The following is a 72,089-nucleotide window of genomic DNA, read 5'->3' on the forward strand; positions in this document are numbered from 1 at the left end:
TTGAAATTTGGAACGCAGTTAGGATACGTCACAAGAACGCACACTAACAAGGGATTTTTCGAAATTCTTCCCCACGGGGAAGAGGAACTAGATAAAAGCTTAACACTTCCATCAACAATGGAAGTGTTACGTAACAATAAAAGTGTCAACAATGGTAGTGTCACGTAACAATGGAATTGTCAAAAATGGAAGTGTTACGTAACAATAGAATTGTTAAGAGAAAGCAACGTGCAAGACGCAGGTGCAATTTTTTCGTTTTTGTGGGAAATCGAACATACTTTTAGACCCATCTAAAAATTTTCTAATTAGTGTGGAAACAAGGCGACCCAATTCTTGCATTCTGTGAAAACAGGTAAGGTAATATTCTTAATCTTGGGTATCGTTACTTTTGCCCGAGCAACGCCGGGCCCTCCTGCTAATTTATAATATTCTTTTAATATCAACAAATTATGTAGTTAAATTCGGGTCTGTTTTCAATTGATTTAGGTAACACGGATATCCAAGTGACAAGTTGATAATAGCATGGTTTTACTGTAAAAAATTCCAATTTATCTGCACTGATTATACAGTATTTAATCGTTGAAAAAAATATATATATATATAATTTTGTACATTAATACTTTTGCGCAGTTATAAATATTTCTTTTTAATAATATGCTTGAAAAATTAATTTTATATTAAATTTATTATACGTAAATAATAAAATATTTTTAGTAAACTATAAAATGTTACAATCATTGTCGAGTATTTCAGTACACATAAGTGACATTACATTCGTTTACAATACACCTTTTGATTGGAAAACAATTAAAACATAAAAATAAATAAAGCACAAAATATTAGTTCTTCTAAATATCAGTTGTCAAATACATTTAGAAATTATTATATAAAAATCTTATCTTGAATACAAAACATAAAAACGTTGTGGTTGAAATACAATGGTCATGTGAGTACATTCAAATATAAAAAAAATTTACATTTACTCTTTCAGCAGAAAGCTGAGATATCAAAGTAAAACTTCTTCGTACTGGGGATAGCTTGCTTGTAAGCGATAGTTAATGTACATACGACTTAATAACGAAACATGGCACAAAACTCAAAGTTAATTTTCTAGATTTCTTTCAATTTACACTTTTGATCCACACTCCGTGCAGTAAGATGCATCTTCCGGCGACAACAGAATACTCTTATACAAGTTAAAAGCAGAAATTCGAGCAAACGAATAAAGGCAAGTTTCACACAGTAGTGATGTTTCCTTCGAATGTTGAAGAACGTGAGCTAAAAAGCTTCGTTCACATGAAAACTGGCAGTCACACTTTGGACAGCATGAATTAATATGCACCCGAACATGCTTAATCATTTTATCTTCGTGAGCAAAATAACTACTGCATAAACAACACGTGAAATCTTTCACAACGGTATGCATTTTTCTGTGTTTATAGCAAGTTGAGAAATACATAAACGTTTTCTGACATGTGCTGCACTTGAACGTACTTTCATTTGTATGCTTTCTGCTATGATCGGCCGAAAAGGATTTGTGAGAAAAACGTTTGTCGCATATATTGCACTGGTAAGATCTTTCTCCTGTATGAATTCTACGATGAATGGTTACGAGAAATTGCGTTGAAAAACATTTTTTACATATATCACATTCGAATGGTTTCTCGCCAGTGTGAGTTCTGTCGTGGAGATCGAGAGAAGATTTTTAAAGAAAATGTTTCAAAACAAAAGCCACATCTGTGACCCATTGTAAAAATTAGTTTAATTTGATGTATCTGAAAAATATACAAAAACTTTAATACAAACTTTTTAACTCGTTTACTCTCACGAAAGCTGAACCATTCAGAAGTTCGTATGCTCGAGCCAATTCCAAAGTCATGGGGTTAAATCCCCATATATTATTTTAAAAATTCATATAAAATCAATGTTGTATAATAGTAATATAAAAAATAATGCTAATATACAAGTATATGTAGTTTAATTTGGTATATTTTTTATTCTCTTGTATCTTATACGAATTTTTTTGTGAAAAAATACATTTTCGCTTACGTTAATGACTTCTAAAATAATTGCAATTTTATCTAATTTAATTTAATTTTTAGTGTAATTAATGCACTGTTTAATAGTATACTATTAATTTTTTATTATATGTAAGTATTAGTATATTACAATTATCGTAAATTATTATAATCTTAATTTTAAATTATTATTTTAAGATTTTTTTCTTGTGGAACTTTCGAATCGACAGTGCTTCCACTTTACGTATATACAGTAGAGCGTCGAAAAGTGGAACAAATTGGGGACTGGGGTCCTTCCAGTTAATGATTTGTTCCAGTTTCCGACTTTGTACGAAAAAATACATTAACCTGTCCGATGTTCAAATTTTTCTCCGTTGCGTGTCGCTTCGTGTTGAATTTTTGTCGATTTTAAGCCTAACGAAAATTGTTTATAATAATCATCGAGGCTATCGTATCGTTAAAAATTATTTCTGCATTTTGTACAAACAAAATAAATATATTAAAGAATATAAAAAACATGAAAATTATACGTTAGAAGTAAATTTAGTATCAAAAACATTCGATTAAGCACGACACAGTCCGACTGAAAATCGTTCCACTTTCCGGCCATTCCACTTACCGACGTTCCACTTATCGACGCTCTACTGTATTTACATTTACGTAAATTCTTTCGTATACTTTAGGATTATCTTATATATAAAATTCTCGTGTCACAATGTTAGTTACCGTACTCCTCCGAAACGGCTTTACCGATTTTTACCAAATTTGATATGCATATTCAGTAGGTCTGAGAATCGGCTACTATCTATTTTTCATACCCCTACACCATCTCCCCCCTTTCAAAAATATATTTATATATAAATTAAGGCTTTTATGTCCAACAGATGGCGCTACCTTCCGACGAACTAAGTTTGCTTTTCTGTCAGGCATTATGCTTTTCTGTGAGAATGGACTGAAGCAGATCATTTTCTATCTATCTATATAAATAATATATAACGTTCGTTTGTTCTTTTCTATGTTGTTTATATTAGTTTTAGTTTACGTTGTTTAGCATCGCGCGTGAGTTCTTTTGTATTTTATTTAAATTTGAAATTGGTTATTCGGAACAGTATTCGAATGTTGTTAGCCTGACGATGGCCATGGAATGGGCCGAAAACGTTTGTTTATGATTAAAGTTAAAGGTTCTCAGCATCAAGGTGTTGTTGTCTTACAGTGTAATAGAGTCTGAGTGAGGTTAGGAGAATAACTATTAATTATTCCTATTTTATTAAAATTATTACTTAATATAAATATTAATATAAATAAAATATAACGTTCGTTTGTTCCTACCGATTCCTTTGAAATTTTGACACAACGTTGCATTCGAATACGCACGTGTTTTTATATAATATACATGTCGAAATTCCCCCCAGTGGGGGGAGATGGACGGGATTAAGGCTTACCGTGAAGAACTCGGCTTCTATTATACTATTTTACATGCGTTTTTTGCGTTTTTAATTGCGTTTTAATAGGTTACGTCAACAGAATATACACTAAAAAGGGATTTTTCGATATTCCCCAGCGGGAAAAGTGACGGGATTAAGGCTTACTGTGAAGAACTCGGCTTTTATTATACTATTTTAGATGCGTTTTTGATTGCGTTTTAATAGGGTACGTCAAGAGAATATACACTAAGAAGGAATTTTTTGAAATTTCCCCCACGGGGGAAGTGTTATACATTTATAATAGATACATTTTGAGCCACAACAACGCGTGGCCGGGTCAGCTAGTCTTATATATAAAATTCTCGTGTCACAATGTTAGTTACCGTACTCCTCCGAAACGGCTTTACCGATTTTTACCAAATTTTATATGCATATTCAGTAAGTCTGAGAATCGGCTACTATCTATTTTTCATACCCCTACACCATTTCCCCCTTTCAAAAATATATTTATATATGGATTAAGGCTTTTATGTCCAACAGATGGCGCTAACTTCCGACGACCTAAGTTTGCTTTTCTGTGAGAATGGACTGAAGCAGATCATTTTCTATCTATCTATATAAATAAAATATAACGTTTCGTTTGTTCCTACAGATTCCTTTGAAATTTTGACACAACGTTGCATTCGAATATGCACGTGTTTTTATATAATATACATGTCGAAATTCCCCCAGTGGGGGGAGATGGACGGGATTAAGGCTTACTGTGAAGAACTCGACTTTTATTATACTATTTTAGATGCGTGTTTGATTGCGTTTTAATAGGGTACGTCAACAGAATATACACTAAAAAGGAATTTTTCGATATTCCCCAGCGGGAAAAGTGACGGGATTAAGGCTTACTGTGAAGAACTCGGCTTTTATTATACTATTTTACGTGCGGTTTTTTGCGTTTTTAATTGCTTTTTAATAGGGAACGTCAACAGAATATACACTAAAAAGGAATTTTTCGATATTCCCCAGCGGGAAAAGTGACGGGATTAAGGCTTACTGTGAAGAACTCGGCTTTTATTATACTATTTTACGTGCGGTTTTTTGCGTTTTTAATTGCTTTTTAATAGGTTACGTCAACAGAATATACACTAAAAAGGAATTTTTCGATATTCCCCAGCGGGAAAAGTGACGGGATTAAGGCTTACTGTGAAGAACTCGGCTTTTATTATACTATTTTAGATGCGTTTTTGATTGCGTTTTAATAGGGTACGTCAAGAGAATGTACACTAAGAAGGGATTTTTTGAAATTCCCCCCACGGGGGAAGTGTTATACATTTATAATAGATACATTTTGAGCCACAACAACGCGTGGCCGGGTCAGCTAGTTATCATATATAATTAGTTTATTTAATTAATTGGAAAATATTAATAATATATAAATTGCAGATTTTAAGCAATATTATAATTTTTTTTTGTTTGTTTATGTTAATATGTTTTCAAAACATATTAAATTTTATTTAATATGTTTTCATTTTACAGTATTATTAAATTGAAATTTTTATTTTATTACAAAAAGTTATAAAATTATAAGTGTGTTTGGAATTTCCTTTGTTTTTTTAAATGAGAGATTTAAACGTTACTGGTCAAACTAGACCTGACGTAGGGGAAGTTCTGTTCACGTGACTGGGTTGGCGTCATGTTTCGTTCACGTCATTATAAAGATATTATATTCTTCCATAAATGTTTCAAATTATTTATTTCTTAACAAACAAATAAGTTACTGTATTATATGTTTGTATTAAAGTATATTAAAAATGCTTTGATTTATTTTATTTTCGATAAAATGTTGTTTTTAATATAAATACTTTAATTATTTAAACACGGAATTGGCTGTATAATTATGGTAATTTTGTTTTATTGTTATTTTGTAAGAATGTAAGCAAATTTCTTATAAAAAATAAATTTTATTTATGACTTTCCGAAATACGTTTAAATAATTAAAAATTTTTCCGATAGATGGCGGTCATTACACTTACAGAAAGATTCAAAAAATACTATTTTATATTCTATTTTAAACGAAAAATGGCGTTGCAGTTTGAACTAAAAAATTCAAGCTTACATATAAAATATTATTTTCGTGGAACGTAGTTTTAGTCAAATAAAGTGGTGTGTTGCCAATGACCGCCTCTCGCCGTCCCAAAAGGGTTTCCTTCACTACCAAGGCTGCGCTTAACACAACTTTCTGCTGAAGTCCATCATCCGGGATGCTAGGAGAGAGAGGAGGGAATGCTTCGTGGCGTGGTTGGACATTGCCAACGCCTTCGGTAATATCCCACATAACATCATTTGGAAATCCTTGGCCTGGCACGGCCTCCACCAAGACGCAATCTCTACCATCCAACAACTTTACGAGGGGACCACCACCAGAGTTAGAACCAGTACTGGTTACACCGATCCCATCGCAATGCTCTCGGGAGTCCGCCAGGGCTGCCCAATTATCCCTCTGCTTTTTGTTCTGACAATAGAGCCTGCGCTACGCCGCCTCCAATCTTTGGGCAAAGGCTACTGCCTCCATGGTCACACCATTGACGTCCTTGCCTACGCGGACGATATAGCCTTGGTCAGTAACAGTGAAAGCGGCTTACAAGACCAACTGGACTCCATCTCATCATGGGCCGGTATCAGTTTCAACCACACAAAGTGCGGCACCCTGTCTGTCCTGGGTAAGTCCCACACTACTGGTACTAACTTTTTTTCTATTAAGCAGACAGCACTCCCTAGGCTCAACAATGATGACGCATACAGGCATCTCGGCGTTCCCACAGGTTTTTCCAGGTGCGACACAGAGTCTGCAACAACTGACTCTGTCATGGACGAGATCTGTAAACTTCATGAATCACGCCTTACACCGTGGCAGAAGCTGGATGCCTTAAATACATTCATCCTGCCGAAGCTCATCTTCTGCCTAACCAATGGCACCACTCCTAAGAAGACTCTGAACAAAATTGATCGACTCACCAAGCGCTATGTTAAAAGATGGCTCAATCTTCCCCAGCGCGCCAGCGCGGAGATTGTCTATCTTCTTTACAAACATGGTGGTGAAAATGTCACCCTATCCAGCCAACTGGCTGACATTGCACAAATATGTCACGCCTCTTATCTGTTTAACTCTAGGGACGATAACATCACAGATATTGCAATGGGCACCCTAAACTGCGTCGTTGCCAAAAGAACAGGAAGAACACCCAGCCCAGAGGACATCTGCCAGTACCTTGATGGCTCGATGGAGGGGGACGTCGGCTCCAAGTCCTACGACATTACCTCGATGTGGACACGCCTCAGGATGGCGACCAGACGCCTGAAAACCCGCCTCAACATCAATTGGGTAATAGGACCTGGTAACCTTCCCGCTATCGCTGTTGGAGATAGCATCATCAACGTTAAGGGCTGCCAAGGCACACTATGTGCCCTCCTAAAAGAACACCACCTTCGAAATCTCCTGCTAAAATCTGATCAAGGAAAGGCTTTTAAGGTAACGGCTACAAGCGAGGTAAGTAATCACTTCCTCAACAACGGGCGCTTTACCCGCTTTTCAGATTGGCGCTTTATCCACCGCGCCAGATTGAGTGTGGTGGCTCTGAGAGGCCACAAGCGTTTCGGCACCGACTCCAAGACATGTCAACGTTGTGGCTTTGCGATGGAAACCCTTTTGCACGTACTTTGCCACTGCCTACCCAACTACAGACTCATCACCCGCCGCCACGACGCAATTCTCAACAGGATTGTAGCTGCCTTCCGCCCTAATGACGCTACAGTACTTGTCAACCGCCGTGTGCCGGGATTCTCTGAGAACTGCCGCCCGGATCTAGTGGTAATCCACGAGCCGTCGAAGACCACAACGATCGTGGACGTAACTACGCCGTTCGAGAACACCCAGCAGGCTTTCGCGGCGGCAAGAGAAGAAAAGAAACGGAAGTACCAGAACCTTGTGCAACACTTCCGTAGTAAAGGATACAACACACATCTTAGCGCATTCATCGTGGGTGCCCTGGGAGGGTACGACCATCTCAACGAAGCTACTTTTCAACGCTTGGGTATCGGTCGCAAATACTCTACCTTGATGAAAAAACTCATGGTAAGCGACGCTATCCGTTGGAGTAATAACATTTACCGACAGCATTTACCGACAGCATTTAGCACGACTACAACCGTAGTGCAGCAACAGCTTCAACCCCACAGCACCAGTAGCCAACGTATAGACATTCGCTCTCAGCTTTGTTTTCGTCCAAGGTATTTGTATTATGTTTTGGCAGGCAGTCATGTGCCCATGTCACGCGTCCTTTGGTTATAACTGTTAACCGTCTGGTTGGCGATTCCAAGCCCATGTCGCGACTACTTATATAACATGTTATTTTTGTTTTCTGGCTAATTTTGCCACTTATTTGCCTAAGTTCCGCCTGTAATATATTTTGATTCTTAATAAAGGCTTTTGAAATTTGATGTTATATTAATTGAAATACATTTTTAATATTTATTAATTATTTTTATTATATATATATAATTGTTTAAATATAAAAATACTATCAGATGAGCCGTACGATCAGATGAGTGTTGCTCTGAAAAAAATAACAATAGCAGAGATTAAGATTATTAGATTATTTTATACTTCTAACCTTTCTACTATATTATAATATAGTACTTGATTTATATTTACGAACGCTATCTTACGCAAGGGTTTATCACACAGAGTGCCCAATCTAACACATTAAAAATTCTGTAAATTGTGTACAGTAGAGGAATAATGAATTTTTAAAATGTGTTTCATTGGTCATTCGGTGTGATAAACTCTTATGTAAGATAACCTTTATAGTTATATAGGCGATCTTACCCGTTTTCATCGGATGCAAGAATTATGTCTCCTCGCTTCCGAGATTGATTAAAGAATTTTTAGATAAGTCTGAAAATATGTTCGATTCTTTGCAAAACGCAAAAAAAAACCGCATCTAAAATAGTACAGTAAAGCGGAGTTCTTTAAGATAATCCACTCTCCCTCTCCCTCTCCCCCGTGGAAAGGAATTTCAGAAAATCCCTTCTTAGTGTGCGTTCTCATGATGTACCCTAACTGTGTACCGCATTTCAACTTTCAAATTATAATCGTTTGTACTCTGCGCTTATTATTATTATTATTTTCAACCCGTCTGTATTATAAGATTACGTCTTGTTACCTACAAATCTTACTAGCTTTGCAACTCATTTCTATCGTTACTTTATCTATCCTGTTTCAATAGCACGATAAGCATCATCATATTTAATAATTTTCAATGACCCCCTTCGGTCTTTGCGAAGGACTGTGAATTTTTATTTAATATTTTTTGCTCTCGCATTATTTGAGTGTTGAGCAATGGTGAAGTCGTTGAGAGAAGTTGGTTGATTTATTCTGTTACAAACGACACTGTTGTTTGCTATTGTTGTATTTTATTTGATAATTTGTCCTGTATTAGTGACTGGCCCAAAAAAGGCTATTCTGACTGGGGAAACTCTTCCAAGAGCCTCCACAATGCACGAAAAGTCTGTAAATCATAGAAATGCTTTTAGAGCTTGGAAAGAATTGCACATTTGATTAAAACAGAAAAAAAAAACTATTGACGCTGAATATCGACGAATTATGGATATAGAAATTTAGCATTGGAAAGGAGTCAAGCAGTATAGATGCGTTAAAACCTTTACGATTTTAACTTTGCGAAATATATGATGCATTATTCCAAATAATATTAATAGAAAACGTCAACAGAAATGTAAAAACTAAAGTTAAAGCAAAAAAAGTTAGCAAAAAAATTAATAAAAATAAAAAATTGCAAGTTTATATGCGGTGTAATTCACTGGCATGATATTTTATTTGAAATATATTCAGACTCGAAGCTATTGCAATCTGTAACTATAAATTTGTCAGATGTCATCAGAAATTATACAAAAAGTGAAAAGTTATAGACAATCTGGATACAATCGGATGAAAATTGCTACTAATAAGATTGCAGAGGACCTCGAATGCAGTACAGAATTTCCTGCCGAAACTGAAGTTAGAGCCAGAAGGAAAACGCATCAATTTGACTATGAAAAAGCTGTCGACGAACCCGTAACAGAAGAGAGTAAATTTAAAATAAATTTTTCAATTATAGTCTGGACAATATCCTTAATTCTCTGAATAAACGATTCTTCTGGAAACCCATAGCGAAAATTTTCAGTATTTATATGACATTTTAAATACTACTATATTTTATAAAACCTTTGGATGTTTAAATAATTTGTGCCAAAATAACTTAATTTCTTTGTATCCGAATACTCTTGAAAACTTTATTAACACTCCCTGTCTCTGTAGCTAGTGGGATAGAAGATTTTCCAAATTAAGATTAATAAAACACTATTTAAAAAGTTCAATAAGCCAAGCAAAACTTAGAAATCTATCATTAATTTCAATTGAATCTACATCATTGGCTGCAACTCTAGATTACACATCCCTAATTAACGAATTTGCTAAATTTAAAGGCAGAAGGGTAAAACTATAGTAGATTGTTATGGTTGGTTAATACTTGATATCATTATTCTAAAGTAGTTTATGTTTTCAAAATAAAAATTGCATTCGTACAATTTATGCAGATTCTTTAAATCACAATCGAAGGTTATTTTAAGAAAATCTATGGCACGACCCTGAGAGCCAGTTCAGGTAAATCCCGAGGGTCGCTGATAATGGTTGTTATTGTCAATACCTCTTTTGTTCCATTACTAGTCACTAGCTAGTAACTAGTGTCTTACCTATGCACCCAGTCATGAAGTAAACAATAAGGAAACACGACACGGTTTCAGAATAAGTGAAAAAAATTCGAATCAACATACAGACAGAATATTCTTGTTAGAATCATAAAGTCATATTACTTCTATAGATAACAGACAGAAGTAAATTTTACATTATTAGAAATAAATAACAGTTTTGTTTTAAAAAATACAAAAATAAGACATTAGAAAAACATCCGATATTTGAAAAGAAAAAATAAATAAATAAAAATAATTAATTTTTTTAAATTAAAAATATTGATAACTTTTTTCTATTTTTATATTTACACAAAAACTTATTTCATGTTTACTTAAAGTTAAGCCAATAAAATAAATTTTATTTATAAAATAGTAACTTTTAAATTTTGTAAAACACTTTTATAAGCTATAATTTTGACGTCACAGGACTCTTGACTGTATCTTGCATTGAATCGTACTAGAAAATTCTAGACAAATTTTTAAATTTTTCGACCAGAAGCAATTAAATGCCGACAAGGAGAGAAACAATATTTCGATTTTCTGATTTTGTCGATATTTTTCGAAAAATTAATAACAGGCGTGAATAATTTTGACGTCACAGGACTCTTGACTGTATCTTGCATTGAATCGTACTAGAAAATTTTAGACAAATCTTTAAAGAGTCAATAAACTAACTACAAACATCTTAAATTATACCACGCTTTAAGTAATTCTTAATTTTCAGATTTCTTTCATTAATTAGAATAAATAAAATCATTTAAGAATTTTTGTTCTAATTTAATAAAAATTTATAAATTTTAAGTTTTTTGAAAATATTTTTTTAATTTATTACTTCAAAAATTTTTCTTTTTGCGGGAGTGTGCCAGAACCGACTGAATCAGTCGATCCTAAGAAAAACAATTTAATTATCGAATTTACTCGCGTATATGACGAGGTTTTTATTTGTTTTTTACTGCTTCAAAAACCCACGTAAAAACTACGCGCGAGCGAAAGATTCTTCGCGTTTTTGCAATAAGTTTTGTGAACCGTGTATAGTTCACGAGCAGGGTGCTATTTAGGTCAAGAGGATCGTCGCTTTCAAAGAGATTGTACGAAAATAGCTGGTCACTTAGCAATGATTATAAATGTAATGATTTCATATTTGTTAAATTGGTATTGTTATAAATATTTGCACATTTTGAATTGTTAAAAATAAACTTTTTCCAGTCACGCTCATTATAATTCTTTGGTTTTTCACGTGCGTTGACAATTCGGGAGACTCTTTTGTTTGTATTTGACCTCAGGTCATACAGCTGTCAAGTTAACTTAACCCAATTTCTTGTTATGTGAACAATGCTAAGCATTTCCTTGTTACAAAAATGCAGTGTACCATATGTAATGCACAGACGTATTTTACTAGTACAAAAATACAAAAATAACGTTTTTATAATTATTGGATGTTGTTTATTAAATTAGAAAATAAGTTAAAAAACATTACCAAAGTGAAATTTGTGCATTAGGAGTTCAAAACGATAAATTAATTTGATAAAAAAATCCTATAAAAACTAATTAAGCGTTAATCGCGCGTCAGTAAAGGTAATTATGTAATTACTAAAATAAATCGTAACTTGCAGTAAAAAATAATAATATCTGGTGTTTTTCATGAAAATTCACAAATTTTTCAATTTATGTCATGATTTATATATGTTCTCTTGTAGCGAAATTTTAAACTAAAGACCTTCCCAAATTATTTATTTACTTATTAATAAATTATAGTGTAAATTTTGTGTGTTTGCATTAAAAAAACTAAAATATTTATACACTTATATTTAAAGCCTCTCTTTTCGTTAAACAAAAAAAAATATGCTATGTATAAAGTTAATATTTATTAAAAAAATAAAAGAAATGTTTCTTCTCGTTCGGTTTATAAAAATATTAACATTTAGAATTGTATATTTTTACAAATTATAAATAATGTTGAATTACTTCAATTTTTTAATTAAAAAATAATAATAAAAACGGAATTGACATATTATATACATTGGTGCCATCTGGAGATCGAAATAGTACCTATATTTTACATATACAAATCATATACACCTGTCCCTCGATTTACACGGAAGATAGGTTCCTGAGAAAAACGTGTAAAACGAATTTGTATCTTTTTGAATGTAAAACCGTGTAAATCGAAAAGTATGCAAAAAACGCATAATTTCGTTGTTTATTAATTATGAATTTTTTTCAATTTTTAAAAGTACATAAATCAAACAAAAATATTGAAAGGCAAAAAAAAAGAAAAATATTCTCCTTCGTACTTTGTATTTAATTAATAAAAGAACAAAAAATAGAATCTGAAAGATTCATAAAAATGTAATGTAATTGTGTAATGTAATGTAATGTAAAAAACGTAATTAAAAATAATGTAATCGTTTGTTACTTATGAATTTGAAAAATTAAAATTTTCTGGTTTAAAACTATATGCAATGAATGCAACTTCATGCCTATGGGGGAGTACCCTATATCGGTTTATCAGTTACTATTTAATAGATTGAAATAAAACTGTCATCTTGTATCCTAAATATCAACTATAACATATAATTAAGGTGAATTGGAATATAGATGTAGATTAGAGTTAAAAATTGTTCCATTTGATCATAGCCAGTTTATTTTCTACATTTATTTTTTAAACCGTGTAAAAGCGAAAACGTGTAAAAGAAGTACCGTGTAAAACGAGGGATAATTGTATTTTATATATTATAAAAAAAAATTTAACTTATTAATATATTATAATATAATAATTAGTATGTATTATTTACATTTCTTATTTTGATAACTTATTATTATTTTCATAATAATAAAATTCATTTATTATTTTAATATATTTAAATTTAAATTATCATAAATATCTAAACAATAAGAAATAAATTTATTTACTGAAATAATGCTATTGAATAATGGAAAGCATTTAATATTTTAAATTATTTTAACTTCTCAGATAGCTTCTACGTCATAGGAATGTCACAGGAAATAGAATGGCGTCACCTTACTTGTTGCAGGTGTGTCTGCGGTCACGTGACCTGTGACGTGACCTCAGAAACACGTGTTTTTGTTTACAATATTATATTTTGTAAATCAATTAACAGAATTGAATAAGAATGTGGAAAATTACAAGAAGCGATGCATAACAAATATATAAAAGCATAAATTCGTACAAAAACTAAGAAAATAAAAATAAAATTTACAAAAGTGACTTCTATACATTGCATATACGATTAATAAAACAAACTTGAATCAGAAATCATGAAAACTATAACGGAAATATGTAATGAAGTAAATAAATTTGTGATATCACAAAAACTAGGAAAAAAAATTAAAGAAACAAAGAGAAAAACGATCATTTACCTCAGTACTATCGTGACTTTGAATAGTCTAAGCAGTAAACTTATTTAAAAAATCGAAAATGACAAATTTATTTAAAAATAAAATCCAAAAAAATATTACTATGTAAAATAAAATCAGAAGAATATAATCGCGAAGACTGCATACTTTCAAGATGCATAGTTCAAATAAAAATTGTTGTTATTGCCTTCGTTGTCAGCCCGGCAGAAAAATCTTCCGGTTGAGTGTACGAACTTGGGAATGACCCGGCAGAATTTTCTGCCGGGTAAGTATAAACAGGTGAAGATTTTAAATCAAATTAAAATGTCCCAAAATTAAAAATTTGGTACTAAACGGCGATACGCACGCACAACTCATACAGCCGATTGCAGAGACAACGTTTAGAGGCCGACGGCGGTTTACAGATCGGGTAGACCGAGGTTCAGAAAAATTTCATTGCTGAGACCACGTTTCTCTCTTGCCACATTGTAGACAGCGATTAGAAACACGTTATTTGACCTACTTTCTAGACTCGCTCGACAGCAAGTTTAGAGGGCATTTTGTAGTTTTGTTGTTAGAAAAGTTTAGATAAAAAATGGATATTGCTTCTTCGATAAATGTTGTAAACGGTACGAATCGACAAAATTATTCATTAATTAATTGCTTAGAGCAAAAATAACAAAATTAAATACTTTAAATTTGTTTTAAATGTTCAAATTTCGATATTCAAATGGGAGAAGACTTAAAACTACAATTCATTTAAATTAGACGCATTTATTTACGATTCGAATATCGTGTCGGTTATAAAACGTTAATGCATTTCGGAATCATTGTAGTTACAGAACGTTCTGTTAAACAAACGAGACAATTTTAATAATTACCGAAATCTTTTTATAGAAATAAAAAAATATATAACAGTAATAATAAAATATTTAAAATTTTTTATTTCTACAGTTACGAAGGGTGTCAGTAATACGATTTCGAAATAATTCGTTAAAAATCTATTCTGAAGACAAATTTCGAATTCGGTATAAATTTTCTAAATGTGGATTTGTTCGTATTTTAAATCGTATTGGCAACGAAATTAAATATCGAATGCTTAGTGGTTTTATACCTAATGTTTATATATGTAATTGATGGTGAATCGGGACTTACGATAGCAGTGTAAGCTCTATTTGCTATGTAAGTTGTTGTTATAAAATATCAAAAGAGGTTTTATTACGTTGTTTTTGTACTAAATGGTTGCAACTGGTTATGTAATGGTGGAAAACGTCTGTAAACAAAGTTATTATTTCTAGAGATGAATATCCTTGCAATAAATAAAAACATTTCCATCGAAATTAGAATATTTATTTTAAGACAATGGAAAACAAGAAAATACAATGTTTAGGTGAAATCTATGATAAGACATAAAAATTTAATCAGATAAATAAAGTTGATTAATCGGAAAACTGTATATTATGCTTTATTTTATAGATCAATAGATATATTGAAGTTTACTTGAAACATAATAACTGTATCGATTAAACACATTTAGTGTGTGTATGCACAATATATCCTATATACATTCGAATAAGAAGAAAATTTTAACAACTATCAGCTTGTCAAATTTTTGTATAAAGTTAGATATTAATTAATATTTTAACATATAATGCAAAAGTAATACGATTTGAAAGGTATTGTTGAACCAATTTTTTGTAAAGATTTTACATGCTTTTAATATTAAGAAGAGAATAATAACACTATTCAGGACATCTCTGTATATTTTAGTGTTTTTGGAAATAACTGCCACTTGTTTTTTCATCGGAATCCATAAATATCTGTGTGGTGTAGCCACTAAGCACTGGTAATTAGTCCTAAATGTACATTTGATTCACCAGCTAGCCGGGTGAAGTTTTCCGGGTTTTCTTCACGTGTCTAAAACCCGAATAGGGGCCAGTTTATAGTAAGAAGTCATCCCGGAAAGCACACAGTTGTCACATATCGCGTCGTATTGTATATTTGAGATTTCGCAACACAGCGATTCGGTACATCCTCAAATGATAATAGTATAATGCAGTGGTTCTTAACCTGGGTTCGACCGAACCCCTGGGGTTCGGCGAGTCTCAGGAATTCGGCGGAGGTCAACCACCTGACGTCATCGTAACGTAGAAACCGTATTGGTTTCGAAAACTAATGCTACATAACATGTGTTCTATTGGGAAATATGCTTATATTTCCCAATAGAACACCTATTATACCTATGTTTTGAATTTGAAAAATTATATTTTATTTTTCCAATTAAAAGGGGTTCGGTGAATGCTTATATGAAACTGATGGGGTTCGGTGAATGCTTATATGAAACTGATGGGGTTCGGTACCTCCAGCAAGGTTAAGAACCACTGGTATAATGCTTACGAAATAAAGACACGAATTGCTTACGAAATAAAAGCACGAAACATTCGATCGCATTAAATAAAATCTAAAGATTTTATTTAATGCGATCGAATGTTTCAGATTATTGATATTTATTACTCAGTTTAAGCACTGTGAATAGCTTTTCACTTGATATATAATACGAAGAAAGTGTTTGTTTATACTATCTCAAACATGTAGTAGGCTATATTTATGAGTGTCAGAACATATAGTTTAATATTTTATTGTAAAAAAAGCAAAAATTACGACTGTCATAGGTCACATGACTACAGCTGACAAAACTACATTTACAACTTCATCCTGTTTTGTATTGTTTTCCGAATAATATAATATTAAAATGCACTATTATTAAATATGTTTGTAATTTATTTCAACAGCTTTACTGATGTATTTAAATGGTGTTTAATTAATGTACTTTAATTATTGCATTAAATTATTATAATGAAATTAAGAACTAAAACACTGTGGCTTTAATTCATAATCTGTTGCTGGTTAATAAATGTATGAAAAAAGCCCCTTGAACTTAATACCATCGATGACATCAGCACACAGTCGGTAAGTATCGGATACTTAATACTGGCTTCACAGTTAAATGAATTATTTAAAAAATTGCGGAGTTTTTTTGCATTACATGTACTTTAAGGGTCGAGTTATAAACTCCGTATCGTATCCGTTTGACCGTACCGTATTTTGTAAGAAAAGTTTGGATCGATCAAAGTTTTACAATAGGAATACGGAGAATTGCCCAACTGCGCTTGCGCTAAGTCGCATACAACCGAAAATTGTGCCGGAAGCAAAGGACGAAAGTTTGAGAGAGACAAGATGGCTACTCGTGAAGAATGTGCTGCGATGATTGCGTTATTGGCAATAAGATTAGGATCTTATGTTATTTTTAAAAAGCAAACAAGTCGATGACAAGTAATCGTAGTCGATGATGACAACTGTTGCCAGATCAAGCAAAAAGTAACAAATTGATTATAAAGTAACTTTTAACCAACAATGCTACTTCTGAATAATATGAAATTTTAAGATAAAAATTAATTTGATCATAAAAAAGTACAAAAATGATAAAATGAATAAATAATTACAGTATTAGATGTGGCAACAGTAGCCGATGATTTTGCGAATGCTCACAATGGACTGCTTCGTAAACCGAAAAAAAAAGCTCGTTTCTTTACGGATATGGAAAAGGCCTTACGGTTGTTTATAACTATCTGTATTGCTATAGATATCCAATGTAACAAACATTTACGAATACGGATACGGTTACGTTACGGAGTTCTTTTCTGTGGTGCCGACCGACTTACATAAGCATTAATGTGAAAAAACTCTGGTTTACCGGACACCGTTTAACTCGTCACCATTGGATACACTGACATACTTTTTCTGTTCCACACTCGTTTAGACATCTGGTAAGTCGACTCCCCTTTTGGAAAAAAAAAAAAAAATGTTTTTTACATTACACAGCTTATCCTGACAGAAGAATTTACTTTTGCATTTTTTTACCTTTCATCCGCGTGTTATTTGCAGGAAATTTCCATATTTCTGTTAGAAATGAGTATCCGAAGTTTAACAACGCTTATGCTGAAAGAAAAGTATAAACTTGTATCTGAATTTGAATGTCATAAAACTTTGCAAGCCAAATTTGCGAAAGAAGAAATTTTTTTAAGAACAACATTGGTGGGAATTCTGCAGAAAAAAGAGGAAGTTAAGAAACTGGTAAATGTCTATCCTTACTACATGGGGCGTTTTTTTCTAATTTTGCTTTCTTAAGACACATCTCTAGTAGACGTGTCCTAAACACATAGAAATTTTTTGGGGGCGAAGCGTATATTAAGAGCTATAAGCGAAAACTCATCGGATTACTTACCGACTGTGCACGGTGGGAGCCGCCATTGCTTAACCTGGTTCACATCGCGGAGTAGCACGTTGGACGGCGGACGCTTACAATTCGTGTGACGTGACCTCGATTTACGTCATCCAGTCACGTGACTAGCTCGCTCGACATCATAGGTCACATGACTACAGCTGACAAAACTACATTTACAACTTCATCCTGTTTTGTATTGTTTTCCGAATAATATAATATTAAAATGCACTATTATTAAATATGTTTGTAATTTATTTCAACAGCTTTACTGATGTATTTAAATGGTGTTTAATTAATGTACTTTAATTATTGCATTAAATTATTATAATGAAATTAAGAACTAAAACACTGTGGCTTTAATTCATAATCTGTTGCTGGTTAATAAATGTATGAAAAAAGCCCCTTGAACTTAATACCATCGATGACATCAGCACACAGTCGGTAAGTAATCCGATGAGTTTTCGCTTATAGCTCTTAATATACGCTTCGCCCCCAAAAATTTCTATGTGTTTAGGACACGACTACTAGAGAGGTTGTTGTTCTTTTTTTTGTTGTTTTTTTTAACTCTTTCCGCCCTGTGGGCACTAAGAGGGCCTCTTTTAGAAGGCCCATTATGGGTTCGGCAAGGCCCACAATGGGGCGACCGGATGGTGAGGGATGGGGCCCGACATATCTGAACGGACCACCCCCCGAAAAATTCCTGGGGATTATTCGACCCGTTCGGATTCGATCCCGGGTCCCCCTAGAGCGGTAGGCTGCCACCTTGACCGCTCGGCCATCCGGCCGTCCTACTAGAGAGGTGTCTTAAGAGAGCAAAATTAGAAAAAAACGCCCCATGTAGTAAGGATAGACATTTACCAAGAAACTTTTTCTTTTGGTTCTTCTCGCGGTTGTCTCGAAAACGCCAGAGAAAGTCGCCATACATAGATCTCGAAGATTCTCTGGCATGTTGGCTAAAGCAAATTCGTTCATCGATTCTTCTTGTTTCAGAGCCGATACTGAAACAAAAAGCGATCAAAATCGCTGAGGTACTTGTCGGGATTAGAATCGTCCGGACATACGATTCCCGCCTTTTTCTATATTTCAAACGAGCAACGAACGACGCTGGAGAAACGATGATTTGTTTCGAAAGCAGCTTCACTGATTAACCGCCTATCATCGAAACATCTCTGGAACTCCGACAGAGCTACGAAGCGCTGATTGGTCAATCAATCCTATCTTCAATCTGTATAAAAAGGTCGAGTTTTGGCGGAAAGGAAGGTGGTCAAACGAACTCGATTAAAATCATTATATCAAAAACGTTTCAGCGGTTTGTCAATTTGATTCGCTACACTTCAAAAGCTACAGAAGTTCCAAATTAAAATTTTATAATTCGGGTCATCGCCTACACAAGGGATGGCGAACCTTTTTGAGTTCGCGTGCCATATTGTAAGCATACTTAGCTTTAAAGATGTTAATGCGTGCCAAAATCTTAGACTCCTAATAATGATATTTAAAAAAATTAAACGAATACTCTTTAATTCGAATAAATGTAAAAAATCTGATTGAAAAAAGGATGATCAGGTGATATACAGAAAGGATGACTAAAAAAAACCAAAAATCATATGATACATTATGTGCCAGATGATTTCTCTTACGTGCCACTTTGGGCACGCGTGCCATAGGTTCGCCACCCCTGGCCTACACTACTCGTGTATAGAGCTAGTAGAACTGACTTGAGCGCCATCTCTACGCAGGCAAAAAAAACTGCTTCGGGAAAACACGCACGTCTTTGGGTTGTATACGTACTGAAACGCGGTGCTTGTTTTCTTCCTGTGATAATGAACCACAGATTTCTCCCACACAAAACTTCAAAAAATAACAGTTGTTTGGTCGGTTGTAGTGTTACCTATATTACTGCACTTCCAGGTTCAAAAGTTAACTAGTAATGTGCGATAGTATTTTTTAAAACATCGAAATTAATACCGATAATATGACATGTACTGTACTGTACGTGCAAAATCAATACATTAAGTCAAAAAAATCTACAGTCACTTTTCGAGTTACGACCACCTCGACTTACAATTATTCGCTCTTACGACAAAAAATTTCATTAAAAAATTTTTTTAAATGTATCAATTTTAAAAAAAATTACAGAAAGCCTACTTACAACCCGATGTTTATCCCATGGAACTCGCATGACCCGCCGGCGTACAAACTCGCAGCATTCAGAGCGCTCGCTGCACGAGCACACACACACTGTAGTAGTACCCAAGACAAAAACGAAGAGATGAATTACATCATTAAGCTAGCTAAGAAGAATGGGATCAGTCCTAAAGCTTTTACTAGCCAGATTACGACACGCAATAAGGGGCGAAACGTCCTAAATACAGAGGAGTTTACGTTGATGGACTACAGGGCGGAACTGGGCAGCATCTATAGACGTATAGGAACCGCTACAAACAAAAGAATGATATATAAACGGAATTCCACTATATACCAGCTGTTAAGAACGGATAAAAACGCCATGGACACTAACTCCCTTCCGAGGGTTTACAGAATCCCTATTACGGACACACGGAGGCAGAATAAACTGTTTTACATCGGAGCCACCAGAAGATCACTCAAGGAAAGGCTGGCGGAACATCAGAGAAATATAAGAAGCGAACAGCCATGCACAGCGTTGGCGACTTACGTCCTGGCAGATCCTCAAGAAGTCCAAGCTGAATGGGCCCAAGCAAGATTAATACAAACAGTTCGCAACATAAAGCACCTCCGTTATACAGAAGTTTGGCATATCTGCAAAGCAAGCCAGAAAGGACAATCTATCAATTTCAGAGAGGCTAGTAAAGTATCTGCAGCCTGGCGCTCAGGCGGTATGTAAACGTCAGAAAAGTGGATAAGCGGAAGCTTACTCAAGGACAGAACCCGTTAGTTATTGTCTCTGCACAGCTCTTCTCCTTCCCTATGTTCTTTGCGCCGTTCGGTTTGCACCGTATTTTATGTCTGTATTTTATTTTTAATGTCTCCATGGAGCATTTTATTTTTCATTGTCAGTTATTTATTTTTATTTTATTCTCATGTATTGTGTTATTTAATACGCATCGATGTAGAGATGGCGCACGCAATTCTCTTTAGAATATTTTTAAAAACGTTCCAAACGCTTGTTCGTTACTGCAAATTGTCTTTGTGTTCGATTTTTTGATATTTCCTGAAGAAGGTCGTTAAATACGACCGAGAACGTTCGTTAGTACCTAATAAACACGGCTGCAAATCTACAAGGTGTTCTGAGTATGTTGTTTTGATAAGTTATGCAGTATACGATGAGGTATCAATTTTTTATAGTTTTTGTCAAATATACAGTATATTATATACATATATATCCAGTGGTGATATTCGAAATATTTATCAAGGGGTTCGCTAGCAGAAAATTTTTCCCTGACAATCACCGACAAACGAAATGGAAGTTTTGGCTAGAAATACAATACCTTTTCTTGCAACCATATATCTAACAATCAGTGGCGTATTTAGAACGTAACGAGCCATGGGAGAAGGCCAAGTAACAATAGTATCTTAGAGCTGTCGACTTTTTTTTTTTTTTTTTTTCAAGGCAGAGAAATTCTTTACCGCAATATGGCGCTTCTAGAAATAGGCACATGTCATCATCTCTCGAGATACATTATACTTTTTCTTTCCCTGTCCATAGCCCGACACGTGTTCCACAGCCATCTTGTATTGTCTCGCGCGCATGGCATTCTGGGATCTTTCTTATGACTGGATCTACTTTCAAGAACACTCTTGAATCGATCGCGATTAAACTTCGTTTCAGTCGAGATTGAAACGGTCGAGAGAGATCGCACCAAGACATACACCCTGACCTTTCTCACAATCTAGATTGAAATGCTCGGTGCAAACGGGGTATAAGGCCCTAGTTTAGCAGTATTACAGGGTATAATACGCATATTTTAATATATTAAAAAAAACCCACTGAGAAATGTTCCGTGTGTTTAACAAGGTTCGGGAAACTGAAAATTTTAACAACGGGTTCGCCCGAACCCGTTCGGTAAACTTTAACAACGGGTTCGGGCGAACCCGCTCGGAAAACTGAAAATTTTAACAACGGGTTCGGCCGAACCTTTGCGAACCCGCCGAATATCACCACTGTATATATCTTGCGATTGTTTGCGTCATTTTTAGTTTTGTTCTGCAGTTAGTTATCCTTCGCGTGTGCTTGTGTAAGATGGCTAACTGTTTTGTTGTTAAGTACAGTGACTTCTCGACTTACCACCATTTCGACTTACGTCCGAAGTTGCGGAACCGAACCCCGTCGTAAGTCGAGAAGTGATTGTATTGACTAATGCAGGCATTACTTTGACCGTAAACTGCTGAATGTATGTATACCGGTATATTGTATATTATTTTTAAATATATACTTACAGATAATATATAAATTTATAATTTATCAAATTTCTATTTATTAAAACATATATAGTGTTACATGTAACATACAAAATTCATATAGGATAAATTCATACATTGCAAGAATGCTATTATTCCTCAATAACAATCGAATAAACAAAATGTTGAAACAAAAGTAATGAACGTGAAGTACTAAACTTTAAAATTATCACATTGAAAAATCACTGGTAAGATCATCATAAATCAGAATCTTCCTCACTAGAGTGCTTTTGTATGGTTGAAACAGATGATAGTTTCTAAGTATAACATTTATCGTTATTGCTTTTAAGTAGCTCCTTTGGTAATAACCAGTGGCGTGCCGTGACATTTGATGACAGGGAAGCTGTGTTTCTGTAAGAAGCCGACTTCCAGGGGCAATCAGTTAATTGCGCGTCAGTGATGGTCTAGGGCAGTGGTTCTTAACCTTTTTATACTCGCGGCCCACCAAATATTTCATAATTTTTTTGTAACCCCCATTTTTTAATAATAATTTATATTTGATAATTTGATAATTTATCTATAATAAATTGATTTTTTTATTATTGCTTTATTTTTTATATAATAAATGTAAATCATAACTTTATTATTTCATTATCTATTTAAATAACATTCAAACTTCACAATTAAACATGAAAACTCATTAATTTTTAACAGAAAATAAAATAAGAAACATGTCGATAAATCGATCCAATGTCGATGCTAAAACTAAGCTAAAACTAAAACGCCCACTTGTCGTAAGGATTTTGCATAACTTTTGCAAAAATATTTAAATTTTCAAAGCCTACTATTTTTCCTAATTATTTTTAAAATTCCAAGCATTAATAGTTTCTTAAAATTGCTTTGGAATAAAAGAAGTAAATACTGCGGTGTAAGTAGCATATTTACATTTATTTCTTCTGTACTAACAAAGTTGTATGTAGGAAGAAATACAAAATAAATAAATAAAAACTAAATAGGAAAACTTTATCTTTCTTATTTCACTTTTCAATACGATATTCGGATTATACATCAATTTTCTTTTTATTATATTCCGAAGGAAATTTTGCATAATTTGGCGGCCCCCGGCAAACTTCTTATGGACCCCAGGGGCCGCGGCCCCCCTGTTAAAAATCACTGGTCTAGGGTCCATTCGTATTCATTTGTTCGATAAGCCAGTAAAAACTGTAGACTTCTCTAAATGTATTTTTAATATCACAATTACATTCTGAATCGCTAGCCACGATGTAAGGGCTAAAATTAAAAATAAATTATAAAAACTTACTCGGTGAAATAAAATGTGCGGTGGATATACATACCTGGTACAATATATTGTTCGATTGTATTAATATACTTTTAAAGAAAATTATAATTAAAATATAGCTTTGTAAAGAAACGTACATAAAAATAACATAAAATATTCTTTACTTTTTAAATCTTAAAACAATCCACTTAGTCAAATATCTTGATACGAGTAGCTAATGGATGGAACTAGTGACGGTCCAGGTAGGTGTGTAGTGCAGCGCTGGATTAAGCCTCTAGCGGGCCCTAGACAAAATTTAAATTGGGGCCCTATTTAAATAAGTTGCTTCTAAACAAATCTTATATAATGTGACATTAGCGTAGCTAGCATGGGTGACACCCGGTGCAGATATCGTGGTGTCACCCCAAGTCACACCGTAGTGTTACCCTTTTTAACTGTTTTATAAAACACTATTGAATTGTAATAACTTTGCACTCGAGCAACTTGAACGCTACATCGAATATGCGATGTCGCGACGTATAAGTATAAATTTAGAAAATGAATCATAACCATACATCAGTATTACTATGAGAGGCGGCCCTAGGAATATTTGTAGATGGTGCGAGAGATCTCGTGGGAGAGATTACTTCTCACGCACGGATGGCTGTTGGCCTATTTTTTTTTTTTTTTTTTTTTTTTTTTTTTTTTTTTTTTTTTTTTTTTTTTTTTTAGGCAATGGCTAATGGAGCCGGGCCCCTCCGAATTACGGCCCTAAACATTTGCCTACTTTGCCTATTCGATAATCCGGCCTTGGGGTAGTGAGTGTGTGCGTGCCAAATCCCGAGGGTGCCGATACCGGTCAATGTCAAATGCCTCTTTTGTCGCATCACTAGTATATCTCAAAGGACGCCACAGGGCTGTTGTAAATTTTAAACGTTTCTCACCGTAGCTGTAAAAATCTAACTATGTTAAACTTAATAGTCATTCGTTTTCTAACTAATTCGTTTTAATACCAGGTGTACACGGAAATCAGTTTCCCACTGTACTGAGCGAGTGATTGGTTCTGTTAAGCTTTTGTTGAAGTAAAATTCTGGCTCTTTCAACAGGGTTTTATTTATGTCCCCATTCCCTAATCTCTTAATTATTTAGTCACTTCTTAAGTAGAAATAAGTCGAAACCAGTTACTTTGTACCTGAATATCTGTAGTCTTGGGAAAACAGTGGAAAGACAAATTTTTATGACAACGGATATATAAATCGTAAATTTAAGGAAAAGAAATTCTAGAGCTTTCTTTTTGGACCGTTGTACGTCTCATTCATTAAATTTGGTTGTAAATGATGCTGCCAAAGTAACAGTTAAGTTTTAACACTGTACTAGAATTGTACACGTTTTTTCTGCATCCCCTTACAGATGGGACATACTAAATCGTAATATCACCGGTTTAACATTGAAATCCGTAAGTAATATAAGATGGGAGAGCGGAATAAACGCAGAATAAATATATCAAATATTTTAATGGAGTTTTTTAAAACTCCTGTCAACTATACAGAACTATCATAAAAACGTGCCAGTAAACTCCTATCGGTTGGGTTGTTATAAATCTAGTCTAGGGTGGGCAACCCTTTTTATAACATGGGCCAGAATAAATTCTACGTTTTTTTCCGCGCCGTAGTAGTTAATTGACGCCTTCTTGTGACTTGTAATTTTTTTAGTCTGCAAATATGAAATAAATAAATAAAAAGTTAATTACTACATTTATTTCTCTTATCGTTTTTGAAAATTACAAAGAATTGGAAAAATAACTAATTAATAGTTATTTTTCCAATTTAATAATCTATTAAAGATCTCGCGGACCGGATAGAAACTTTTCGCCAGCCGTAGCTGGCCCGCGGGTTGCCCGCCGTTGATCTAGTCTGCTCATGATTCACATAATCGGACGAAGGTGGTCGAATATCTAGCAGGCGGCTAACAGCCCACAACCGCTCCGGGATATAAAGTCGCGTACTCTTTACGCGTGTGTCGCTTCTACCAGCTAAACCGGGTGAGGTTGGTGCTCTGTAAACCGCATGTGCTAATGCCTATATAATCTGGCTGATTGAAGACTGACCCGGTTTCGACATTCCTTCCGCCACCGAATTATTCGAATATACAATAGCAATCTTATCGTTTTTTTTCACATGTAGTATAGAAATTTGTAAAAGATACATAATGCAGTTATAATAAAATATTAATTTTAATTAATTCAAAGTACGTTAAAATATGAAAATTTATATTTTATAAAATTCAAGGGAAGGTCATTGGAAGGTGGAATCGGCGCTTCCATCGCTTCCAATGACGGCACGCCACTGGTAATAACAGTGCTTCACGGAAATCGGTAAGTACTGAATTTTGTAGTTTAGTTTTTTTTAATTTAATTGCAAAAAAATGCGTTCAACTGATGCACCTGAATGAGAAAGAAATAAAAACATCTATTTACTGCCAAAATAAAGCGAAAAAATATAGAGATATAGAATAAAAATGAACGTTTCGAAAGATACTAAATGGAAAGGAAAGGTATTAGGATTTTATGAATGGTACTAGGAAAATGGTGTTGGGTATCTTGGTAGCAGAACAAGTAACAAGTAATATTTAAAAAAAAAAAAAATTAAAGTAAATTTCTACTTAGGTCAACAAAGAAAAGTTTTATTTTAGTTACTTTTTATTAAATAATTACAATTAATATAAATATGTATATACATAAATATCTTATATAAGAGAAATTTTTGTCCGTCTCCTGTCGTCGCTGGTCCGAAAAATGAATGAGTAGTTTAAAGTTCGCCCTCTATCGATCGGAATGAACATATTGCTGACGGGCGCCACAGTTTAAATTTAATTAAATTAGAATCAACAACTGTAGTGCCTTTGACCGGTGTGCTTCTTCTCTCTTTCTCTGTAAATCGCAAACGTTTTCGAACCTCGTTGGGTTCTTCCTCAGGCGTAACGGAATTCTGTTCTACAAAATTTAAATATCCCGTCGAAGTTGACCGTTGATTTAGAAAAAATTGCATTCTGGAACGCTGTTGCGTGCAGCCGATGTCGTCATATTAGACTTGCGCGATGTGAGTATAGCGCTACTTCAGGGATCTGTTGAGAAAGGCTTCCCAAGCCGATGATAAGTTGACCTCCTTTTTAAAATTGATGCAGTGTGTGTTACTGCGGGTGTTGAGTAAGATGTATATAGCTTCAAGCCATTTGAAGCTATATACATATTACGTAAAATATTCCCTTAGGCACAAAGGACAAAAATGGACTAGATCGTGACTCGATCTAGATCGATGATTGACTCCCCAGAGGGGGGGAAGGAAGCATCTTATATAGCTTTTTGCTGGAAAAGTTGGTCACGTGCAGGTGCTTAGGCCATAGGTGTTCCCGGGATTGGAAACAATACGGCGAATTCGGGCGCTAACTATAAACTTAAGTTGCAAGATGATCTGTACTCAGCGTAAGAACAATGGATAGTTGACAGTTATACGGCCGGGGACGCATATTTTCTGGTCCAGGACCGTTTTTAGGCAGGATGTTTATATCCAGGACAGTTTTTAGGCAGGATGTTTATATCCAGGACAGTTTTTAGGCAGGATGTTTATAATAGGAAAATTTTCGATTCGATATAGGGAACAATTTTATTATAAGTCGTATTATATTCGGATTATATCCGGATATAAGAAAGGGGTAATTATTAATTCGGATATAATTTATTAAAACTTTACGTTCAAGGGGATTTCCAGATCTCACATTCACTTTACGCTTTCTTAAAATCATACTTAATTAGTTTGATTTTAAAATTATTTGCTCCGTTATTGTTCGGGGGGGGCAAGAGGTATGGTTACATGAAATTGATGTAGGTTTGTTTTCTCTTTCTCTCTCGGTAATAGTTGATCGGTAACAGAGTTTACAATGTGCGGCGACTTAGTCGAGTTAAACAGAAATTTGATATCAAGTATATACAAATAAATCCCGACGCGTGTTAGACGCGTGACAATATTTGTAGCTGGAGGGTAGGAGACGTAAGTCCTGGGTTGCTTGTAAGTGGTCGGTTGGCTGGGTGACGTCATTAGTGAGTTCGGGTCGAGAGTGCAGTTCAAAGTTCACAGTGAGATGAGACTGTTCGTCGGAATTTTCTTTGTGTGAAGAAGCTAGATGGTTGGTCGGTGATCGTTACTATTTTGAATGGACGGATATAAACGGTGTCGGACACCGAAAAAATCGTAGGTAAGTTGGAAAAGTTTTTCCTTTTTCGTGCGTCCACATGGATGGATTACTGGCACTTCACTCAGTTGGCTGGTCGTAACGGGTTCGTGAGTCCGCATTCTACGGGTGGAGGTGCTGAAATTGGACTGTTCACAGTTAAAAAAAAATAAAGGTCAGTGAGAAGGTGCTTGAAGTTATCACGGAGTTCGGTACAGAGGTAGGAAGATTTACAATAATTGTCGATTTACTCTCTCTCTCTCGATGATCTTTTCTAAGATCAAAACTAGCTAAATATAAAAATTTCTCAACGGGGTAAAGTAAAGGTTAAAATAATATGGAATATAACGAGAATACGAAGGTATAAAATAATGTTTAGGATAATATAAAATAAAAATACAAATGGATTACAATATGGCGGTTGGGTGTTTAGTTAAGGGACCCTTAATAGGTTTGAACAATGGATTGTTGTTTTCGTAGAGTTGGATTGCCTCGGGGTGTCACTTCCTGGAAAGTGCTGGGCAAGGTATCGGTTCGAGGTTGACCTATATCTTCGTTTAGGGAAATTTCTTCCGGTCCTCTTTCCGGTGGACGTTGTCGGTTCGTTGAACGACCTGTTTTGCATCGCCGGTAATATCGAAAGGTGCAGATGAGGAAGAGTCCAATAACAATGATCCCAAGGCAGCTGGCGATTGTGGTTATTACCGAAAAAGGGAAGGAGGAGGGAGTTGATTTTGGTGTCATTCGTAACAGGTGATCGAGGTCATAGGTGACGGCTGATAACGATCGATCGACGAGTTTAATAGCGGAATTCGCGTTCAATTCTAAGTTAAGGGGAAGATGACCTACTAGAGGCGGGTGAAATAAAACGTGGTATGCGGCTGCGCGTGGGGCGAGGCATTGCCCAAGGGAGTTCCGCAACCGGCCCTTGGCTTTGAAAGGCGTACGGTGGAGTAGATTCCGGTCCATCTGATTCCGTCTCGGAAGCTTCGCTTTCCCGTTCATCGCTTGGATTAGGTTGTTCTTCCGGCAATTGAGGGAGGGTAAGAGTAAGGGGTTGGCGGGAAGGGGGGAACCCCCAAATTGTAGACCCCCTGTGCGATCAAATAATGTCTAATGAACCACACCCCTACGGGCGACCCTTCGCCAGATATAGCCCCCCAAAATCGGGCCGCGCGCTATCGGCCGATCGGGTGGTGAGGGCTATACCTACGTCACTTCCGGTCACGTGACACCTACATATACCAAAAATTTGTTTGTTTCATCGCACAGGGGGTCTACAATTTGGGTCGGTTCTCGCCCTCTCCTTACCAATTAATCATCGAAACGAAATCAATATAAACGAGCGAGAGTAACCTCGTTGCCACCTTTAATACCACTTAGGCGACCGATGTGAGTAAAGTAAGCGATCGGAACGACTTAAACTAAACATCTAAAGTAACGGTAAAAGTTTATTTTATCGACACCAACGTTTTTCTTCTTAATTATATTTATAATAGAGACATACATGCTAGACATGTCCAAAACACATCGAATATATGAAGGGCAACTCATTTAAAAAACGCTATAAACAAAAAATCGTAGGACTACTTACCGACTGTGCACCGCCATCGCTTTAGCTTGTTTTGGTCGTGGAGCTACACATTGGAGGGCGGACGCGCACACAGCGTGTCACGTGACCTGGATTCGACGTCAGTCGCTCACGTGACTACAGCTCTGACGCGTTTCCGGACAACTTTTTCTTGTGGCGGAAGAATTCGTTCTGTTTGCACTATACCTCGCAGGCGTCACGTGATAGAGTAAAGACACCCTACGGTGCCCACATTAATAGCGGTGCTTCGCTGGGCTGCTGTTTGTAGACATTTGCGAACGACGGTGAAAAAAAAGAGACGCCCGTAATATCGTAATCTATAATTTTAAAATATGCGTTTTTAGAGAGAAAATTTAAAAGATGGGTTCCAATAGCATCCAAAGTAGCTGCGAAAAAAACTCGAGATGACACTTATATATATTGACGCGCGTTTTCACAACTTGTAAATTTTCATTCATAAAACTACATAATGGACACAAAAACCCGCGTGGACAGCCCGCGGACCAGTTTGACGAACTTTGCTTAGTTACGCTTCCGTAACACCGTAACATTCTATAACGAAATTCACAAGCTAAGGTTTGACAACGACGATTTATTTTTCGAGATTAACTTGTTAAAAAGAGAACAATCAAATTACTTTAAAATTCAGATTAAATGTTTATAACTATAAATTTATAAACACGTATGTTTTACATAGCCTAACTAATCCTTTAAATTTAAAAATGTAAAGTTATATAACAATAATTTATATGTAAGATGTGGATCAATAGGCTACTACATAAAGACTTTTCTGTTTGGTAATGTTTTACTTAAAAACAACAGACGCAACACGCGTCAGAGCGAAGTTCTCACACCCAGTTTTTTTTTTCATTCCAATACCTCGCGGACAAATACTTTTGTGAATTAAAATAAAAGTAATGATAAGGCGGATCACAGTTTGAGTACGTCCAGTTAGACCGCCAGCGACTTTCTTTTAATTTCTTTTATGAATCGCACAAATTTTATTTCTTATCAGACTTTTCAATTAAACACGCAAATATCTGCAGCTTTTAACACCAAAAGGTATACAAAAATGATTCCATATTGAAAGAAATCGGAAGTAACGTAGTCGACAGAAAATTGCCAACCCGGATGTATTTAAAGAACGAATAACGTAACCTTTCTAGATATTTGGCTGAATTCTTAATGCCTAATGTAACGAAAACGTTTTCCTGGTAAAAGTTGTGCTCGATATCTAAAAAAGTTTGGTTATTCATTTTTTAGTAACGCCGGCTTAAAAACAAATCTTTAAACTTGGAAATTTTTCCTACTGCTTAGAGTCGAATAAAGTCGGATAAATGAAAGACTTCTGAACGCGTTAAGCGACAATCAATCCTAAAAAAACAGTAAAATCTTATCATTTACTTGTGGTTGTAGCATCCTTAAATCTTTTCTAGAGAATTACTCTTTTAAAAGAGATTTTGTAGAAAAAGTAGTGTATATTTTTAATATTTCTGTTAACGGTTAAACGTTTAAGAAAGGAATACAAACACAGCATGAAGTAACGTAAAACATGTATTATGTTACATAATTCATTTTTACATAAATATTTACATATACAAGCACCATAATGCGAGTCCATTTCGAAAACTGCGCAGATAAATTTTTCTTGTACTGTGTAGACTCAGGAAATAACAAAAATGACACATTTTCACGAATTGCTCGTAAGCAAAACATAGAGAATACATTGAGGGAAAAATAGTTTTTTTTAATGATGTTAGTAAACTTGTAGGCCTTATACTAAATGAACAAGGAACAATATCGTCTGCTTGGATTAATTAAAGTATTTTCTTCAACTATCACTATTCTAGCTGTACAGTACATATGACACACATGACAGTAATTCTCTCTTTAGGTAGAAGTAGCTGACCATTTACAGTCCAGCAGGGGATCCATTTCAGAATGAGTGTAAATGGAGTATAAAGTAATGAAATTTAAGTTCTATTTTCTTTAAGGTGACCAGATTTTAACATTTGTGAAGCGGGACAAAATTGACGGGGGAGTAGGAAGTTGTTGTCTTCTTGAAAAAACTTGTTCTAGATCAAAATTTTATTATCAAAGAACGCAAAAATTGTATTGTTATATTTTTTTAAATTTCAATGTATGTAAAATTTACAAATATAATAAATTTAGATACTATTATAAATCTTTAAAAACTCTTTTTTTTCGCATATTTCTCAGTCGAGTGAATTTTTTAGTAGATTGCTGTCGTTTAAAATGTCATTAAATTTTTCGCAAGAGTTTAAATTATATTTCACACATAATATGGCTTTCAAAGTCTCAACACTTAATTGTGATTAATCAGATATCCACGAAAGCGCCCTTATTAAACTTGTAAATAAAACAGTGTTAATCTAAAATTTTACATAGTTGTATCGAAGAATATTTACAGTATTATATTATGAAATGAAATTTTACTAGTAACGTCTAAAACTGTTTTAAAATGTATTTATTTGATGTTTCAATAAATTTTCTTAACTATTTTCTATCTGAAATAAGATTTCTCCTTCTGCAGTAAATGTAATATTTTCTAAATGAATGAAATAAAATAAAACTAAGTTCGTACTTTAATACGTTTATACGCGCTTCTTATACTTAATCATTTAGTATAATCAGGGATGGGCAACCTTTTTCTATGTAACGGCCGTATTTAAAAACTTTTGAACTAACGCGGGCTCCAAACGAGAGAAAAGAGAAAAAAGAAATGCCAGTAAATCGCAATTATTTATTAATATGTAATCATAAATTAGCATAGCTGCTTTTTAATATTTATATAAACGACATTATAGAAACCATTCCCGAAAATAATAATATATTGTTGGCAGAAGATATTGTTATAACCTATGCGGGTTGGAATCTTCAATTAATTAAAAATAACATGAATTTATTGTTGGCTAAATTAATTAAATATATGGTGAATAATAACTTTAGAATACATGAGAATAAAACAAAATATGTTTATTTATCAAATAAGAACAAAAAAGTCAACTTAGATGATATACAAGTAAGAATTAATAATAAACGTATTCAAAGAGTTAATACCGTAAAACATTTCGGTATTGAAATTGATGATAAATTACGATGGAACAATCATATAAATAATCTAACATTGTCTTTATCTAGATTTATTGGAATATTAAAAAGAATAATGAGTTTCATAAATTTTGAGACTGTTTTGCGTTTATATCACGCTTGTATGGAACCAAACTTCGATATGGTATTTCCATATGGGATACAGCTTCTGGCTGGCAGGAAAAAATCTTATATATATTCATATTTCAAACATTTTTTTGAAGTTTAAATAAATGTTTGGCTTATATTATAGTTAAGAAGCTTAGTTATTAGTTATTATTCTTAATCTTAAGCTTAGTATAAGATTCTAGCTAATATTATTCTTAATCTTAACTCATCACTTATATAATAAGTGATAAGTTAAATAAACACCTTAGGACCTCTAACTATAACTGTCAATGGAAAAAAAAAATTTGATTCTACCAAGAGTTTAGCACTGTTTTGGCGAGATGCACCGATCTACCGACTGATGTATAACTGGAATTCTTTAAAAGCATATAAAGATCTGAGAACTTATGGGCAATTTAAACAAGTTGTTAAAAAATTGAACGATGTCTAATTTTGTGTATTATTTATTTTTGTTGTTCTTTTTTTGTTTGTTGATTGTTTATTTTCTGTATATGTATTTTTGTCGACACTTGGAAAAGGCCAATGGCCATAATGTCGTTTAGTTAAATAAACAAATAAATAAACATATACTGTACTTAATTTAGCTTCTAGAAATGATGTAAACGTTATATATCAGAAATGTTTGGTTAAATATTAGTCACTGCTAGTTTTAAATTATTTTCGATGTGTCTGCTAGCCGGTTTCTTGTTTTAATTCTTACTAAATTCATTACGAAAAACTATTCACATGCAAAAGTTGTAGAAAATAACCTAATTCACAAAACAACACCTTTACTTATAGCTGAGATAATTTTATTGAGAAAACTAACGTTTTCGGCTTACTCAATAAGCCATCTTCAGGTTTTAACTTTCGAAAAAAGGAACATTATCGTTCCATTAAAAGAATACAATTATTTGAAAAAATTCAAACCATTAGTAACGGACAAAAATAAAAAATAAAAACAAAAAGGAAGAACATGGTAATATAAATAAATAAATATACAATAAAATCGTTATAGTGGGAATAAGAAGTAAAAAAACGAAAATAAAAATGATTCCACTGGTGATACTTTTTTAAAAAAGTGGCAGGTGTTGTTTTGTGAATTAGACTAATTATTGGCTGAGCTAGTATCTGCTTTATGTAGAAAATAACGTTGGAATTTTTGCTGCATACTTCCTTAAGCTGGGAAATTGATGTATTTATTCAAATATTTTACACATTTTAGGCGTCTAATTAGTCGAGTTCAAATTCCCAAAACTTGTAAAACTGTCAGTGGACCTTCAAAGGATTCCACTCAAACGTTATAAAGAGTCTGTAATGAAGATTGACAGGTAGCTATGGAGGTGTAATAATGATGTGTTCACTTGTTTATAATCGATCAGCGCAAATCGCAACCGTCAATCTCGTAACGGCCAAATCGTAACGGTCAACTCTTTGATAACAGGTGCGTGTCTGGGAATTGTAACGGATAAGTTACGGCGGCGCTGATCGATTATAAACAAGTGAACACATCATTAGACCCTCCTGTATCTATGGGGTGTAAGAAAACAAGTTATTTTTCCAAATAATTTCAAAAGAAAATATTTTAATTAATCCAAGCAGACGATATTATTATTACGAGTTACACCCGCAATATTCTGATACCAATTTCATCAAAGAATTAACTGACAACAAATACTGTATACGTAACGATCGAAGATAAATTACAATATAACGTTCACATTAAACACTTCCCATATGGTCAAATTTTATAAAAATAATTTTATTTACAAGCTTAGGAATGAGTTTAGGCAAGACCTCGAATGGGATTTTACTTAACCTCTGAATAACAGAAAAACGTAATTCTCGTGCGCATGTTTGTTCTTGTAAATCATTAACATTTTAACTATTGCGATAGCAAATACCTATAAATTAATAATTTTCATCTGTATTTTATCAATCGTCACCATTTCTGTGCTTCTCATAACCATGTAAGTTAAAAAATTTTACAAATTTTGTAACGGTGCAACTAAACAGTTACACGACAGAGTTGATAAGGGACTCGAAGTTCGAAAAATGCATACTCTAGGGGAAAAAATGTGATTTTCTAAAGCTTGTCCTGTTTCTAATTGATGGTATAATAAGTCTAGCGAGAAAGATCTACATTGCGCATTTTAAATAACTAAACTTTATAAAATAACGTGTTTTTAAAAAGACGCTCTTTTAAAAATAATTCTGTGTTGACGAGTCATTTCTCTTCGTCATTGTCATCCTTTGAAATAAAAAAGTATCATATACGTATTTTGATTTTGAACTAATAGGAAAGGCATCTTGATTTGGCTTTCTTGGTTTGACGGCACGATTATAACAAACAGTATCGTGTAACTTCTTACGTTCGAGTCGTGTATTGTCTGCCACTTAATACATGTTTGAAATAGTTTTTAATTACTTTGCTAATTTACGATATTTAAATAAAAATGTGAGTTTTACTCCTTCCACCTTTTCCTAGCCAAAATTGTAATTTTTTCGATCACCGATATGAAATTTCGTTAAAGTTCCCGTGAGTGAAGCTGTATCTATTTCATTGTTCCCGTGAGTGAAGCTGTATCTTACCAAACTAAGATATTAATTACAATATTCATTGGGCTAGTCCATGGTTAGATTTTTTATTCCTATTACTTTTACCTTGTTTAGGTGAAATATAAAGGTGTACCGTTTAGTAACGAAATAGTTTTATTGTCGGCATATTCTTTTCCACGTTCTAAACTAGACTTATTATATCAGTCGAATAGGAATTACACGATATTCAGGATGTTGTCATTTTTTATTTCATTTATACATCTTTCATTTTAACATTATCAATCATAAATTGATTTGTTTATGATAACTATAACTTATTTTATAATATGCGATTCATAAAAGAAATTAAAAGAAAGTCGCTGGCGGTCTAACTGGACGTACTCAAACTGTGATCCGCCTTATCATTACTTTTATTTTAATTCACAAAAGTATTTGTCCGCGAGGTATTGGAATGAAAAAAAAAACTGGGTGTGAGAACTTCGCTCTGACGCGTGTTGCGTCTGTTGTTTTTAAGTAAAACATTACCAAACAGAAAAGTCTTTATGTAGTAGCCTATTGATCCACATCTTACATATAAATTATTGTTATATAACTTTACATTTTTAAATTTAAAGGATTAGTTAGGCTATGTAAAACATACGTGTTTATAAATTTATAGTTATAAACATTTAATCTGAATTTTAAAGTAATTTGATTGTTCTCTTTTTAACAAGTTAATCTCGAAAAATAAATCGTCGTTGTCAAACCTTAGCTTGTGAATTTCGTTATAGAATGTTACGGTGTTACGGAAGCGTAACTAAGCAAAGTTCGTCAAACTGGTCCGCGGGCTGTCCACGCGGGTTTTTGTGTCCATTATGTAGTTTTATGAATGAAAATTTACAAGTTGTGAAAACGCGCGTCAATATATATAAGTGTCGTCTCGAGTTTTTTTCGCAGCTACTTTGGATGCTATTGGAACCCATCTTTTAAATTTTCTCTCTAAAAACGCATATTTTAAAATTATAGATTACGATATTACGGGCGTCTCTTTTTTTTCACCGTCGTTCGCAAATGTCTACAAACAGCAGCCCAGCGAAGCACCGCTATTAATGTGGGCACCGTAGGGTGTCTTTACTCTATCACGTGACGCCTGCGAGGTATAGTGCAAACAGAACGAATTCTTCCGCCACAAGAAAAAGTTGTCCGGAAACGCGTCAGAGCTGTAGTCACGTGAGCGACTGACGTCGAATCCAGGTCACGTGACACGCTGTGTGCGCGTCCGCCCTCCAATGTATAGCTCCACGACCAAAACAAGCTAAAGCGATGGCGGTGCACAGTCGGTAAGTAGTCCTACGATTTTTTGTTTATAGCGTTTTTTAAATGAGTTGCCCTTCATATATTCGATGTGTTTTGGACATGTCTAGCATGTATGTCTCTATTATAAATATAATTAAGAAGAAAAACGTTGGATGTCGATAAAATAAACTATTTATAATAAAATAAATTAAAATATTGATACGATTTTAGTTTCCGTTATAAAGATTACTTAAAGCAATAATTTATTCGTTAGTTTTGAGTACCAACCATTTATTGCTATATTAATATTTTAATAACGTCGATAATTATTAATAAATAACTTTACCAACTTTAACGAAAATAATACGCATTTTTATTTACCCTCAAAATCGGGTTGCGCGCGAGGTCGCGACGCGCGTCGCTCTGCTGAGTATCGCGCGCGACTGTAACCGCTCGTAAACTCACTAACCATTTCCGGCTTACCCATTTGGGTAATTCTCTCTGAACTGATTATGAACCCAATACACGTAAGTTAGATCACGTCAATTGACTGGCGCGCTGCTAACCGAAAAGAATCACACATTCTAACTGCCGATGTAAAAGGCGAAAAAAACAGATTCTACACTAACCTTCAAAAGCAACTCCTCTTGCGTATCCCGCGACGTCTTTTCGCTAGCTTGCGACGCATAGCCTCTTCGTGATGTGATCGAGAGGTCGCTGGTTCCCGCCTCGGCCCGGTCCTGGGGATCGTTGACGAAAGTGCTGATGGCGCCCGATGTTGTCTGAAAACTTATAATCCAAGTTTCAAATCCGACTTATAGTTTAGTTCACACTGAGCGAATATCGAAAGCCAATGCGAAAAGTACCCGATTTTTACCCAGCCTATCATTTGCAAGCAAGCAAAAACATGTCGAAAAACAAAATGGCCGTTTCCGATATTCCGTCGTTAACCACGTTTGTTTATTTATTGAGAAAGAAAGATACGTCGAAAAGAAAACGATGCTGGGTGAGAGGAATATTAAAATTCCGTAATTACAACATTTACTCTATTGCTTAGGAAGTTTCTGTAGCCATCTTGAAAACAAGAACCACGTGACAACTAGCGGGAATACGAGTGGTGGCGAAATTTTTTCGCTAACGAAAAACCTCAACTGTTCCGAACTTCGAAGCGATTCACGAAATGGTAAAATTCGCCGGAAACGACGTCATGTCTGACGTGTTATTCGCTCTGCTTTTCGCATTCGCCAACGAATCACGCTCAGTATGAACTAAGCTTAACTGCCGATGTAAAAAGAGAAGAAAACAGACACTCACCCTCACAGCGCCTCCCCTGCGTCTCCCGCAAGAGGAGGCGCTGTCCTCTCGCTATCTGGCGACATCTTGGTTACGATGCACAGCCGCTGGTCCCAGCTTCCGCTTGATCTTTCTGGTCGACGACAAAGGTGTTGGTTGCGTCCGATGCCTGAAAAATCACATAATCCAGGTTTCAAATCCGCAAAGAAGTATCCTTCGGTCACGCGCACTTCACTACACAAGCTTCGGTACACAAGCTTCACTACTCACTGGGCGGTCTTCATCCTCCAGCTGTTCCTCTTCGTCGCTGTCGGGCACGTGGATATCGCTATATGGCTCGTCAGGCGGCAGATCTTGGTCCGCGGGCACACCGATCGTCAGGAGTTGGAGACCCTGGCGACCGGGACCTGGGTAGACGGCTGCGATATGCTCAACAAACTGCCGGAATTTTGCCGCTGTTGTTGGCAACTTAGACAGGAACCGCGTTCTGTATACGTAGCTGCACGTGTAACTCTGCAAGCTCCTGTCCGTGCGGAGGGACTTGATGGACCTCTTCAGCCAGCGATGTCTACACTCGATGTTTTGAGTGTGGGCCTCAGAATCTTCGCTGTTGACGAATCTACGAGAAGAAAAAAGAAAAATGTCACTTTTCGGTATCCTTCTCAAAACGCTCATTCATTTCTTTTTTTTTCACTTAACACATAGCACAGTATCATCCTCCTTACCTCCCGGGGCCCTGCTGGCTGTGATTCACGGTCTTATGTTCCGAGAAGCCCATCGTCGTACAGCCGCGATATTGGGGCGCGCTGTCGGAAAGCACTATGGAACCAGGAGCTATGTATCTGGACATGTAGCTCCAAAGAACGCGCCTGCTTTTGTTCTCCACCTGAAAGAATACGAGAAAATATAACACAAAACTTCCACTAAAAGTAAATAATAACAGGAAATAATGTTTCGTTACTACTTACATGCCAGTACATAACTTCTTTCGTTTCCCGACAATAGGCACCAAATATAGTTATTTGGGTGCCTTTGGTTATGCGCCCGCGGTTGTACTTTCTTCTTCTAGTAAAAGTTTCATCAATCTGAAAAGAAAAACATATGTATATAGACATAGACGGTATATCGGCGAAGTCAGAAACTTGGATCGATCGTCACCTCGACGTGCAGGCCTTTACCGCCAAGCTGGTGATTTTGATTGTTCGAGACGAAAATCTCCGCAATTTCCCGGCAGAAGTTATACCAGTCTACCGCTGTTTGACGTGACACGCCGCATTGTGAGGCGGCGTCGGTGACCGGCAGCTTCAGGACCCATGAGAATATAATCATAAGCACCTGTTAAATACAAAAAAAATAAATTATCTCAAAACATACATCATCTTTACGATCGAATTAGAGAAACACGTAACGTGACGTGAAACCGCCGATTTTGTGGGTGTTCTCCCCCGACCCTGTTAAACCCCTTACGGCTACTTACTTTCTATTGTCTTAGATGTGAGTCATCAACTCCCAAGGGTAGGGTTAAACAGGATCATTCCAGAATGGCGAAAGACAAAAGAACAAAGGAACAAAGAAAGAAGAAATACGAAAAATATAATATATCCAAAATATGGCATACTGCAACGATATTATACCTCTTGAGCAGAAAGCTGAGCGCCTTCAAAAAATGTATTCTTTGTACAAGAGAGGCTACCACTGCACATGGGCCGCCAGACAAAGCCACCTGTCCGCCTACGCATTTTTTTTCTTTGCGATAGTTTTTCGCAGCGGTAGACAAATCCAAACCTCTCCGCTGGTGCCGGCTCTTTCCTCATCGCGCCTGAAAAATACGACAAATTGAATTAGCTAACAGATACTTGCGTACGGCACTTTTGTACAGGAGGAAATCAAGGAAATTTTACCTCCACACTTAGAACACGACGGTACAAAGCCGGTCAGGTCCGGATGGGGCACAAGTCCCACCATGTGGCAAAATTTCTCGGCGGCAAGTTCGTTGGGGAAGTACGCTGCAAAATTAAAACAAGTTAATCGATTAAAAATCTCTTCGGTATCCACGACGGGATTCTCCGAAATTTGTTCTGGCATCATGTTCAAAGGCATGTTTGAAATGATAAGGACTGATATACAATGTTGCCAGATCTGGATTATAAAGTAACAGTTGTGCTTTAAAAATAGCCGAATTGAACTATTTGTAGCCCAAACATAAATATGAATTATTTTGTATCTATGCACTTTTGCTAATGAAATAAGTTACTAATGAAATTCTTAAAGTTAACATTAGGAAAAAAATATATCTGAAATTTTTTAAGATGTATTTCCAATTGATGTCAATTTTATCTTGTCAAAGAGAGTCATTTGTGGGCTGGGTGACTCATTTTTAACTTCAGAGTCTTCATTTTGAACTTAAGAGACTTAGTAAGTTGCGTTGGGTAAGGATAAGGGTTTTTTCTAACTATTTCCGCCCCGTGGGCACTAAGAGGGGCCTCTTTTAGCAAGCCCATTATAAGTTTGACCATGCCCACAACGGGGCGATCGGGTTGATGAGGAACGGGACCTGACATATCCTGAAGGGCCACCTCCCGAATAATTTCATGGAGATTTTCGGGTCCATTCGAAAAAATTCGAGAAGATACTTACATCACGGCGTTTACTAACTTGCGCATTCACAACTTCTAAATTTTCATTCATAAAACCACGTAATGGACCCCGAAACGAAACTGTCCGCGCAAGGAGAACTCCATGTTGCTTTCCACCATAAACTACTGCTACAAGCGGCAAAGATGGCCGCTTGTAGCAGTAGTCGGCACCCACTCCGACAGGAATTTAGGAACGCGTTCCGCAAGAATGTTTAAACTTAAACATATGCCGCTGGCGCAAAGGAATAAAAAAATGCACTCCTTGACCGCTCGGCATCCGACCATTGGATAGGTTAGGTTAGGTAGGTCCGAAATATTGGGCTTTTTTTCCATAAAATTTAATGCAAATTGTACACGGAAAATATTTTGTCTATTTTTCACAAACTTATACTCGTTTCTGCATTGCGCACGTTTTTCTATATCTGAAATCAATCCTTCGCGTTGCAAAAAAGCTACCAAAATTATTTCGCAATTACAAATATCAATAGGCCTATACATCACTCTTTAAATACAAATGAAAACGAAAAAATTATGAATGATCGCTTAATCCGCGTAAAAATAACTTGTTTTGGCGCGAGAGAAAATTGATCGGATAGTTCGAATTTATCTATGTATATATGTTCATGTCCCGCCAGTAACTTTTGATCAAAATAAAGTATTAATTTAATGAACGCACGATTAGTTCTCTCAAACAAAATCACATGTGATCAGTAATAAACGTAATCTATACTCTTTTATCTAACACATACCCATATTAATTTTATATACAGTATCTTAAAATGAATTAGCAGCTCCTCACCTTTCTTTTCGGCTGGTTCTTTGTGATGGATTGACAAATAAATAAGAAAAATCCACTAACCATCAAACAACTTTCTTTTAATCCAAAAATAAAGATTTTTAATAATACATACAAATTAAGTTTTACATAAAAACAGATTTAAAAGAAATCATGTACACACTTTTTAAAATATTCTATTGTTATTACAATTTTTAAAATACGATTTCCATATATTGTAAAGTTTTATTCGTTTCTTTTTAATAAACGATTCTTTCTTTCTGTGAGTATCGGGGTTAAGCATCAAAGCTTAACCCGCGGATAAGTCGATAAGGTGTCGGCGATATACAAGTAATCACCCACTTAATTTATCAAATAAATTTAATGAAAACATTAACTAAATGGTAACATACAAAGAGAAATATAAAATAGGACGTTGGAGGAGAGATGTCGGCATTCGAGGCATTTAAGGGAACTAATCCCTTTTTAATTTCCGAATTAGATATAACTAACTCGCGGTCAATGGAGGGGGAGAGAGAGAAAGGTTTTAAGTAAATAAATCTAAGTTTACCTCGCTGTTCGTCTTTGCCTAGATGCGTAGAGTGAACGGAGTTGATGGTGTTGACCAGCCGTTGTCAGCTTGTTCGGACGCCGCCCCGACAATTGGGTGCGAGCCCCTTTTATACCATTTTTGAGGAGTGAGAACTGTCATACTGTCGATGATTTGTACGCGCACCTGTTAGTCGGGCTAGTGTCTAGATCTAGCTAGTACGGACCACGTGCAATCGGGAATTTTGTCTGATGACAGCTCTCACCCATCAATTAGCATCTAACTGACAATAATTTCTACAAAATAGTAAACAGTCTTGATATTGTTTATATCAAATGTCGCGCTCGACGACGATCGAGGCAATTTATTGCACTTTTGTTTAGATTTTAATATACATTTGTTGCGGCCACGTGTCACGTGTAGCCAAAGAGGGATGAGAAACATCGTCTTTTCCCGTCTTGTAAACTCTATCGTCTATCGTCAAACAAATGGTGGTTTTTTCTCTTATTGATATACAGGGTGGGCCAGCGAAAACGAAACGGCAGAGTGTTCGTGTTCGTCCAAGCAAAGCGCTCGGACAGGTCGATTTGACTCTCGAGGGGACATCTTTTGCAATAAAGTTTTTGCGATTCTGAATACAACAGACAACAAAAAATTTTAAAAACTCATTTATTTTGTATTAACTAAACAAGCATTTATTTCGAAAAAAATGTTTGTTTAGTTAATATTCAGAATCGCAAAAACTTTATTGCAAAAGATGTCCCCTCGAGAGTAAAATCGACCTGTCCGAGCGCTTTGCTTGGACGAACACGAACACTCTGCCGTTTCGTTTTCGCTGGCCCACCCTGTATAGTTCAACAACTATTTCGAGAAGATCGTCTTGGTCGTTGCCATCACATTTCTTTAAGTTACTGTCGGTAGTGAAGTTTTTATTACTAGCATAGATGACATATCAGGATAGATTCTGAAGTGGAAATAAATAGTATTAACATTTCTTACATGAAAAATATTACTATTTAATTAAAATTAATCATCACTTTTTACTATTTATTAAATTATTATATAAAAGTTAATTATACTATAAATAAACTATTTTGTATATTCCATTTTACCTAAACATGTATATTTTAAAAAGTTATATAGGAGTCACGTGACCGGTACCTCGTACGAGACACCATAGGTACGAAAGCGAAGTCACGTGACCGGAAATGACGTACGCTAGTCGTGTGTGCTACATACTTAAAAGCGAGTCTTCGCCGCGAGTTAGCAGAGCGACGCGCGTTAGCAGAGCGACGCGCGCCGCGATCATCGCGCGGCCCGATTTTGGGGGGGCTATATCTCGCGAAGGGTCGCCCGTAGGGGTGTGGTTCATTAGACATTATTTGATCGCACAGGGGGGTCTACAATTTGGGGGGTTCCCCCCCTTCCCGCCAACCCCTTACTCTTACCGCCGTTCCTATGGCGGTGGTTGGCTTCCCTAAGACGTTTCCTAATTTTTGTTTACGTCCAAACTTTATAGGAGCTTTTCCTTTTAATCTATTGGCTAGAGTATTTGATAAGAGCGTCGCTCTACTCTTGGGTCAATTTGCATTTTCACAGGAACGTTGTTAACATAGACTAATATGATGGGGTTAGGTCTTGAAAAGGTTGTCGTTAGTCCTATTTTGCCTATCCAATGGGTTCGATCCTCAGCGGTAGGCTGCGATCGGAAACGGGCCCGGTAACTGTCCGGACCTCTTTCGCGTCTCTGTGGGGAGTCATTTCGTTGTTGCGCACCTCGATTGTTATCATAATTATCTCGGCTATCGGGCGAATTCCGGATTAGGTTAGGTTGGATATTTGGTCGATCGGATCGACGATGAGGAGGAATAGGACGATACTTTTGCTTCGCCTGAAAGGCGGTTTATTAAAAGTTTTATTAAAGTTTCCTCGATTATTCTGAGATAGGGTTCCGAGAATTGTTGCGAGAAGAGTCGCGTTTTAGACTATCCATTCGAGTTTTAAGCTCCTCTATCGCTGCGGTTAAACGTTGTAGATCATCTAAGGAGGGGGGAAATCGGTCGATCTATCGTTTTCCCTAATTGTACGCATGATCCCTCGCGGGTGTGCGGTGAGATTCTCGATTATTTCTTCGATAATAGCGATTTGTAAAGCCTCATCGAACGTTGCAGGTTGTCTGCTCATAGTTCTTTTTCGGATCCGGATATCAATCCCGTTTAAAAATTGTGCCTTGAGTCTCTCGTCTAACTCCTTTCATAAAGCAGATACTAGCTCAGCCAATAATTAGTCTAATACACGAAATAACATCTTTTACTTATAGCTGAGATAATTTTAATGAGAAAACTAACGTTTTCGGCTTACTCAATAAGCCATCTTCAGGTTTTAACTTTTGAAAAAAGAAACATTATCGTTCCATTAAAAGAATACAATTGTTTGAAAATATTCAAATCATTAGTAACGGACAAAAAATAAAAACAAACGTTTTGTCCGTTACTAATGATTTGAATTTTTTTCAAACAATTGTATTCTTTTAATGAAACGATAATGTTCCTTTTTACGATAATTTCTTATAACGATATCCTCAGGAAGACTCAGAATGGGTCGAAAACGTTTGATGATCTATGAAAATAAAGAAGTTGACTAGTACCAAACTCTGTTTTCATTCCGCTTTCGGTGGTAAATAATTTTATTTTTCTGCTTAGAAAATGTCTAGCATACTCCTAACTTAAATTCATTCTAAAAACTAAAATAACTTAAAATTAATGAATAAAAATTAAAAATTTGCAACCCGACTTTACCGCCTCTAGTGGCCAGAAAGTGAAGTACATTAACCGGGGAAGTTGCAGAAAGAAGTGTGAATAGAGAGAAGTGCTTTAGTCATCGATCTGTCGAGCAATTTCAGTAGATTCTACGCGTACGTTACTTGTTCAGAAATGTTACTGTTTTAGATTTTTATCACGGAATTCCTATCGGAACACCACGTGTTGCGACAGTATCTTCCAGTTGCCAACACCACGTGTTCGTGAATAACGTCTCAAGCTATCCGCCATTGGAGATGAAATTCCGGTGAGCTTTTTATTAGTTTTAAACTGTTCTCGAGCGAATTTTCGCTCGAATTTACCTTAACCTGTTATTTACTGTATTTTAGAATTACCTTTTATATATATGATTTTGTAATGACGTACACACTATTGTATGTCTATTGTAATGTCGTGTTGTATCACATCCTACAATATTGTAGGCTGTGGTTGTATAGTCATTTGACCGCCATGTTGTTTCACGTCACGCACTTGTTGAAGGGACATAGCAACTTTATAACGATAAAGCTCCATTATACAATTGAATATTTTGTTTTTTGGGTAATGCTTGGTAAAAGTTTTTTGCTGGATATCTAAAAAGGTTTGGTTATTTATTTTTTAGAAACGCGAGCTTAAAAACAAATCGTTATACTTGAAAATTTCTTCCTACTATTTCGAGTCGAATAAAGTCGGAATGAGAAACTGATTGTTGCTTAACACGTTCAAAGTTCTAAAAAACAGTAAATTCTTATAATTTATTCGAACGTAAGTGTAGCAGCTTTAAATCCTTTCTAGAAAATTACTCTTAAAAAAAAAAGATTTTGTAAAAGAATCCGTTTCTGTATAAAATCTAATACTTAACGTTTATAATTTTAAATAGAATAAATTTAGCTATTAGCAGAAATAAATTCAAAATATATCCTTTATATAGGTATATATATATATTTTAAAAATTCATTATATAACATTATTTATTATATTTATTAAATTTATTATAAAACGTTATATATATAATGTTTTTAAATTTAGTTGTTTTTATTGAATTATTTATTTAATTTATAGAAAATTACTTTTTTTGTAAAGAGATTTTATAGGAAAGAAAATGTTATTAAACTTTTAATATTACTGTTAACGTTTAAGAAAGAAATACAAACACAGCAGTATGGAACGCAAAACATTTATTATACTGTATTTGAAGCTATAGAAGACTTACATAAAAATATATAATTTTTTTAGTATTTCGTTTTATCCTTTTTCACAGACCAACTCAAAAGTAACAATAAATTAGCTTAAAGATATAAAAAATCTTAAAACATTATATATAGATTATTAAAAAACTAACACAAAGTTCAAAATGATCAAAACGCCGACCTTTTATTTTAGGATCTGGCGCTTTCACAATAACACAATGGTAAAAAAATTCACAATATCTACAGTGTCTTGTAGCATTTTAGCTGCTTAGAGGCTTCTTTGGGTAATCACAAAAATGCACACGTCTTTATGCAAATTTATTATATAATTCTCTTTTACATAAACATTTGCATATACAAGCACCATGACGCAAGTCCAAGACTCCATGTCGAAAACTGCACAGATGAATTTTTTCTTTTACTGTGTAGACTCAGAAAAATATGAGGATTCATTCTTTCTGCTATACATTGGAAACGTCAGTGATCAGTAATGACGTTGTGTTCCACATCACGTGATTCTTCTCTTTAAAAATGTAATTAAGACCTGAAATGCATTTCCTCCATCAATAAAGCTTGTATCAATAAAGATTCTTTGCTGCTAAAAAGACAAAAAGTAAATAACTTGAAATTTTAAAAAATTAAAAGTTAAGATTAAAATATTACAAAAGCTTATATTATAAAGACACTTATTTTAAAAGGGCCTTTTGCATATATAGCTGAGAGAAAGAACTTTCCCGAAACTAATAATCCGGGGGGTAGAGATTTGCAGCAGCAACCTGGAAGTGGTGCAGTCGAGCCGCCGACCTCATAAGGAAACTCTTTTCCCTGCTCTGCCACGAGGCACTACAGCATGGTTGCACAGACTTATGAAGACTAGGGGCCACTCGGGCAAATCATGAACTGATGGCGGGCCGGCCGCCAGAAGTATAGGTAATTAAAGACAATAAAGAATTGATAATAATTTATTAAAATTCAAAAAGAATTTATTAATTTGAAGCGTGGCACTGCATAGTGCTTACAATCTTTTTTATATTTGGCTCAAATTTACTTGTAGCAACACTTAAAACTGCTTCCAAACTTTCATTTGCAAGGCGGTTTCAATTTTTTGTTTTATTATTATTTAGTATTGAAAAAGTTTGTTCACATATATAGGTAGAACCAAATAAGCTGGCACATTTCAGAGCGTTTATGCGCAACTTTTCGTACATATTTTTATCAATGCAGCGGTAAAAGTTCAGCAAGTCTCCTTCGTTGAATTTGTTGCGTAAATCTTGATCGTTTTGAATGTCGATAATTTCTAACTGCATTGACTCTGGCGCATTTTCAACTGAAATCGTGAAAGGATTGCTGAATATGTCCAACAGAGGTTTCACTTTTTTAAAATCCGAAAATCTGTCTTGAAAAGATTGAATCAAAATATCTAGCTTTTCTACATAACTGAAATTAATCGCAGTTTTGTTGAATTTTTCAGCCATTTTCTTATAATTCGGAAAATGATTGTAATTTCCAGAATTCAATTGTGATCTGAAAAGTGTCAGCTTGCATTGAAAGGATGATACATGAGCGTAGAGCTGGGATATCAGTTGATTTTTGCCTTGAAGCCGTGTGTTCAAGACATTCAAATGATTTGTAATGTCAACTAAAAAAGCCAAATCACACAACCAATCAGGATTTTTAAGTTCCGGGACATCCCTTTGCTTTTCCGCCAGAAATATTCCAATTTCTTCTATTAAATTTAGAAATCGTTCCAGTGTCAATCCACGGCTTAGCCACCTTACTTCTGTATAATACAGTAAATCTCCATATTCGCTTTCGATGTCATCAAGGAATTGTTTGAATTGTCTGTGATTGAGTCCTCGTGATTTTATGAAATTTACAGTCGAAACTACCACTTTCATGACATTTTGAAATTCAATTTTTTTAGAACAGAGGGTTTCTTGGTGTATAATGCAGTGAAACTGCATGAGATCTTCAGCGTTTATGTTTTTTCCTTGCAGATGCTTTTTCAGCAAAGTAACTAGCCCGGAATTGACACCAATCATCGAAGGAGCACCGTCAGTCGCAACTCCCGATAATTTTGATAAGTCCAAATCAGTTTTTGAACACTCATCCAAAAGTACATTGAGTATATCAACTCCTTTGGTTTGACCTTTCAATGAACACATTCCGAATAACTCTTCTAAGACTTCAAAATCTTGAGTAACACCTCGTATGAATATGAGAAGTTGAGCTGTGGAACTAATATCAGTGGATTCGTCGAGTGCTAATGAAAAAAATTCAATGATCTTAGTTTTTTCAATTAATTGTTCCGCAATATTACCTGACAAAGACATAATTCGTCTTTGGATAGTCATACGATTCAGTTGAATTTTCTCAAACTTTTTTGCTGCTTCTGGACACATTTTCTTAGCGGCAATTTCTATGCATTCTTTTACAAAATCGCCATCATTGAAGGGGCGACTTCGCTTTGCTATCATTCGAGAAATTTCATAACTAACTTCTGTAGCTGTTTCTGAATCTTGAATGGGTTTTGTAAACATAGCTTGCTGACCAATAATCTCCCGTTTTAAAGACAACATTTTTTGCTTTCTTAATTCGCCTGTAAACTTGGTAAAAGAAGGATGCTGCGTTTCATAATGCCTTTTTACATTATATTCCTTTGCAATCGCAACAGAATTCTTGCAAATTAAACAAACGACTTTGTTATGCGACCATACAAAAAAGTATTTCTCAGTCCAAATTTCTTGAAACTGCCGATTTTCATCTTTAACCTTACGTTTTTTACTAGGTCCTGGCTTCTCCATGTTGCGTTCTAATCCTGGCTAGGATTAACACAGCACCTAAAAACAATTACAGTACCTACTTAAATTACCCATTCTTTTTTAAATTATCAAAAATAATTGATTAAATTCCTCAGAAATTTTAAGATTTTTATACAGATTTTATATCTGAAATAATGACGTAATTATTACAGTTAGAGAAATTCTGATAAAAATAGTAATTTCTTTGTTTTATTTTAATATTTGGCCAACATTAAAGCTAAATTTGATTAAAATTGATTAAATAGGTAGGGAAACACTTATTAATAACAGAGTTTTACTTACGATTTCACAACACAATTATACACGGCACTTGACGGGTTAACAGGAAATCTACGTTGAATGTGGATCAAAATATATGACACCGGCTAGTCGAGTTAAAATCTACACTAGAACTATTGCCTCCCCAAAACACTATTAAACTGCACTTATTCTCCTACGCTTCGTGTATCTACTCGTACCTACGCGAGCAATCGGGAATTCGGGACTATTGCTATCTCGCTTGCTCACACCGCGCTAGAAAATTCTTGATTTCTCTACTATTTTGAACTTTATATAAAGTTTTTAGATTTTTTTGGTTTTATTCTGGAATAGAATTAAATATTCTTCGAATGTACGAGAGTATTATTTTTGCTGTCGACGGGCCACCAGTATTCGACCGGCGGGCCGTGGTCTGTGCATCCATGCACTACAGGGTTCTACAGACTATGCCTTAATCATGGGCCTTGGTCTCTTACCCGAAGGTAGTCACTGACTCTTTTTCTTTTAGTTTGGGCACCGAAGGCATCTCCTGGGCTGCCATCCGCCATCTTAGCCCCAACTCACTAACTTGGCATAACTTTTATGTAAGTACGGTTTGCACCGCACAAGTGAATTTTGCTCTGTCATGTAATTATGTGGCCTTCGCCGCGACCGTGGGTTTGCACAGCCTTATGGTAAATAATATACCCAAGCACTAAATAGGGCACCCTTCCCTACAAGAAGGAGGTACCCTGCCCAATGCGTCCATTGGGCTCATAGATCAAATAGATCTGAGACTTTGACCATCAATTCCTTTAGTTTCAATAAGTTTCCTTCACTTGCTGCTAGCGTTCGAAGTACTTGTTCAGGCGGCTTGGACCAGTCGACTTGGTCAGCCCCTTGGCGGAAATCCTCTGTAAGAGGACAGTCAAGTACGTAGTGTCTCGCATCGCCGTGAGGACACCCACAGGAGCAGCAACCATCTCCTTGTCCAAGAATGGACTTGAAGTGGGGAAAGCTCCCATGTCCGGTCAGTATCTGCATAAGCAACCTACAACAACTCACAGGGGTAAGGCCAACGTCAGGCATGAAGGCGTGGGTCGACCTACCCACCATACTCAGAGTCCAGCTCTCTTGCCAACTCCTCATCGACCACTGCAGTAGAGTACCTTTTATGTATGTTGCCGAGGGTTCTACCGTCCTCGTCGAGCCGCCGGGTCGGGATATTTGGCTTTAAAAAGATATTCAGCCAAATATCCGACCATGTGTTCCTTCAGAACATCGTACCGGGGAACGTTTGTGCACACCTTCCGCCACATCCTCTCGATCGTGTTGGTGTGGGAGCCCGTCTGGGGATCAACAAAGTTATACCTGTGATTAACTGTCAGGTGATGAAAGCCTTCATTTTAAAGACAATCATACATTTTCCAGCAATCACTAATAACTGTTGTCCTCGGAAGCACCCACTCCTTCAGGACCGAAAGTAATGTTTGGCTATCGCGTGTTTCCACCGGTACCAGAGATTTTTTCGAGACTCCCTCTCGATACCCCCGAAGATCCACTGACCTTCGATTATCCTCCCCTTATTGTACTTCCGCTGTCCGATTTTTGCTTCATCTACTTCGACAACCCGGCCTTCTCCGAGTTTCTCTGTTTGGGAGGACACATCGTGGATGCATACTTTTCTATAAAAAGAGTACCAATCCACAATGCTTTGCCTCGAAAGGCCGAGAAATGGACTTAGTGTAGCTTGTCTCGGAGGCTTCCATACCAATAAGGAGAAATAAATCTCCACAGGGTAACAAGAGAGAGATTAGAATGGCCAAAAAAAGGGCTCGCCCATATGGACTTGCTCCACCCGCAAGGTGCTGCACGCTTCTTACCTCTCCTGATTACTTTTCCGCAGCGGAATAATTCTCGTCCCTCCACTCGTAGAAGGTTGCCACACCGACCGCAGTTGGCTTCGTTCCACCAAATGCTGTGGCGTAGCAATTCTTCTTTAATTCGCTCTTCGGAGAACGCCATTTCTTCGAAATAGTTGTACTCGCATCTCGAGCAAATTGTAGCCATTTTAAATTGAAAGTAAGATGGTATATTAGTAAAAACAATAAATGCAAAAGCAGAAGTAACAGAAATTTTACGTGTGATGCCTTTTATAGACAGGCTCGCACTTACCAGCCATTCACGACGTGAGAAATTTCTGCGCTAAAAATCTACCAATCACATAGTTTAAGATAATTCGCGCCTAAGAGATCAACCATTCCCATAGGGCTTTTCATAAATGACGTCCACATTGGAAAGGAAGGAGGGAGTTATGACAAGTCGGACAGGGGGGGGTTTGAGCATTAGTGGACATCCGTTTTATTTCATTAAATTTTATACAATTTATACATTTTAGATTACGGAAACTTGAGCAAACTGGGAGCAATATTATTCGCGCAACACAATTCAAAATTACTCAATAAGCCTTTCTTTCAAAACCAGCCCTACGAACTACTTAGTAATCCTGGGGAGGGGTAAAGACTGGCAAACAGCATGAAGAAAATGATGCATTCTCTGGATTGTTTTCGGATATCTCACGCTTATAAACGATTTAAAAACTGTTTAAATTTTCAACTTATAAATAAAATTAATTTTTAAATTTATTTTGTGTGGGGCGATGACGAGACATTTTGCTTTTAATATATATACAGATAAAAATTATTTAAAATAATAATATAAAAGCTAAAACTGTGTGTATTCTAAAATGCCTGTTTTGTCGCATCACAAGTAAACCTCAAAGGACGTGACAGGGTTATAAATTTCAAACGTTTCTTGTCATAGCTATAGGAATGTAAATATGGTAAACTTAATAGATTTGTTTGACATTTTTAAAGACCAGGACCAGGTGTCCAAGGAAATTTTTTAAAATTTACAGTCTTTCAGTTACTCTTGTTGAACTGGGAAAATTTCTGTCTATTACATATAACATTACCAAAAAATCAGTCTTCATTGTTCTTGGCTAGAGTGGTTCAGTTTAAGTAAAATTCTTATTCTTGCAGCAGGGTTTTATATCCCTAATTCCTCAATCTCTAAATTATTTAACTACTACTTAAGTAGAAATCGTTTACTTTGTACTTGAATATTTGTAGTCTTGGGAAAGAAGTGGAAAGAAAATTTTTTTTAATGAAATGGATGCATAAATCGTAAATTTCACCTAAGAAATCGTTTTAGAACTTTGTTGATTAGAACTGTCTTAGTGAGATTAGAACTTTTGCTGATAAAGAATAAACAACAGATATTGTTTTCATTTTGTGCTTATTTATTTTAATTTAGTGTAAACCACGTTTTAGTAAGGTTTGAATCATTACAAAACTTTTGGGGGCTATACATAAATGACGTTCACACTGGGAGGAAGGGAGGGGTTGGACTTCAATGAACGTTTGCTTTATTTCATTAAATTTTATACAGTTTATCACTTTATGAATAATAAAATGCATAAAGGTTTTGAGGAAGGTCGAGTTTTGTTGGACGTCCGAAGAGGAGAGGAGTTATGGAAACTTTGACAACTGGGGGGAAGATTTCAAAGAAAATACAGACCTAATTAATGGACAGCCTTCTACATATATAGTTTATGTAAGCAAAAACTTATTACTATTATAGGTACTAGTACATTTAGGTATGTCAGATAGGAAAACAAACGTCAGTCTGGTGTGTTTTACAGCAAGCGCAATTTTATGGTAAAGTTAAAACGACGTTGATCCTCAGCATCAACAGCCCACTTAAGAATTCATTTCAGATATTTTATTCTATTGAATATCGTGTGATTACTCTTAGACTGGTATAAAATAAGTGTAGTTTAGAACGCGGATAACAATACGCCGACAATAAAACTATTTAGTTACTAAACAATATATCTTTATATTTTATCGAAAAAAGACAAAAAAATTAGAAATAAACAATCTAACCATGGACTAGCTTTATGAATATTGTAATTAATATCTTAGTTTCGTAAGACACAGCTTTACTCACGGAGCAATGCATAACGAAATTTCATATCGGTGATCGAAAAAATTACAATTTTGGCTTGGAAAAAGTCACATGAGTAAAACTCGCACACATTTTTATTTAAATATAGTAAACAAACAAAGTAATTAAAAACTATTTCAAACATGTATTAAGTGGCAGACAATACACAACTTAAACGTAAGAAGTTACACGATACTGTTTGTTATAATTGCGCCGTCAAACCAAGAAAGCCAAATCAACAAGATACCTTTCCTCAAAATCAAATTACGTATATGATACTTTTTTATTTCAAAGGATGACAATGACAAAGAGAAATGACTCGTCAACGCAAAGAATTATTTTTAAAAGAGCGACTTTTTAAAAACACGTTATTTTATAAAGTTTAGTTACTTAAAATGCGCAATATACATCTTTACCGCTAGACTTATTACACTATCAATTAGAAACAGGACAAGCTTTAGAAAATCACATTTTTATTTCCTAGACTATGTATTTCGAACTTAGAGTCCCTTATCAGCTCTTTGTGATGTAACTGTTTAGTTGCACTGTTACAAAATCTGTAAAAATTTTTAACTTACATGGTTATGAGAAGCACAGAAATTGTGACGATTGATAAAATACAGATGATGATTATTAATTTACAGGTATTTGCTATAACAATAGTTAAAATGTTGATGATTTACAAGAACAAACATGTGCACGAGAGTTACGTTTTTTCTGTTATTCAGAGGTTAATTAAAATCCTGTTCAAGGTCTTGCCTAAATGCATTCTCAAGCTCGTAAATAAAAATTATTATAAAATTTGACTATATCTGAAGTGTTTAATGTAAACATTCTATTGTAATTTGTCCTCGATCGTTTAGTATACAGTATTTGTTGTCAGTTAATTCTTTGATGAAATTGGTATCAGAATATTGCGCGCGTAACTCATAATAACAATATCGTCTGCTTGGATTAATTAAAATATTTTTTTTTCCTGTCCCCAATTGATTCGGATAAACAACGCTCTACTGTAGTTTTCTCTTTTGGTAGTTGATCGTTTACAGTCCACAGGGGATCCATTTCAGAATGAGTGTAAATGTAGTATAAGTAATTCAATTTAAGTCTGTTTACTTTAAGGTTTTACTTACTTTTACTTTTACTTAATTAAGGTTACAAGGAAACTGTTTTTGATTGGATTAATTAAAATATTATCTTTTACAATTATTTGAAAAAATTTGTTTCCTTGATACTGATCACCTTAACACGAAAGCATTTGTTATCGATTAGAAGTAAGAATATTACACCACGTTGACGTTTTTCACGCTCTCAATATATAAACTGCAAAAACATTAAAATTATTCATGAAATTTTCTTAAATTAAGACATTATATTTTTTTAAATTACTGCCACAAACATTTTAAATAACGCTAATGTAATTACAACTGTCTCGTATCAAAGAAAAAACAAAAACTAAATTTAAATTTTTGATCGACGTAGAACAGAATCGTTTTTTTAAACGTCATTCGAAACATCAAATTCAGGTTTTTGCTTTCGTTGCGAGGAAAAAGAAGATCATGGACGATCGTGGTGAAAGACAAAACAGAAAACGCGTTCTCACTTCTTCCGTGTTGGAGGAAGAAACTGACTGCCGTCGATGTGTTCAATGACTTCAGCAAAGTAAGAAATGACATTCGAACAGATCGAGGGCGAGAAAGGTGAGAAGAAGACGATGGATGCAAGAAGGATGCCAGAGAGAAAAAACTTTTTTGGAAAAGAGAAAGAAAGAAAATTTTTTTGGACGGCAGGGGAAAAAGAAAGAGGATGATCTAAGAGCGGCAAAGGACGAAGTGGAACATCTCGTAGAAGGGGCAGTCGCGACAGAAGGAAAGTAGAATGGTAATATTTACCAACGTTTCCGACAACCGGAAACGGAATTGCTAGATTACCGTAATCTAGTGACCAAACAGCTCTTTTCAGAGCCACGTTTTTATTGGGGAGGATGGAGCTGGTGGCGCCTGATGTTGTCCGAAAAATTATAATCCAGGTTTCAAATCAGGCTTAAAGCTTAGTTTATACTGAGCGAATATCGAAAACCAATGTGAAAAGTACCCGATTTTTGTTTGCTTAGCGAAATTTACCCATACAACTAAAAGCGAAAAGCGAGTGCAAATTTTAAGCAGCTGATCATTTGCAAGCCAGCAAAAACGTCATCTAGAAAACCAAAATGGCCGTTTTTGATATTCTGTAGTTAACCACGTCGAAAGAAAACAATGCTGGGTGAGAGGAATATTAAAAATCTGTAATTACAACATTTACTCTATTGCGTAAGAAAGTTTCTGTAGCCATCTCGAAAACAACGAGAATCACGTGACAACTAGTGAGAATACGATTGGTGGCGAAATTTTTTTGCTAGAGAAAAAGCTGAACTGTTTTGCGAATCACGCTGTGTGAACTAAGGGTATACCAAACTAAGCTTAACTGCCGATGTAAAAAGCGAAGAAAACAGACACTCACCTTCACTGCACCTCCCCTGCGTCTTCTGCAAGAAGAGGCACTGTCCTCTCGCTATCTGACGACATCTTGGTTACGATGCACTGACGCTGCTGGTTTCCGCTTCCGCTAGGTCCTTCGGGTTGAATACAAAAGTGTTGGTTGCATCTGATGTCTGAAAAGTCACATAATCCAGGTTTCACATCTGCAAAGAACTATCCTTTGGTCGTGCACACTATACACATGCTGCACTACTCACTGGGGGGTCATCATCTTTCTCTTTGTTAGTAACATCAAAATAGGGCTCGTCTGGCGGCTGATCTTTGTCTACGGGCACACCGATAGTCTTCAGTTTTAGACTCTCACGACCGGGGCCCGGGTAGACGGCTACAATATGCTCGAGGAACTGCCGGAATCTTGCCGATGGTGTTGGCAACTGGTTCAGGAACCGCGTCCTGTATATGTATGTGCATGTATAGCTCTGCAAGTTCCTGTCCGTGCGGAGCGACTTGATCGACTTCTTCAGCCAGCGATGTTGACATTTGATGTTTTGAGTGTGAACTTCGGGATCATCGACGTCGACGAATCTGCATAAATAAAAAAAGAAATATGTCACTTTTTGATACCCTATTCACTAACGCTCGTTCATTTCTTTCACTTAACACATAGCACAGTTTCATCCTATTTACCTCCTGGGGCCCTGCTGGCTGTGATTAATTGTTTTGTGTTCTGAGAAGCCCATCGTCGTACAACCGCGATACTGTGGGGCGCTGTCGAAAAGAATGATGGAGTCCTGAGCAATGCATCTTAACATGTGCTCCTAAATAACTCTCCTGCTTTTGTTGTCCACCTGAAAGAATATGAGAAAATATAGCACAAAACGTTTACTAAAAGTAAATAATAACAGGAAATAATGTTTCGTTACTACTTACATGCCAGTACACAACCTCTTTTGTTTCCCGACAATAGGCACCTAATATAGTTATTTGGGTGCCTTTGGTTACGCGCCCGAGATTGTATTTCTGTCTCCTGGTAAAGGTTTCGTCGATCTAAAAAAAAACATGGGTTGATCGTCACCTCCCTGTGTAGGCCTTTACCGCCAACCTTGATGTCTTGTTTCTGAGACACGAAAACCTCTGCAACTTTACGGCAGAAATTAAACCAATCTACTGCTGTTTGTATGGCCACGCCGCATTTTGTTGCGGCGAGGGTGACTGGCTGCTGTATGATCTATGCATATATCAGCATTAGGACCTGTTAAATAAAAAAAATTCTCATTTACTCCATGCAATTACAACTAAAAATTTGCACGTGTTAAACTACTATAAAATACTACGGCATTTGATTGCTATTAATCCTGAGTAACACTTTGAGTAAATATTACAAATTTAATATAGAGTTTTTTACCTTTAATGTAATTATTAACTAAATTTTATTAAAATTTATTGAAAGACACTCCCAACATTCCCTTGTAAGTTGTCCAATCTGTTGATCTTGTTTACCCCTCGGGCCATTGATTTTCTTTTGTCTCAGGTATGAGTCACCAGGTGACTCTAAGACGAAAGAAGTTCTGAGCCAACATTCTAAAAAGAGGAGAGAGACAGAACAAAGGAAAGAAAAATGTGGTTACAGAAAATATAACGCCAATGACACGATATCATACCTGTTGAGCAGAAAGTTTAGAATTTTTAAAAAACGTATTTTGAGTACAAGACAGCCTGCCCGTACACTTCGATCGCCAGACGAAGCCGCCAGTTCGTCTCCTATGTTTTTCCTTTAGTTTTAATTTCAAACAGCGGTAATTAAATCCGAACTTCTCTGACTGATCTAATCTCTTCTCCATCGCACCTGAAAAATACGACAAATTGAATTAGCTAACAGATATTCACGTAAAGCGCTCCTGGCACAGGCAAAAATCAAGGAAAACTTATCTTCACAATGTGGACAAGGCGGAATAAAACCGGTTAAGTCCGGATGTGGAACCATTCCCACAAGATGACAAAATTTTTTAGCTATATCTTCTGTTGGAAAATAGCGATAAAACGTGAAACAAGTCACGTTTTCAAAAATGTTAGATAGATTAACATCGGAGCTCTGGGAAACAGATTCCATACTGAACGGCATTTTCAAATGAAGTAACGAAAAGCATGAACAATGTTGCCAGATCTGAAAGTCAAAAAGTATCAAAGTTGTGCTCTAAAAGTAACCGATTTGAGCTATTTGTAGCCCAAACATAAAAATTAATTATTTTGTAACCATGCAATTTTAGCAATGAAATTTTTAGAGTTAACATTAGGAAAAAATATATCTTAAATTTTTTAAAAGATATTTTCAATTGGTGTTTACTTGACCAATCAGATTGTGCAATTTCGTATCTTCCGAGTATCGCAATTAAAGTGATAATGGTAGGCTAAAATAACCAAACTATATATTTTTTGTTTTGGTTTTTGTTATATATATGAACATTCTGTGTATCTGTATAAATTTTTTCTTTTGTCAAAGAGAGTCATTCGTGGGCTAATAACGGCTTTAGCCCATTATGGATTTAGCCAGGCCCACAATGGGGAGACTGGGTTGGTGAGAATGGGGCCTGACATATCCAGACGGACCACCTCCCGAAAAATTCATGGAGATTTTCTGACTCGAATTCGGGTCCTCAGAGCGGTAGGCTGCCATCTTGGGTTTGTTTGTTCATTAATAGCGGTTACTCGCGTCTCCACTACTGCAGGAGTGCACTGCTGTTTGTAGACATTTAGGAATGACGTGAATGAAAGAAACATGTCAGCACCAGAACTGTTGATAGTATCCTAATAGAAGGATCTATGATTTTAAAGTATGTGTTTTTAAAGACCAAGAGTCTCAATTGTAAACTTTAATCATGAAATGGATTATCTTGCCAACAAAGCATTCAAAGTAGCCACGAAAAAATTAGAATGCAGGGTACCATTCGAAAAAATTCGAGAAGATACATCACTCTGTGTACTAACTTGCGCTTTCATAACTTCTAAATTTTCATTTATAAAACTACATAATGGACCTTGAAACGAAACTGTTTGAGTCATGGAGAATGCCATGTGGCTTTCCACCGTAAACTATTGCTACAAGCGGCTGTTTTTGCTGTCCTACAGCGCACACTCCGACAGGAATTTAGGAACGCGTTCAGCAGGAATTTTTAAATGGGTGCCGCTTGGGCGGAGGAATAAAAAAATACTCCCCTTGATACAATTCACCTATACACATCGGGGTAAAACCATTTAATTCTCTTGCAAAATTTGTAACCTTCTTTGGCCATACCATGGCGTCACTGTGCATCCGGAAGTGACCCAGTAACCTGAAATTTTATTTTTTTTTGTTAATCCCATCGAAAAAACAACAGCTAAAAACCCTTTATTTCATTAATTGTAATATTTTTAAAATTCCGGAGATATGGGGGCACCTCCTTCCATGCCATTTATGACTTGCTTTGCATACTTGTTTGATTCTGTCACCATAAGAGAAAGCAAAGACACAGTGAAGAATAAGTTGAAGTAATCGATTGGCTGAGAATCAGCCGAAGGCATATTTTTGGGGCCAGGTAGTTTCGGGAAAGGATTGGAGAGAGATTGTTCTGGTGGCAGAACCTTAAGATACTCATTTTCCAACTCATCTTTCAACTCATCATCAGGATTAGAAGCATCATTGGACTTAGGAAAAGCCTGGCGAGAGCAGGTTGCAGGTCGTGCTGAAGTCGTTGCAGTTGCAGGCCATGCTGACGTTGCGGGCTGTCCTGATGTTGTTTCAGGCCGAGCAGGTCCTACTGGTGCGGTAAACGTTACCGGTGCGTCAAATGTGACCTGCTCAACAAAACGAACTGGTGTTTCAAAAGTTACGTCAGGTACAACAAGTGTGTCTGGATCATCGGCGGCAATTTCCTGTAGATCGGCGGGGATTTCCTCCGGATCGGCGGCGATTTCCTGCCGGATTTGGGCCAAAGCTTTCAAAGTCGTCTGAATACTGAGATTCAATATCTGAAATGTCTACATCATTTAGATCACTCTCGGACTCCTCAAAAAGAGAGTCATAAGAGTGATCTAAATAATCATAAATTTCTGAATCTTTCAATTTTTTATTTTTTGTCGCCATTTTGGAAATCTAATTTGAAATAAAAGCTGCATGTTACAATTGAGAATACAAGTAGAAAAGAAAAATTAAGAAAAATAAAATGATAATACTGTACTAATAAAAAATATAAAACTAGAATATTAAATATATTCATTTATATGAAGTTTATATTATCTTAAGACATTGGAGCTAATTTTCAAAAATTAAATTGCATATTTTATGAAAATAATTTAACTATCAAATTGTTAAAATATAAATTGTTTCAATATTGTTTATTGCATTTGGTCATGAATTTATGTTTGTAATATTAATACATATAAATTTAAAATACACATTTACAAAATGATGATAATATATATTACAGTACATGTATTAAATTTTATCTTACTTATTTTCAATAAATACAATAAAAACAAAGGCAAAAATAGAATTACTTGCATATAGGATGAAGTGTAACTTTAAAGATCAAATTAAAGAAAATTAGTTTTATTAATACAATTGTAATTTTATTTTGTTTAATCACAAATAAAATATTATCAAATGCAGATAAATGCACACATTTTCCCACAAAAATTACTGGCATTTCAAACAAAGGAAAAATTTTGTAAAATTGACAACATAATTTGTTCATGTAAAGCTGAACAATCGAACTTTTTTCCAATTGTTAGCAGTCGAATCCACACTTGAGTTTTTCTGAATTCTGATTTCCAAATAATCATCTATTTTCATGTGGGAACAGATTTAAACTTATATCTGGTTCCCGTGTGATTTTGGATCAGTCTGGAACTTATTTCAATCTGGAATTCAATTCAAAAGCTTTGCTTTTCCTATTGCTATTTGTCTTTTTACTCCTGACAATATACAAGAATGATTCAAACGATTCAGATAAAATACTTATGTTTATAAAAACAAGGGGGTATAAGCATTTGGTCAAAAATGCAAATACATTGTTCATAAAAATTATTTGCAAAATGCAATGAACCTTTCACTTGCCTGTATAGGACAACCTAGGAATTTGAATGTGTGATAAATGAATAAAAACCTCATTTTGAAGATAGGCGTTTAACAACATCCTGGCCATGATGTTGAACGCTACCTTCTTCCAATATTTCAGTCCTCCTTTCATTCAAATATGCATACAGCATCATATCTGATACATCAACTTCCCCCATAAATTTGTTATATGTATGAACTATTTCTGACTTTAATGTAGCCTTCCCGCGCTTATCAATTTTGATATCGCGTGCCCTTGCATGGCTGGATAAAAGAATAACTGGATCTATTTTTGATTTCCTTTCCCGAAGGCCGCACGCCAATATAGGACCAGATCTGCAATAAGAGATCTGGCCTACTGAGAATTTGCCTTTTAACTGAGGCGGTAATAATTTCCTGTTCTTCCGCACTGTTCCCGTGATGTAAGTTTGAAGGGAATACAGGCCTCGAATAAGGGGTACCGACATGAAATAATTATCGACGAAAACATGATAGCCCTTATTGATGTAATTACCAAGTCTCAGTAACTGCATGACCACAGTATATCCCAAACCAAACTTTGAGACACTGTGCTTCTCCGCCTGGCACTTGGCCCCTCTATACGTGAAAAAGCCCAGGCAGTAGTGTGAAATCGAGTCACACAGCATCCAAAGTTTGATTCCCCATTTATGATGTTTTTTACCGGGCATATACTGTAGTATGCTGCTACGGTTCTTGGTACCTACCAATGTTTCGTCGACAGATATTTCCTTATGTGGTGTATAATATTGTTGGAACACCCTATTCGCATGATCCTCCAAAGGTTGGTACTTTGCTCGAGGATCATAACCTGGTTCCCCTCTGCCAGGCAACTTACTATTGTCGACAAGATGGAAAAATCAAAGCAAGTGACAAAAGCGGTGCTTGGAAAACATTTGGCCGTACCATGGTGTCACTGTGCATCCGGAAGTGACCCAGTAACCTGAAATTTTATTTTTTTTGGTTAATCCCATCGAAAAAACAACAGCTAAAAAACCCTTTATTTCATTTGACCCTTCACCCTTTACAAACATTGACTACTTATTTATTATTAATTTAATATCAAATTTCTATCATTAATTGCATTTAAATATGTTTACACTATTTTTTTATGTTTTTAATTTTGCAATTATATAATTTAGTTACCGGATAATTTAATAAATAATTAGATTAAAAATTAAATTTTATAATTTATTGTAATTATTGTATTGAACAGTCCACAAGATATTTTTTTTGTAGTTTTAGGCCCTTTACCACTCAGAGAGCACAAAAAGGCCATAGAATGTTATGTAGACAAGTGTGTCTGTGTTGGTTAGTAGAAGGGGTCCCAAGAAGGGCTCATATGAAAAGCTAGTCCCTTGTGAGGGCTCATAAATTTACATGTCTTTGTTATGTTTTAATTTTTTATTCTGCATGTTGTGTTTATGTTGTGCTATTTGAACTTACCAATATTGTTTGATGAACGAAGAAGAAAAACAGTTCGATAGAAAAGTTGCAATTTGCATTTCATAACCAACCAGACCTAACCTAATTTTCTGAGTTACTCAAAACTACTGAGGAAAAGAAAGCAGCAGTGAGCAATTCAGTGATAACAATTTCCAGCAATTTTGAATAAGAATTTTGACAAGGTAGAATTACTGCACCCCATAGGGGTAAAGCAGTAGCCTTCCAGGAGGACTTCAAGGAAAGTAGGCCCTCCTTTGGGGTAAAAAAGGTGGAGGAAACTTGGAAAACTCCACCTGGCCAGCTAGGGAAAAACCAAAAAAAAGTATTTCTTGCAAAATAAGTTAAATAATATATTAAACTCATTTGGAATATCAGACCTTTTGTTTTAAGATAATATCCAAGACTGGAAATATGGTTATACTTTGAGAAATTGCAGATTCCAGTAACATTCTATAAATATAGGCCAAGCCAGCCTAATTTCTAGTAATTACCATTCCTGGTATCTAAAAAAACTAAAAATCCCATTCTCAACCTTATACAAATAAACCAATAAATTTCAATGTGAAAAGACTAGTAGCAAAACTATGACTCAATAAATATTCTCTCTTCATTGGTAACATGTTCTTGATTCACTATTTACTACAGAATTGTCAAGGACTTGCAAATATACAAAACTCATTTAATATCATGCAATACTCCAATGTAATCAATCTCACAATTTCAGAAATACCCTAAATAACCTCAACAAAAGATCTTTATAATCTATACAATTACTTTACCAGGATTGTAAAAACACTGAAAATCTAAGATAACAAATTTAATGTGTATTAATATTGTAAAATTTGACTCTCTATGTAGCTACTTTTATTAAAACTGTTTTTTTGTTTATGTCAATAACAGGTTGATACAAAAGTTTTTGCATAATAATTGTATAAATTTGCTAACCTGTTAACTGTTCCAATATTTGTAAACTTCTAACTAAATCATGTGCAACCCCCCTGCAACAGGGATAATTTCCTTTTTTGCAAATAAAGATTGATTGATTATATTATATATCCACTAATGAGGCCAGCAAATGGCAAAATGCATTTGTATAAAAAAAATAAAAATAAATGATTAAGTATCTGTTATTTGGTTTATTTTGCCTTAGAAATCTCTTGAAATTGGATAGAATGAGTTTTATATTACTTGCCTATTTTCTAAAGATACTTTACTTTTAGATTTAGATTTTTTAAGGAAGTGTAATTATTTAATTTAAAGTTTTTAAAGTTATAATTTAATGACTATAATTTTTACAATATTATTTAATATAGTATTGAAAATTAATAAAAAGTACTTTTTATATAAGTTTTAATTTTAATAATTTATAATTACTATTAGAATTTCATTCAAAACTTTTATTTTAAAAATAATTTTAAACAAATATATATTTTAAAAGATTACTTAATATTATAAAAGATTAAAGATAAGAATTAAATAATATATTAATATTACTGACTAAATTGCTTTATGATTTAATGCAAATCATTCAATTAATAAAAGTTACAAGAAAAAATCACAGCAGATAAGTTTTAATCAAATTCATTATATTTCTTCTTAAAAAACAAATATTAAAATTTTTAACTTATTAAATAAACTCTTATTATTTGAATTTTAGTAATAGTTAAAATTTAAAATTTATGATTTTTATTTATTTATAATTTTCAGTTCTTACTGTGAAATTAATTTATAAATGAGATTTGAAGCTATGAAAAGTTTTCAGATGCAATTTGACATAGCCTGGAATTCAAAAAATTCATTCTATTTATAACGTTCAAACTTGCTATATATTTGTTAGTGTTTTTTACTAACTATGCTATTTTTTTGTAAAGATATTTCTTACATTAATTAGTTGCAGTGTCATTGAATTTATTAATATTTTATAAGTAAATATTTTGATTTACAATTGAACATATTTTTACTTTTTTAAAATAGAGAAATCAAGATTTTTTTTTTCTGTCTGAGAAAAGCTAAAAGAATTGCTTGTACATTACAGAAAGTGTTAATAATTTGAAAGTAAATAAATGATGACAACTTCTGAAGCAGAATATTGTTTATTCTTATCATTATCAATAAAAAGTGCTTTGTTCATCATTTAAATTAGTATATTTTGTAATCATTAAAGTGTACAATTTATAGTTATTAACAAAAAATACTCAAAGTGTGTTATTACTGACTTATAAATAATAATCTTATAATTTGAAAAATATAATTGAAATTAAAAAGTATTCAATTAGTTAAGACTGAAAATGAAAATTTACCTGATAATTATAATTGACGATTTTGATGTTTTATAATGAATCTGATTCAGGTTTATAGTGAATCTGAAATTAACAATGAAAATGAATTATAAACAGCAGTACAGCAAGAAGACTGAATCAGGTTATACACTTATATAAATGCTATGTTACTAGCTTACACTATTTTATAAAAATTAATATTAAATTTTATGTCATCATTCTGTTTTTTATCATTAGCAATCATAAAATTCTTAATTTGCTTTTCTCTATACACTAATGGTCTAAAAATCGTAAGTACCGAAAATACTGGCAGTCAATTACAATATGTTCATGGAATTTGCTTGTTGAGCGTGTGTTGGATTACTTTAGACCACACTTTTCTTTCAGCTTTAGGTGTTACAGGTATATATGTTTATACATTAATGTAAATATATGTTTATACATTATATAATGTATTTTTTTCTTACAAAAAGAAATTCTTTTATAAGTTATATTTTATCTCTATAAGAAAATGTCTCTATAAGATTGTTCAAACAATGGGAGAAGTTTTGTCAAGTAAAAGTTAAAGCGATTTGCCTTCTCGACGACTGCTCTCCCACTGTCTGAGAAACAAGTTTTTTGTCACCCAGTGACATGTCTCCCACAAAAATTGCTTAGTGTGTCACAACCTTCAAGAATGCAGCATGAAGACACAGGAAAATGAGAAATACACATATTATAAATGAAAAATGAGAATGCATGAACAAACACAAGAAATACACATTTTGCCATCTGTGTATTAGCATTTCACTTTTTCTGTTTATGCTATTTTCGTATTCGGGGTTTCCTTTTATCTAATTAACTTCTTTTCTGTATCATGCATCATTTTTGAAACAGAAGTGCTAACTTCCAAATTTTGTTTTTATGGTTGCTTCAAGCAGCAGTCTTACCCCTTAAGGCACTATAACTACATCATGTTTATAACTGTAGTTATCTGCATTCATTGATTATGTCTTGCACTCTGTATACTTAAATTTGTTAAAGTTTTGTCATAATATAGAAAATATAGAAGAATTCATTAAGAGTAAAAATATTTTTATGAATCAGATAACAAAATTAAATTTACAGGTACTTCTCACTTTACGACCGAGTTCCGTTCCGATGACTACGTCGTTAAGCGAATTGGTCGATAAGCGAGGAGGAGCTTGCACCGGGAATATAGGATTGTTGTAAAATTATGCAACAAACTTCAAATTTATTCATAAAAAGAATCTTATAGTACCCCCTCGATGTGGGTTCCTGTCCGTGGTGAGGGGACCTCCCAGAGATGGTTTAGAAACTCTTCTTTACCATCCCTGGGATCTGAACGCCCACCCACGTGTTTGCCGTGCGTGGTGACCCGTATGCCGGAAAGGGGATCCTGGTAGTTGAGGGGCAACATACCGTTTTCAACACACTGCTTTGGCCCTTGCTTCAGATAAACGGGAGGCTCAAATCAGGCTCCGTTTGAGTCAATCGGCTGGTAGTTGAGTCATTCTTGACCTCGGCCTGGAGTCAACCGATCGATGCAGACCGGGCAGACACGTCAGACAAGGTGTGCTCTACTTGACTGCATTGTGAGGGTATAGCTCCTGGGAAACCGTGGTGTGACGGTCTATGGGAGTCTCCCATGTGACGGCATCCCCTTGTTGGGCCCCATGGTGGGTGGGGTCACTAGGAGCTGAATATTATATTCTTAAATATGGATCATAAAAACCACAAAACAAGTGACCAAAGACCAGACCTCCAGCCATCCTGCATACTTAATAGTGCATGCGACTGGAGAAAAACCTCTATCTAAAGCATCTCCATTCTTGATTCAAAAATTGTTTGAATCAACTATTGGACAATTGAAAAAAATACAAAAATTAAGATCGGGAGATTTACTGGTGGAAACAGCTTCTTTATAACAATCGGCAAAACTTCTGCAAACAAAGACTCTGGGAGAAATGGAAGTCACTGTCACACCACACGGAAGTTTAAACTCATCATGTGGTGTGATATATGAGATTGATCTGATGTCTGAAGAGGAATCAGATATTCAGATTGGTCTTTCAGATCAAGGTGTCGTTGCTGTTAGGCGCATTTCAATTCGTCGAGATGGCAAGTTGATACCAACCAAACACCTCATTCTTACTTTTAACAAACCAACATTGCCATCCTTTATAACAGCAGGATACCTACGTTGCTCAGTCTGTCCATATATCCCAAATCCGCTGCGTTGTTTCAAATGCCAGCGGTTTGGACACTCACAAACATCCTGCCGAGGAAAAAGCGCATGTGCACAGTGTGGGACTGAGGGTCACGACAGTACAGAATGTAAAAGTACCCCATGCTGTGCCCCTCGATGTGGGTTCCTGTCCGTGGTGAGGGGACCTCCCAGAGATGGTTTAGTATTTCTTCTTTACCATCCCTGGGATCTGAACGCCCACCCACGTGTTTGCCGTGCGTGGTGGCCCGTATGCCGGAAAGGGGGATCCTGGTAGTTGAGGGGCAACATACCGTCCCCAACACACTGCTTTGGCCCCTGCTTCGGATAAACGGGAGGCTCAAATCAGGCTCCGTTTGAGTCAATCGGCTGGTCGTTGAGTCATTGTTGACCTCGGCTTGGAGTCAACCGATCGATGCAGACCGGGCAGACACGTCAGACAAGGTGTGCTTTTCTCGACTGCATTGTGAGGGTATAGCTCCTGGGAAACCCTGGTGCGACGGTCTATGGGAGTCTCCCATGTGACGGCATCCCCTTGTTGGGCCCCATGGTGGGTGGGGTCACCAGAAGCTGAATGTTTTACTTTTAATCATGGATTCCCCAAAAATAAAAGATCCGAAAGAGCGGAAAAATTTAAAAATGTCCAGTACCCCAGCGTACTTAATAGTACACGCAACTGGTGACAAACCATTATCTAAAGCTTCTCCTTTTCTGATTCAAAAATTGTTCCAGTCGACTATTGGAGATTTGAAAAAAATTCAGAAATTAAGATCAGGTGATTTACTGGTGGAAACATCCTCCCCACAACAATCTGCAAAACTTCTAGAAACAAAGACCCTGGGAGAAATGGAAATCACTGTCACACCACACGGAAGTTTAAACTCATCACGTGGTGTGATATCTGAAATTGATCTGATGTCTGAAGACGAATCAGATATTCAGATTGGTCTTTCAGATCAAGGTGTCGTTGCTGTCCGGCGCATTTCAATTCGTCGAGATGGAAAGTTGATACCAACCAAACACCTGATTCTTACTTTCAACAAACCAACATTGCCATCCTTTATAACAGCAGGATACCTACGTTGCTCAGTCCGTCCATATATCCCAAATCCGCTGCGTTGTTTCAAATGCCAGCGGTTTGGACACTCGCAAACATCCTGCCGAGGAAAAAGCGCATGTGCACAGTGTGGGACTGAGGGTCACGACAGTACAGAATGTAAAAGTACCCCATGCTGTGTGAACTGTAAAGATGCCCATCCTGCTTACTCCCGGAAATGCCCTGCATGGCAGAGAGAAAAAGAAATACAGCGTGTAAAAACAGTCAACAACTTACCCTACCCAGAGGCACGTCGCATGGTCACTTCAAGTGCACCACTGAAACAAAAAACATTTGCTGCTGCTCTGAAATCTCACAAAGACATGTGAAGTTCAGACAGACATTTCTGTTTCCCCAAAGGAATCTTTCACTCGCCATGCAAAATGTTTACTGATCCCTTCAAAAGAAACAGCAGAAAATGACAATACAAAACAAAAAACACCCCTACCTAAAACAGGGGTGATAACAAGAAACCTGGGTTCAAAAAAGGCTAGTAAGAACCCATTAAACAAACAGAGAGTGAAAGCAGCTCTCTCTAAAGCTAAAAAATCAGAGACTCAGTCTGTGAGCGAGTTCTCTGATATCTCTGATGAAGAGAATAATGTGGAGGTAAAAAAACCAATGTCACCTCCAAAAGAGAGACCGCCTGTTAAATTAAAGAGGGATACCCTCGCAAAGAATGCTGCCTCAACCACATAATGGATTATAAAATAATCCAATGGAACTGTCGTGGTTTCCGCAACAACTTCTCTGACATTAAACATTTGACATCATCTCCCACATCTCTCTGCGTGGCACTCCAGGAAACACATCTAAAACCTGGAGAAAAAATTACTTTAAAAGGATTTAATCTTTACCGTAAGGATGATGATAGCCACACTCGCGCCAGTGGAGGTGTGGCTGTACTGGTTTCAAATTGCATCCCTTCCTTACCGGTACAAATAAGAACAGAGCTGCAAGCTGTGGCAGTCAGAATTTCAATTGGAGTAACTGTCACAGTTTGTTCCATATACTTGCCACCAGATGTCAGAGTCAATGAGGATGAATTGGATGACTTGGTTGAACAACTGCCAACTCCGTTTATTCTACTTGGTGATCTCAATGGCCACAATCCAATGTGGGGCAGTCACGACATCAATTGTCGAGGCAGAGCCATTGAAAGATTCATAGGTAATCACCAACTGTATTTATTTAATACTGGAGAAGTGACATACTTCCACGCCCCAACAAGAACATTTACTGCCATTGATTTGACATTAGCTAGTCCAAATCTGTTTTCAGCGTTTACATGGGAGGTTGGATCTAATCCACTTTCCAGTGACCACTTTCCAATATTTTTAAAATATAGGGGCAGAGGAAGCTGTGAAACAGCCCGTCCACCACGCTGGAAATTTGAAACGGCAGATTGGCCTGCATTTTCCTCTTTGGCTAACATCACTGAGGAAATGGTCAATACTGCCGATATCAATGATGCAGTAGAAGTTGTCACTTCCAGTATTATTCAGGCAGCCGAAAAAACAATGGGGAAAACGTCAACCAGATATCCAAAACATCCGAAACCATGGTGGGATCAGAATTGTGAGGCAGCATTTAAAAAACAAAAGAAAGCATGGGGGATTTTCAGAAGATACCCCACTGCTGAGAATTTGATAGCTTTTAAAAAAGCAAAGGCAAATGCCAGAAAAATAAGGAGGCAAAGCCAAAGGGATTCCTGGAGGAAGTATGTTTCTAGCATAACATCTTCCACCAGCTCAAAAGCAGTCTGGGATAAAATCCATAAAATTAATGGGAAATATGCTTCTCACTCTCTGTCCATGCTGGAAAATAATGGCACAATAATCAGTGACATTAAAGGTATTGCTGATTTGTTGGGTGAAACATTTTCGTCTTCATCCAGCAATATTATGTATACAACAAATTTCCAGGCTTATAAAGTCCAAAGTGAAAAACAATATCTAAACTTCCACTCTCCATCTAATGAGGAATATAATGTGCCATTTAGCAGAATAGAACTATGTACAGCAATCTCTCGCTCGGGGAATACTGCTGTAGGTCCGGATAAAATCCATTACAGCATGATTAAAAATCTGTCAGACAATTCCCTTAGTAACCTTCTGAATCTGTTCAACAGAATATGGACAGAACATACTTTTCCAGACTCTTGGAGGCTATCTATCATAATTCCCATTCCCAAGCCAGGTAAAGACTGCAAGAATCCCTCTAATTATAGACCAATTTCTCTGACTAGTTGTCTCTGCAAACTTTTCGAGAGAATGGTAAACAGACGCCTGATGTTCCTCCTAGAGGAAAAGAACTACTTTTCACCACATCAGAGTGGATTTCGTAGGAACAGAAGTACCACAGACAATCTAGTAAACCTTGAAACATCTATACGCGAAGCGTTTGTAAGACGACAGCACTTAGTGTCTGTGTTTTTCGATATAGAGAAGGCTTATGATCGCTGCTGGCGATATGGAATACTCCGTGATCTGCAAGAATTTGGACTGCGGGGTAATCTGCCAATTTTTATAAAAAACTTCTTGCAAAATCGAAGATTTCAAGTCAGGATGGGCAACACTTTGTCTAGGCCTTTCACACAAGAAGAGGGTGTTCCTCAAGGTTCTATTCTGAGTGTGACTCTGTTCCTAATCAAAATTAATAGCATAGCTAAGTGTCTTCCTTCCAGTGTGAAACACTCTTTGTATGTGGATGACTTTCAGATCTCCTGTCAGTCTACTAACATGAGTTTTATTGAAAGACAACTGCAAACCTCCCTAAATCGCATAGACAGTTGGTCCAAGATCAATGGTTTTACTTTTAATGCAGAGAAGACCTCGTGCATCCACTTTTGCCGAAGGCGTGGTTTGCACCTGGAACCTGAAATTCACCTAAATGGGGTTAAAATCCCAATGGTCAATGAAGCAAAATTTTTGGGTGTTGTGTTCGACCATAAATTGACGTTCTTGCCACACTTGCGCAATTTGAAGAGTAGATGTTTAAAATCTCTGAACCTTTTAAAGGTATTATGCTGCTCATCCTGGGGAGCAGACAAATGTTCGATGCTCAGGATATATAGAGCCCTCGTTCGCTCTAAGCTGGATTATGGATGTGTTGTTTATGGCTCTGCGCGAGAATCTACTCTTCGGATGCTGGATCCAATCCACCATCAAGCATTGCGTTTGTGCACTGGTGCATTTCGAACTTCTCCTGTTCAAAGTTTGTACGTGGATGCTTATGAGCCTCCACTATCTCTCAGGAGAGAGCAGTTGTCTTTGTTCTATTACATTAAACAGAAATTTCTGGCTAAACCTTCAGTTTATTGTAGAGTATCAGATACTCAGCTGAAAAGATTATTTACAGCTCGCCCAAGTTGTGTCCCTACATTTGACATTAGAATGGAGAATGTAAGCAGCACGATTGACCTGGACACAAGCAACATTTCACAGGTCGAGGTCGATAATATATCACCTTGGTCAACTCCTGTGATTAATGTTGACTTTAGCTTAAAGCAGTTTCCTAAGGATTCCACCCCGGACTACATCTATAGGCAGCACTTTGCAGAAATTCAACACTACGACAGGAATTTAATTCCTATTTATACTGATGGATCGAAATCGGTTGATTACGTTGGCTCAGCCTTTGTCTGCCAGGATGAGATCGTGGCAGAACAAATTGCATCAAATTCTTCCATTTTTACTGCAGAGTGTCAGGCTATTTATCTAGCCTTAAAATATATAATTAGTAAAGGTCATCGTCGCTGTGTTATTTACACTGACTCAGTTAGTGCACTTCAGGCTTTGATCTCACATGAACCTAGTTCTCACTCTATAGTGATTAAAATTCACAAACTGTTTTGCCATCTTATTGCAAGTAATATTTTTGTAAAATTTCGTTGGGTCCCAGGCCATGTAGGTATAAAAGGGAATGAAGCAGCTGATGCAGCTGCAAAGTCAGCAAGTCCTTCTCAGCATACAATGTTCATTGAAGGAGGTGACTTGAAGCTGGTTGTTAAAAAACGACTAGCAGAGAGATGGCAAAATGTGTGGAACGAACAAGTCCACAATAAACTTTACGAGATCAAACCTATAATAGAAAATTGGACACACAAGAAACAGTATGATAGGAGATCTGAAGTCATTCTTACTCGCCTGAGAATTGGACATACTCGGCTTACTCATCAATACCTTTTGAAGGGTGATGACCAGCCAGTATGCCAGTATTGCATTTGTACTTTAAGTGTTAAACATATACTTTGCAACTGTGTTGCTTTTGACCAGAGTCGCAGACAGCATTTTGGAAATGCAACTTTGAGAGAGATTTTGGGCCAGAGGCCAAATCTTGATAAGATACTGAACTTTTTGAAAGTTATAAATATTAATAGAGAGATTTAAGTTAACTAATTTATTTATTTATTTATTTATTATATATTTATATTTGTGTTGTTCTGTTTGTTTTGTGTTTTTGTGTTGTATTGACGCCTTGTGATATATATATTTAGCTTTGTTTAATTTTACCATTTGTCATGGCGCAGTCATAGCCTGTTTGGCTCTTGTGCCAAAAAAACTAGAACCTTAACTAACCTAACCCCATGCTGTGTGAGAACTGTAGGGATTGCCCATTCCTGCTTACTCTCCGGAGATTGGGCCCTGCATGGCAGAGAGAAAAAGAAATACAGCGTGTAAAAACATGTCAACAACTTACCCTATCTTAGAGGCATGTTGCATGGTCACTTCAAGTGC

The 72,089-nt window shown here is 35.6% G+C and overlaps 3 protein-coding genes across 3 annotated transcripts; 1 reads left to right on the forward strand and 2 right to left on the reverse strand.

The window, feature by feature from the left end:
* Nucleotides 1-37,793: 37,793 nt before the first annotated feature.
* On the reverse strand, nucleotides 37,794-39,042 carry LOC136986121 (uncharacterized). The gene is made up of 5 exons (XM_067283586.1): nucleotides 38,861-39,042; nucleotides 38,671-38,787; nucleotides 38,428-38,588; nucleotides 37,973-38,321; nucleotides 37,794-37,871 (listed from the first exon to the last, which is right to left on the reverse strand). Exons 1-5 carry the CDS (start codon nucleotides 39,029-39,031, stop codon nucleotides 37,794-37,796), a joined length of 876 nt encoding a protein of 291 aa, XP_067139687.1. The 5' UTR covers nucleotides 39,032-39,042.
* A 7,706-nt stretch (nucleotides 39,043-46,748) lies between these two features.
* LOC136986122 (general transcription factor II-I repeat domain-containing protein 2-like) lies at nucleotides 46,749-48,455 on the reverse strand. Its single transcript, XM_067283587.1, has one exon. It carries the CDS (start codon nucleotides 48,453-48,455, stop codon nucleotides 46,749-46,751), a length of 1,707 nt encoding a protein of 568 aa, XP_067139688.1.
* An 18,390-nt stretch (nucleotides 48,456-66,845) lies between these two features.
* On the forward strand, nucleotides 66,846-67,679 carry LOC136986124 (uncharacterized). Its single transcript, XM_067283588.1, has one exon. It carries the CDS (start codon nucleotides 66,846-66,848, stop codon nucleotides 67,677-67,679), a length of 834 nt encoding a protein of 277 aa, XP_067139689.1.
* Nucleotides 67,680-72,089: the final 4,410 nt, after the last annotated feature.

This window comes from Centruroides vittatus, unplaced genomic scaffold (genome assembly GCF_030686945.1).
Source record: "Centruroides vittatus isolate TY-2023 unplaced genomic scaffold, ASM3068694v2 contig_997, whole genome shotgun sequence".
In the NCBI taxonomy this organism is placed as follows: Eukaryota; Metazoa; Arthropoda; class Arachnida; order Scorpiones; family Buthidae; genus Centruroides; species Centruroides vittatus.

What these genes read in the sequence shown, in the direction of transcription:
- LOC136986122 (XM_067283587.1), bottom strand. Translation starts at nt 48,455, where the DNA reads ATGGAGAAGCCAGGACCTAGTAAAAAACGTAAGGTTAAAGATGAAAAT.
- LOC136986121 (XM_067283586.1), bottom strand. Translation starts at nt 39,031, where the DNA reads ATGATTATATTCTCATGGGTCCTGAAGCTGCCGGTCACCGACGCCGCC. An exon ending in GTAAAGGCCTGCACGTCGAG is followed by an intron (nt 38,788 to 38,860) that starts GTGACGATCGAT and finishes TTTTCTTTTCAG; the next exon opens with ATTGATGAAACTTTTACTAG. An exon ending in AGCCAGCAGGGCCCCGGGAG is followed by an intron (nt 38,322 to 38,427) that starts GTAAGGAGGATG and finishes TTCTTCTCGTAG; the next exon opens with ATTCGTCAACAGCGAAGATT.
- LOC136986124 (XM_067283588.1), top strand. Translation starts at nt 66,846, where the DNA reads ATGGATTCCCCAAAAATAAAAGATCCGAAAGAGCGGAAAAATTTAAAA.